General features: G+C 39.8%; 5 protein-coding genes across 6 annotated transcripts; 2 read left to right on the top strand and 3 right to left on the bottom strand.

Moving 5' to 3' along the window:
- Nucleotides 1-9,411: 9,411 nt before the first annotated feature.
- LOC146628784 (uncharacterized) lies at nt 9,412-11,293 on the bottom strand. 2 transcript variants are annotated; one of them, XM_085358078.1, is made up of 7 exons: nt 11,212-11,293; nt 11,013-11,106; nt 10,770-10,869; nt 10,393-10,652; nt 10,116-10,302; nt 9,816-9,943; nt 9,412-9,729 (listed from the first exon to the last, which is right to left on the bottom strand). In XM_085358078.1, the coding sequence occupies exons 1-7, from the start codon at nt 11,250-11,252 to the stop codon at nt 9,412-9,414; spliced, it is 1,128 nt and encodes a 375-aa protein (XP_085214204.1). In that variant the 5' UTR covers nt 11,253-11,293. The 2 variants fall into 2 exon arrangements, with proteins under 2 accessions (XP_085214204.1, XP_085214205.1); XM_085358079.1 differs by having other exon boundaries at nt 10,393-10,643.
- A 1,758-nt stretch (nt 11,294-13,051) lies between these two features.
- On the top strand, nt 13,052-22,677 carry slc26a1 (solute carrier family 26 member 1). Its single transcript, XM_085358077.1, has 8 exons — nt 13,052-13,143; nt 17,608-18,091; nt 18,179-18,385; nt 20,101-20,347; nt 20,452-20,683; nt 21,045-21,228; nt 21,709-21,996; nt 22,096-22,677. Exons 2-8 carry the CDS (start codon nt 17,684-17,686, stop codon nt 22,675-22,677), a joined length of 2,148 nt encoding a protein of 715 aa, XP_085214203.1. The 5' UTR covers nt 13,052-13,143; nt 17,608-17,683.
- Nucleotides 22,678-30,397: 7,720 nt separating this feature from the next.
- Nucleotides 30,398-36,581, bottom strand: LOC146628782 (progestin and adipoQ receptor family member 3-like). The gene is made up of 7 exons (XM_085358076.1): nt 36,445-36,581; nt 35,816-36,062; nt 35,455-35,617; nt 34,011-34,166; nt 33,690-33,887; nt 33,448-33,538; nt 30,398-31,319 (listed from the first exon to the last, which is right to left on the bottom strand). Exons 2-7 carry the CDS (start codon nt 36,010-36,012, stop codon nt 31,177-31,179), a joined length of 948 nt encoding a protein of 315 aa, XP_085214202.1. The 5' UTR covers nt 36,013-36,062; nt 36,445-36,581; the 3' UTR covers nt 30,398-31,176.
- Nucleotides 36,582-38,950: 2,369 nt separating this feature from the next.
- On the top strand, nt 38,951-55,918 carry LOC146628781 (anthrax toxin receptor 2-like). The gene is made up of 17 exons (XM_085359698.1): nt 38,951-39,214; nt 42,889-42,960; nt 44,251-44,322; nt 44,428-44,509; nt 44,634-44,738; nt 45,455-45,523; nt 46,608-46,688; nt 46,786-46,846; nt 48,518-48,613; nt 49,363-49,432; nt 51,929-52,007; nt 52,198-52,293; nt 53,554-53,604; nt 54,495-54,590; nt 54,712-54,885; nt 54,966-55,046; nt 55,777-55,918. The coding sequence occupies exons 1-17, from the start codon at nt 39,090-39,092 to the stop codon at nt 55,813-55,815; spliced, it is 1,449 nt and encodes a 482-aa protein (XP_085215824.1). The 5' UTR covers nt 38,951-39,089; the 3' UTR covers nt 55,816-55,918.
- A 524-nt stretch (nt 55,919-56,442) lies between these two features.
- LOC146628780 (ras-GEF domain-containing family member 1B-B-like) lies at nt 56,443-69,314 on the bottom strand. The gene is made up of 14 exons (XM_085359697.1): nt 69,102-69,314; nt 63,208-63,747; nt 62,959-63,081; nt 62,412-62,549; nt 62,062-62,277; nt 61,810-61,884; nt 59,348-59,440; nt 59,090-59,192; nt 58,922-59,001; nt 58,667-58,762; nt 58,483-58,578; nt 58,168-58,291; nt 57,982-58,054; nt 56,443-57,871 (listed from the first exon to the last, which is right to left on the bottom strand). Exons 2-14 carry the CDS (start codon nt 63,739-63,741, stop codon nt 57,838-57,840), a joined length of 1,785 nt encoding a protein of 594 aa, XP_085215823.1. The 5' UTR covers nt 63,742-63,747; nt 69,102-69,314; the 3' UTR covers nt 56,443-57,837.
- Nucleotides 69,315-70,721: the final 1,407 nt, after the last annotated feature.

Genomic DNA, 70,721 nt, shown 5'->3' with positions numbered 1-70,721 from the left:
TGAGGAGTGTCCAAAGCAGATCCAGAATAGGCTTGGAGTGGGGAGCTGAGCAGGGAGGCAGGCAGATGGGTCCTATGGCGAAAAAGGAAAGAAAACACGGTGAGGAGAAAAAACAGTAATCCAGAGTTCTCGCAAGGGCTTGGCGGCCTAGCACTAACATGTGTTAGCAGAAGATCTGGCAGGGGTCTGTCGTGAACGCTGGTCTTATATGCAGGTGACTTGATTGGAACCAGGTGTGGAAGCTGATTGGAGTTTCCGTCTGAAGGTGGAGCCCAGCAGAGTGGAAACACCCCGTATTCACCCGGACCATGACAAAAGCAAGAGAGAAGGGAGCTAAAACAGCTTGTTTCACATAGTGAATCACACTAATCACAACACTAAGCTCTTAAAGCAGGAAATGAGCATAATTCTGCCCCTTTTCCAGATGATCATGAGAGGCACAGAATATTTTTATCTGTTATTTAAAACAGCGGTCCCCAACCCCCGGGCCTCAGACCGGTACCGGTCCGTGAGTCGTTTGGTACCGGGCCGCGAGAGTTGAGGCTCAGGTGTGAAATGTATGGTTTTCAGGGTTTTTATCGGTTTTCAGCGTTATTTTGTTATCGTTTTTATCGTTTACTCGGTTTTCCTGGGTCTTTTCATGTGTGTTATGAATAAATCTTCTTTTTTTCGGTACCGGTACTAGTTTTATTTTGTTGTATTTATCCGCGACACCTTAAAGGCCAGTCCGTGAAAATATTGTCGGGCATAAACCGGTCCGTGGCGCAAAAAAGGTTGGAGACCGCTGATTTAAAAGACATCATTAATCGTTAAATTAATGACAGTGTAAATATGAGCTGTGTTTATGAGCTGAATAGGAAAGAACGGGATTTGTTTGTTCCCTTATGATAATACTGAAATATGATAAAATTTTATACTCAAAATGCATCATCTTTACTAATATGCACACACACGCACTAGCAGGAGCTTAGTTACCATGGTTTCCATCATCCACAGACAACGGTTCCTCTCTCTCACTCTCTCCTTCTCTCATATTCTCTCCCCATCCCCCCGCCAGGCTCTTCTCCACGGACAACAGGCTGCCAAGGACAAGAGGGGCTGCTGCTCCCATCATGCTTTGCAGTAGGAAGCAGGAAGAAGCCAGATATTGTCAGCAAGCAGCAAAGTGGACAACAGTACAGAGGAAAACAGACTGATAGTGAACGAGGAGGCAGGACTCAGGGAGTTATGGCCAGTGTTGCCTTCAGGACACATTCAAGCTCTTTCGCTCTGGGTAAGTCCTGCCTCACATTGCTTGTGTTTAACCAAGACTGTGTCCGAAAAGAATGATGAAGCATGTAGATGGTGGAGCAGGCTTGCAGACATATGCATGCTGCCGGTGGATTTAAAGGGGCAGTGCAGTAATCCTTTCAGATGGAAAAAGATAAGGGTCTTTACTGAAAGAGACAAACAAATGCTACAAGACTGAAGAAACTGTCACTTCAAAGACGAGTGCAATATCAACAGCGCAATAGTGACTGAGTGAAGATAAAGAAGCAAATTACCACATCTCACTGACAAATATGCCATTCAGTCTAGCATATAATGCATTGAGGGACACACCCACACACTTGCACACACAGAGAGACACAGTGTCCTTTACTGTGAATTTCAGCCCTATTTATTATCCCTTGCAGACTTATTTAGATAACAGCAACAAGCAGATAACAAACAATCTGTGCCAAAATTTGCATGTTTGTCCCTCAGGAACAATTAATCTGAAAAAAAAAAAAAAGCTACAGAATCTTAAAAAGTTTGACATATTCCAATTATGTTATCATTGCACTGTTTCACTGGAGAATTTCAACACCTGATTACATTTCTTTGGTCTTACTCTTGAAGGTTTTGACTATAACTACATCAAGTTTAGAGTTTTAAAAACTTCTTCAGAGCTCCTTTGTTGTTAAAACAACATATAAATACTATGATTTAGCCACCCCTCATTCACACCCCTGAGGCAGGGAGGACGTAATCGGTCATGTTTGTTTGTCTGTATGTTTGTTTGTTAGCAGTCTAGTGTGCTCAGTTTTTAAGATATGTTCAAACTTTGTCAGTAACAGCTCAAGCTGATTTAATTTTGGTGAAACCAATCAAGGTCACACCAAATGTGAAAATCAGTAAAAACATTATATTACCCACAGTGTTTTTATTCATTGTCTTCAAATTTAATGACAATATACTAGGCCGTGGGAGACATGAATACCCTGACGGGCTAAGCATTTGACCTTGAACTTCATTGTTAGTGAACAAGGTCAAAGTTCACCTAGACAAAAAAAATCGAGTAATCTATCACAAATATGGAGCGAGCATGTACAGCATGGAGAGAGCAACTTGGCTCCAATCACAGAGGTAAAGATAATAAAATACAACAATATGGTATGTAATGTTTCAAAGTCATGGGTCAGACAGCAACATGTTGTAATAAAAACAGACTAACGGCAGCATGTTGTAATAAAAACATCATAAACATCACTGTTTTAGTATAACTCTTGCCCTTCTGGGAGGGGCAGTGTGCACTCAGAGTGCTCTTGTGTCATTTTGTTTAGCTAAAGTGGGAAATAAGTACAAGGATTTTCTAAAGGGCAAAATTACACGGAAATACGGTACATTATCCAAAAACAGAGTTTGTACATTGCTAACAAACTTGAAAGTCAGTATTTGGTTTGACCATCTTTATTCTTTAAACACAGCCTGAACCCTCTTTGGCAAGCTTTCTTGTAATTTCTTGAAGTCGTCTTCAGGAAAAGTTCTCCAGACTTCTTGAACAAACATTATAGCTTTTTAATTAATATTGACTGTCTTTTGTTCTGTTCTCTGTCAGCATGATCCCAAACTGCCTCAGTAATGTTCAGGTCCAGGCTGTGGGGAGGGAAGGATGATCTGATATCCTCGTGTTGGTGTTGTTCCCAGACCATCATGAAAATGTTGTTCCAGGTTCACCATTGCAAGTGACCAATCACATTGTTGTGACGTTATTCCTTTGCGTGCCAAGCCATTTGTGCATTTATGAAATTCCAATGTTGCAAGGACAATATCAATTCTGCTTACTGTTTATTAAAGGGTTAGGGTTAGGGTTAGGGTCAGGGTCAGTTGATCGGCGGACAGAGGCGGTTTCACGCAGCTTAAGTACAGTTTTTTGTTTTACGCCGGTTTTTCCCGAAGTCGCAAAAGTATGACGTCACAGGTGCCTTTTTGGTTTTGCTTTTACAGCTTTCGCGAAGCAGGTAACGCCTTGTCACAACTAACTTCTAGTTAGACTTGTATTTCTAACTGATCCACCTCATGTTGTGTAGCTTTCTTGATTTTATTCTTATTGGGCTACATGTTTATTTATTACATAGATTATACAGTACTCAAAATTCACCTTTTTATATAATTGAGTGTCTAATTATCTGGGCTGAAACCAATAAGAAAGTTACAGACTATATTTATATGAAGACTGGTTATACTTGCTCTATTTGATGTATTTTAACCATATATAGTACTTATTACAGAAGTAACACCTGCATACGTGTGAAGAAATTGCTTTGATTTTGCCACCCCATCTGATTTCCATGCCACCCTAAGAAAATTTCTCTAGATCCGCCCCGGTGTCCAGTCTTTTTTCTTGTTTCTTAAGGTCATGAATTTCAGATACTGTTCATCTGCTACAGATAGTTTTAGGCCTGCCACTTTCTTTGACATTATTTGGAGATTGAACAAAAAGAAAAGTGACCAAATTGAGAATGTTTGTAACAAAGTTCCTAAAGATATAATTTAAAATTGGTTCTTTTTATGTGTAGAAACAACACTGGTTAGACTCAGGTGTGTTTTTTAAGTTTGAATGATTCAAATGTCAGTGATAAGTAGCTTAACAAACAAATCGGTTTCCTCTGAAAATTATCAGTGCAAAGATTGGATTGAAAGTCAGTGAAAAAGCAGCCAATGTTTAAAGAAGAACTCTGAAGGACCTTCAGAAAGCCTGCTCACAACCATTTTTAAAAATCACAAGAAAGTCTGGCTCCTTGGAAGCAAAATATAAAGAAATGAAGGGTTGCTCAAGAAGAGTTTTTTTTGCACAGCACTGTAATTGTCGTAACACATGTTTTATGTTGATTGTTAGCATTAGGTCCTGTACAGCTACATTTGGACATTTAACATTTATTGGATGCCAATTTATTCCTGTGGAATTCTGTGGATTTCATGTACTCAGTGCATGAAGGCTCTGTTACCCTTGGCTTAACTCTCTCATAATTAATTCATTATTATTAGTAGTATTAGTATTTTATTTAACAGGATAACACAGATTCAAATAACCAATCCATGAACGCCACCAGGTATTTTGGAATCATCAGATAACCTGACGGTCATGTCTTTGAACAGCTTTAAACCTAGAGTCTTCTTACTATGAGATGACAGACTGATGATTTGTTTTATTGGTTTACTTATGTAACTATCATAAGTACACTATCAGTTTCATAAGGTTACTTAGTGTTTTCTTTATTCTACTCCATGGTAAAGTGCTTTTACCAATTGCTTTTCCCCCCATTATCGTTTTTCTCATTAATGATATCCTCGGGTTTGTTCAGTCCACATTTAGATAGAAATTCTTCATTCAAAATGGGCTTAATAGTTTTGGCCCCTCGTGCCCTGCCAAGCATTTATCTTCATATTAGAAACCCTCGGTCACAGGTGCAACAGAAACAGCAAAACATCCCTGGAGGCTGTTTGGATGTTGAATTTAGCTATGTGACAAAGTGTGGCTATTAAATGGTTTTATTAGCAGTATGTCATGTTCAGCTTTCTGTTTTGTCTACCCAATTGTATTGAGGTTTACAGTCCTACATTGATGTAATAAAATAGTTTGCAGAGTCTGAAATGTAGCTTTTGTTTGGGTTTTTTTTGGCAATTTCTGTGATCTCACCTTGGGGTAGATTTGCTGGGACATCCACACCTGGGAAGACTGGCAACTATTTTGAATATTTTTCACCTGTCAGTTTAGATAAATTTAGACACACCCGAATGTCTGTGTAAGCATGGGCCATTAATTGCCAATATTCCCCTTTTCATACTCCCAAGACACATACAGCAACTGAACGCTGGTACTGTCAAACTCACGATCTGTTAATCATTTGATCGATTAATCAAGGTCCTACGAAAACGTTATTTTTCCCAATATTCTATAAAATGTTTTTCTACTCTGTGAACTCAAATCACTTTTTACTACATTTAAGGTTCAACCATTCATACAGAACTTCTGTGCCATCAAACACCTGTCATATTCAGACTCTGTATCTTGTCCATGGAAACTTTAAAATGCAAAGCGAACCACTAATTTGATCAGAAGACCAGCTGAGACCAAGAAAAAGCGACAGGTACAAGCATCAATGACAATTGATACTGTGATTATCTGATTAGGTCAGAAACATCATTTAGAGCAGGACCGGGCTGGCTTGCAAATGCACGGCAGCATTAAGACAGCTTAAATATTGGACCTAAATTAGATTCACCAAGTGGATGTGTGAAAAGGCATCAGGACAGCTGTTAGCTGATGTGCAATAACGCTGAGATCAGTTGGTGTCCCAGGATTGTGATTGAGTTTATTTAATAAAATGCTTAATGCCACACTTGCAGACTCTGTACAATGCAATTCACCAATGTTTCATAAACATCTCACATGCAAAGGCTTATTGGAATGAGCTGCTAATATAAAACAGATTAAGCTGAAATATAACAACTGCTCATCCACACGACCTCACACTTCACAGTGCACTGCCTTGGAATATAGTGATGAGGTATGAAGTGGAACAGCTGCATAGAAATGCTGGTTTAACCTGTTAAAGTGTAATAAGCTCAGTGCAAAGATACCAGGACTGTTTTCCTGATCGTTTTAGAAAGATTTTAACCAGAGTAACCGAGTAATTTCATTTGAGCCTGGAGCAACTCTCACAGTCCCCCATCAGGCGAGATCGCCTTTAAAAAGCTACTGATTCAATCAGTAACACAGCTACTGAGTCAGTATAGGTTCCTCAGCTTGTAAAGGGCTGGTGTGTCACAGTTTCTCTGCAATATTCAGTCAATGCACTAAAACTGAAAGTTTTCAGTGTTCGTGCGCACTGCTGCGAAATGTTATGTTGGCACATTTTGACTGCTGAATTTGTTTTTCCACCTCCCAGGTGCCTTTTTGGTTTTGCTTTTACAGCTTTCGCGAAGCAGGTAACGCCTTGTAAAACAGTATGTATATGTTTATTTTCATCAAGATCTCTGACAAATGTACACAGTAAAATTCGGAGTGTTAAAATAACACTTAAAGAGTTAAATTTAACACTGGTCCCGAGTCTATTTGGTCCCATTCGGAATTGGTGTTAAATCAACTCTTTCTATAGTGTTAAAATTTTAGAGTAAAATTAACTCTAAATAGAGTAAAAATTTAACACTGAGTAACACCGCAGAGTGTTAAATGAACCTAACACTACTAGTAGTGTCATATTATTTACTCTAACATAGTGATAAATTAACTCTATTTGAGTAAAATTCCACTGATTTCTAACACTGAATTGAGTTATTTCAAGTTAACACTGGGGGTTCAAATAACTCTGATGAGAGTTGATGTTACTCTATACTGTGTTATTCATACACTTTTTCTTGTGAAAAATTAGCTCTCATAGAGTAAAATTTTAAATTAATTTTACACCAAGTAGTGTTACTAAAACTCTTCCTCTTCCAGCATGAAAACCTGGTTTCTAATAATGCTTTAAAATATAAAACAAGTAAGCAAAAACCACAACTAGATAATACGTTTAACGGCTTTATTTTGATGTCAGGCTCAAAATATTAAAACATCTCATGTAGTGTACATAAAACACTACACACACAAAAACAGTCATAAAACACTTTAAAACAATGAATTTAGTTCGGCATAAAATGACAATATGGAACCACATACAGGGAGGAATCAGAAGTGCCATACTTCATTTGAAGATCAAATGGTTTGAAGTAACACAGCTCTTTTATGTTCAACACCTTCAGCACCATATTGGGGTGCATTCTGACCTTAAATGCATGATAATGGTCATCAAAACACAGGGTTTCCATCAGTTTTCCACAGAGCAATGCAATGTCATCTTTCACAACAATACTTTTGATCTTATAAAACACTGGAATCTCAGACACTACCTCTGTACAGATGATAAAGTCAGGGCGGTACTCTGTACCATGATGTTTTATCCACTTAGCTGAAAAAACACTGGTAGACAACGCAGCTCCAAATTTTAAAGCAATTTCTGGACCTTCTTTCAGCTCTCCAAGTGTCACCATCTTTCCTGGTCCTAAAGCTAATCTTTCGAGGCTAAAAGACTCCCAATACATGGCCATACAACTTTGGTGTTTCTTGGCCAATGTCATTGTAATGTTTTTAAAGCTTTTTAATTGCTTCTTAAAGAAGTTATGTTTGGCTTCGTAACGCATGCACCACATGTGCAGAATTGGGCCAATATTTCGTATACTGCGAGGGTAATGTATCATGAAGTGATGCTTTGGTAGGAGACTGAGTGTAGGAAATAACTGCTTAAAGAGCTGATGATGATCAATAATTAAATGTTTGAGGTAGATGGTCATACCTTCTGACAGCACTGGTGAAAACACAATATTGACAATTTGTAGAAGCAGAAGTAGAAGATGCCAGTAGCTATCACCCACCTGTACCAAATCGCCAAACATCAAAGGTACATTACGCAATAAGCACCAAGATTGAATTGCATTTAGTCCTAAATCATTACTGCCATCAAACAACTTTACCCTTGGTGGGCGATTTCGCTGCTGATTGAACCCATAGTCAAAGGCATGTATTCTACCAGCAAGTTGTTCAGCACTTAGGAAGTTCTCCTGAATGTACTGCAGCACAAGTTTCACCTCTAACTGAGCAACTCCCTCCAAAATGTCATGCATGATATCTACAGAAAAATTGTTGGCTGTGTTGAAATATTTAAGTGAATTCAAGAGACAAGTGCGTTTCACACCACATACATGAGGTAGCGTAGGATCTCTTTGTACACTTTCACAGTGCTGCTTATGCATATCAAGAGTTCTTAGTGCAACACCAGAATCATCTTCACAGAACACACTTTGAAAACAATCCTTCTCAAGCAGACAAAAACGACAACAATATCGAGCTGCAAATGACTCCACGAACCCAAACAGACTATGCAAGCCAAGATTGTCCCCAGTGACCTGGATTACAGTGCCATGAACCAAGTGTTTAAACATGGGAAGTTTCAGTCCCTCTGTCTCAAGAACTTTCAGATCATTGACAAGTGGCTCAAGGATTGAATTAAAGCCATAACGCTTTGAGTCTTGTGCATGAAAAAGAGCACACAAATGAATATTGACCAACAACGAATTAAAGATTGGAGGAAAATTCCTTAGTGTAAAGTATATTGCACCTAATTTATGTACACCCTTTTTAGAGCCCAGGGGATTTGCAGTTTCAAAGTCATCATAAAACAGTTGAATTTGTAAGGCATCTTTTTCCTGCAGAAAATAGGGGACATCTTTTAACATAGGCAGCATCGATTAAGTCTGCATACACACCTTCTCTGGACACATTCCTCGACTTGAACATGTCGACAACATGGTGGTTTTGAAAGATAGTTTTCAGTGTTTCCAAAATAGGAACATATGCAAACCTATCGGTTACAATGACTTGATCAAAAGTCCCTGTGATCTTGTTTCTTCTACTGTCAAATCTTGTGCCAAGCACCATTTCAACAGGTTCAACAGTTGCCCATTTTTGTTTAAAGTGCCTATTTCGTTTAGCTTCTGAATTTAACAGTGTGAATGGGTTTTCAAAGTTTTTGAATGACTGCTCTAATTTCTTTTTACTTGAAGTGTCCTGTGAAGGTAAGCTCTGTAAAGCTGCATCTTTAGCCTGAGTATGAATCTCAAAAAACACTTCCTCCATTGAGGAGACAAAACTATTCACAGTAGATTGGCTTAATCCAGCTGCCCTGAGCTGTGCAACAGTAGAGGCACACATATCCAAAGTGCTCTTATTTGAACTTTTCAACATTTCAGATGTTGTGGGTGTTTCTTCTACATTAGTTGACACCACCTGCCCTGTAGTGATAACTTCTTTAATTGCCACATCAGGCTGTAAATTAACATCAGTGTCAGCCTGTTGGTCGAAATAGTTAAGGTGTTTGGTATTTAAATGTTTTCTAAAACCTGAAAAAGTGCCAAACACACAGCCACAGTCACGCTGGGCACATTTAAGGCGAAGATTTCTTCCGGGTAAGTAACCATGGACTAACCGTAAATGCCTAACAAGCATGTTTGAACCAGTAAACTCAGCCTGACAGACAAAACACTTCATGATGGAGAATTAACCTTCAAGCCCTAACGAAGCAACCTTGTCCTTATTTCAGCAACTCTGGGACTTTCTTTGATTTTGCCAACATCTATATTGTACACAGTGGTTTGGATGAATGTGTACATGTTGTGAAGCATGGTGTTGTAAGATGTGCCAAACACAAAATGTGCTTTAAACAGTTCATCAAAAGCACCAAGTGAAGAGGTAGACTTGCATGGTATGGCATTCTTGTCAAGAATAATGAAGAACTGGTGGATGTCATGCTTTTTCACCCCAACAGCCAGGAGGTAGGGTTGAGTGCTGGTAGTGATGGCATCAAGGTGCTCTTGGATATTTGTTCCAGTCTGAAAAGACAAATACAGACAGGCAATAAGAATCAAGTGTTTCTTAAACTGGTAATTCATACCATAAAAATAGAAAAGAAACAAACCTTCTTGAAGACTACAAGATGCCTTTCTGCTTGAGAAGCTGACACCTTTCCTGGTCTCTTCCGACCCTGACCAGATGGTGGAATCAAATGTAATAGCAATAGAATCGCTGAGAGGTCACTGTCCCAGCCTGAAAAAAAAAATTGTTTTATAATAAAGTTGAATCATCCTCATCAATAACAAATTTCAATGCATCTGCATTGACAAAATGTTTGAGTAGACCCAAAATACAAAAGGACAGCTGTTCTGTGACAAACATTATATATCCTGTGAATGTTCTAATTAAAGAAATAACAGCTCACCAATGTCAGCATTAACTTCAGTGGCATCCTCAGGAGAGTCAGCTGCCAGCAAGAGTTCTTCCAGGTCACTGGTAGAAGGAAGCTTTCTGCCTTGTTGGATAATCTTTCTTTTGAATGTTGTTGGCCACCTCTCCAGCAACCTGCCTGATACATCCTCACCAAACATCAGTACAAAATCCTGTTCAATCTGTAACAGGGATAGAGAACAGAGAATTATATCTGCTATCTGCAAAAAATAAAATGTGTTTACATTGTCAACGTAATGAAAAATATTCACCAAGCCTTTGATATCTTTGAAACGTGGAAACACAGACAGTATGTTGCTTGACAGCAGGGGGTCAAGGACCATGTTGTGTCGATAAACAAATGTCAACTTCATCTTCTTCTTGACTGTGTCTTCATCAGCTAAATGTTTCATCAGAGAGATTGCTTCCTTGCACTCATCCTCACTCAGCACGTTCTCTGTAACAAACTGCAACTCTCGTCTGACAGTTGGTCCACCACACTGGTCTTCACCCGATGATCCATCTCCTGGTGCTAGACAATATGAAATACAACTTTATCAAAACTAATAATAACATTTGATAACCATTATTAATACAGAACTACAATTTGGAACTGTATTATACGTTTCCACTGAATTATAAGTGTTACCTCCAGATGTTAATCGCCTCTCTTTAGCAGTGCATCTCTGTATGGTTTTAATCCTCCAGGCCAAGTACCCAGTGCCACTCTCGCCATCATAATAATGTTCCTTGGAGAGTGACATATACAGACATTTTGTTTATTAATTTATCAGTAAGTTATGTGACCATGAACAGTTGATAAGGACATACATTTTGGCAGGATTTAAAATTTTGATTTTAGTTGTATCAGTTATTGCTGTTAGCTACTTACATAGCCATTTTTTGAGTACGGGTCACTGAGGTAAGGGAAAAAGGTTACAATTCCTCTGGCATACATTTCTTTTACCTGCCGTGGTGGTGATGTACTGCAAGATCAAAAGGAAAAGAACTAGTCAGCTTCGCTGGAATTAATAGAGATTTAAAATAATTTGAAAATGATAGTAAAAATCACAGGGCCAGAAATAAATTACCCATTTTTTTCTGTCATGTCAGCTACCAGTATGTTGACCATTTTTCTTCTGGTTTCATCCACCAGGGACTTGGTCCGATTGTACTCATTTATTATACGTTCTCCACCAGGTTTGCTTGTGAGAATGGATTCCACCAACTGGAAAACACAATAAAAACATTCTACATGTTGATATAACCACTACAGTTCAGAACACTTAAACTACAAACAAAAAAGACACTATTAGAAGAATGTGGAAATCTGTTAACTCTTACTTGCTTAGCTTCTGCATCCAGCTTCTGACGTTTCCTCAAAGGGCTGTGAATCTGATGAATGTGTAACATTTAGTGTACAATTTTAATTAGTTAATGCTTGAGTTAGGTAATTTAAAATTTAACGCTAACTAGCGAATTGCCCGCGCACTGAGGTTAGCCAAAATGCTAGTTAGCTAGCTAATGTTAATATATAGATCCCAACACATGGAGGGTTTCATTTAATGGAATTTCGAACATGCTAGAACACAACACAATCACCACTACACACTGAAATAAATTTTGATAACAAGCCTTACAGTCCAACACTGATATCAGTCAACTTTTTTAGCTAATTAACAACCTTACATTAGCATACAGATAGTGTCACATTTGCTTCTGGTACAAAATGAAATATATAATAAACATGGACAAAAGGAATGTAACCTTATTTTAACGTGCTACCTGTGCTTAAAATGTCGAATTGTTGGTTTAATAAGTAAATATGAACAACTTACCCTGCAACTGATGTGAAGAAAATGGCGTCGTGAAAAATCCTCTTGGTTTGAAAACCAGTCTGTGGTGGGAGGAGCTTTCTAGAGTAACGTTGACACTGTCTCTTTTAACTCCAGGAATCATCACCCACACTGGGGGGCGTTTTGCTCCAGCTGTTGTTATAATGACTCTATTAGAGTAAATACACTTTAACACTGCTGATTTAACACTGGGAAATTTACTGTGTAGGCAAAGTGTTGCCTTCCCTTCTCTAGTGACAGGGATTCACAATCTCTGTGGAAGATTTACATGCTAATGAAGCAATTTGACACCTGCAGTTGCCTATGACTTGAAAAAAACACATGTAAATTGGTTAGTAAGATACTAATGCCTTTTTATCCGGAAGCACAAATACCATATTTATTGTAAATCCTAATTAAATGTGCTTTGATGAAAAAAAAATACTACCATGTCAGATTTTTCTTTATATTACACAATACTGAATTATTTTTAAATGATTATATGTGTGTCTATTAAGAACTTTAATCAATTACCGAACCTTGTACCTTATAAAATAGCTGATATAACCTCAGATTAGATTAAGGTGCTAATTCATTAATACGCTATTGGTGCAATGTTACTCATTCTGTGTGTGCTTTGTGTTTTTTAATCCAGTCATATAGGAACAAATCATTGTTTAAATCATTATGCAAAGACCACTTAACTCACAGGTGACATGAGTTTATTTTAAGGAAAGCTGTTTCCCAGCAGCAATTCTCTGCTTGTCACACCTTAGGTTCTGTTTGCCTTGTAATCCACTCTGTCTACAAGATATATTTAAATACTATGGATATGTTGACACAGAGTCTAGGTCCATTTTAACATTGCAAACACAATCACGGCCCGAGCCATCCAACAGAGTGGATAAACACTGTGATCCAGTAAAAAATTGACTCAATTTAACCTCTTGCCAACAAACACACTTGCATATAAATACAAGACCCACCCACTCCCAGCTATCAACCCAGTAGGGAGGGAACAAAGCGCTGCTCTTATCTCACCATATACATTCAGCTCTCACATCGACTGGTCTGACTGCTTGCATGACATCTGAGATTTGAGGACAGGAAGAGAAAAATACACTCAGAGTTGACTTAAATATGACACAGTGAAGACGGCTATTTGTAGTTGTGCCAGTGACTCTACAGGTGAGTGCATTATTAAATTTCACTGACTGGAACTTTTCTATGAATTTGGATTTGGACGTAGAGGAAATTCTGGCTTTGAAAGCTGAGTTTGTTTTTCACTGGGAAGCACAGTTCAAAGTTGTTCTTTATAGTGAGAGTAGTTAGTCTGCAGGGAACAGATGTCTGTGTTATTTCAGGAGTTTTTGTAATTATTTATTCCCCATTTGCAAAGGTTTTGAACACCACAGAGAAAGGTGTTTTATTTAGTTCCACCCATTTCAGATTAGAGATGTTTCAGCGGTATTAATGATAAATTACACCTACTGCGCTAAGCTGGCATGGAGCGGTTGTGTGACAATTTAGCTTACTCAGTGTTTTTCTCTCTAGATCAGCGGTCCCCAACCTTTTTTGCGCCACGGACCAGTTTATGCCCGACATTATTTTCACGGACCGGCCTTTAAGGTGTCGCGGATAAATACAACAAAATAAAACTAGTACCGGTACCGAAGAAAAGAAGATTTATTCATAACACACGTGAAAAGACCCAGGAAAACCGAGTTAACGATAAAAACGATAACAAAATAACGCTGAAAACTGATAAAAAACCCTGAAAACCATACATTTCACACCTGAGCCTCAACTCTCGCGGCCCGGTACCAAACGACTCACGGACCGGTACCGGTCCGAGGCCCGGGGGTTGGGGACCGCTGCTCTAGATGTTATCCTCGCTGTCATTTTTGACATCACATCTGTGTGAAACAATTCTGGAGCCTGACTTAAACGAGTGTAATGACTTGCAAAAATGCCGGTTCTCTGACTTGAGGTTAGCTTCAACACAAGTTGCCTGCAGAAGGACTGTTGGCTTTGGAAGACCTCAGATTTAGTGCTCATTATGTGGAATGCCACATTTTCTATCTGTGTACTTTAGGTCACTGCAATACTATGAAAGTTTCTGCGTATGCACATAATATGCAGACCTGGCATAATTTAGTCACTTTTTGTGGTATACACAAATTTATATTTTGAGATTAAATGACAGCTGGGATGGACTCCAAGGTGAATTCTAAGCAGCTGAGAAGTGCTTTCATCACATGATTAAAGGCAGAAAACTTTGATTAGAAACGGCTGACTGTCACACCTTCAATCAGTTGGTTTCGGTGCTTTTCGGGGCTGACACTGAACTAAATGAACTAAATTTGTTTGGGTCCTCAGTGTGAGTTCTATTCCTCAAAGCAGTTAATCTTTACAGATTGTATCTGCTGGCGGGGGTGAGCTACCAAGCAAACAGCAAGCCAGCTCTTGATTTCTTTTTATGTGTTTTTCGTCAATGAGAACGGTCACAATTTATCTCCTGTCACTTCTATCAGTTAGAAACTTCAGGTGAGATTTATGATACCCACATGAACATAGACTTGTTTGTTGCTTCAAAGGAGCCGATTCTGTGCTGCCTGAACAGTTTTTGCTCGCTAAACAAAACTACCCAGAGACAGCGAGTTTAATAAAAAGCAACATAAAAGTTAAATATGAGCAAAACTAATCAGAAACAAAAACAGCAAATATATAAAAGATAAACAATTCCTATCAAGCCATTGACTACATAACAGCCAGCGCTGCCACAGGAAGTCTACAGTAAATCACAGCACATGTCAGCGTTCTGATGGCACAGACAGATTATATGTCACTTGGGTTTTTTTATGGTTTCTGAGACATGTTATCTTAGCTGCAGCGCTGCTGCTACTGTATTGTTGAACACCAGGAATGTGCTGACAAGTTAATATCTATATATAAATTATACTCGGTGCAACTGTAATGGCTTTTAAAAGCTAGTTGAACATTATGTGTTTACAAGCGACAAAGCTCTGATAATCTTCCCTAGATATTTAGAACAAAAAGGTTTTTTAAAAATTAGAGGTTTGGTTAATTTAACACTTCAGTAAATAGTATTGAGGCTTCATTCCAATAAATGTCAAGACCTATGCAGTCAAAATGCTGAGTAACTAATAAGCCTGTAAAACTGTGAAATCATAATGCTTTGCTTATAGGTCAGAGCTGATCCTGATCCTGATGACATTGAAGGAAGAAAAATCAAACATAGAGTGGCCTACTAATACACCTAGCTCAAAAAACCCTGTCCTCCACATAGTCCTCATTTATGAAATAGCTAGCCAGCGATAATGGACCGTCTGCTGCTTAAGAAGCAATGATTAAAAAGGGACAATACAGTTTAATTATGATTTATTGCAGCGGTCCCTCGAGTTATGTTCTAAAAATAACCCGCAATGAGTGAAATCTGCGAAGTAGCCAGTTTTATTTTTTACAATTACTATAGCTGTCTTAAGGCTGTAAAACCCCTCACTACACACTTTATACACTTTTCTCAGACAGGCATGAACATTTTCACACTTTCTCTCGTTTAAACACTCTCAAAGTTCAAACCTTGTAGAAAAATAAGTCCAGTATTATAGAATGAAACCAAAGGCATCTGCAGGTGACGACGTTTCGTCGACCTTTTTGTTTTTGTTGGGGAGAAAACTTACAAGCATACAGTACAGCACTTCAGAATCACACTGTTTAACCAGGTGAGCTATAGCAGCATCTGTATAGATAGTGGATAATTTTTTTCATTCATCCCTGTCACCAAAAACAGTACCTAAAGCATTTTTTTTTTGTTTAATTTGACTTATTTTGAGTTAGTTATTGTATGTGGTGTAATAGTTAGCCCATCAACCACCTCGTGACCTTCTGTGCTTTGGGACAAATATGTTGCTATGCTACATTTAGACACTTTTGACCCAGTTTCACTGCAACTTGAAAACCTATGACAAATTTTAGAGTTAGAATTCATGTACTAAAGCGTAGTATGTATAGTGTTTCATGCCTACTTTAAGCTAGGTGATAATAAAAAGAATCTAGCAAGCTCATACTGACAATTTCAATTTTATTTTCATCATGGCTAGTTTTAGCATGCTAAACAGCGCAAAACACAAGTTCTGCAGGCATTTGGACTGCATGTTTGTGCAGTTGTTAGCTCTATTGTCTCACAGCAAGACATTCCCTGGTTCTGTGCTGAGATTGCATATTTGTCCTTAAGGTTTCCTCTCACAGTCCAGAGAAATGTGAGCTAGCTTAATTGGTGATTCTAAATTGGCAGTAGATTTGAGGCAGAAAAGTGCTTGAAGTGTATCAAATATGGTTAAAATATTGCTAAAATGACCTGATGATGTAAGTGCTGTTGCAAATTTCATTCATATTTGATCAAACGTTTCACTGAACAAATGTGTCAAAACACATTTGGATTATTGTCTGGGAATCTCACATATTTGGAGGCTATAAAATATAAGGATAAGGATAAGTCATACATGATAGCTGTAAGATTAGGCTTTGTCCTTTGAATCCCTGAAACAATTTTCATGGTAATAGTTTTTAAGAAATTTCACTAAAAATACCAAATGTTAACTCAGTGTTGCACTAGGTCAAAATATGAAATTCACCACAGTCATTAGGCTTCATCTACTGGGAGCTGTAATGGTTTGCACATGAGTGAATTCACTAAACTATTGGAATGTTAGATATGACGAAGTAAACTCAAATGAATGCAAGCTTCCAACTAGACAAACCTTAGTTTTCTCATTCATTTTCTTAACCCCTTACTCAATTTAGAGTTGCATGTGGGGCTGGAGTCTTTTCTAGCTATTATTGGGGGGGAAAGGCACTACTGGATAGGTCTATCCAACATATGGGCTTTCCTTTCCATTTATATTTCTCTTTTCCAAAACCAGCACCAGGGATCATTTTATAACGACTGCAGTCATGTTTTGTTCTGTGTTTATAAGGCCATTGTCAGTAATTTCCCATCGCTTTGGTCTTCAGTAACCTTGCCCCCACTCAACCCCAGCATAGCCACAATTAAAGAGTGTAGGGGTATAAGATAAGCTATGTTTCACTTGTGCCTTACATCATATCACAATTTAACCTTGTCCATATTGTATTTAAATCGTGTGTGTGTGTGTGTGTGTGTGTGTGTGTGGTATGTTTGCTTCTAGACAGTGAGGAAGTTTAACTTAATGGCACATCTTGTCATGGATTTTCAATGGAGCTAATTAACCCTTGCCCTGTTGTTAGTTTATTTACAAAGAAAGATAGTGTTAAGTTAATTCATAACCCCGAGTGAACGTTCTCACACAGAGCTCTGAATCAGCAGTTTAAAGGACGTTGAAGAATGCACAAAGAAAAAACATCAGCAAAATTACACTATGTCATCACAAAAACGTGGGACCGTTACAGAGAACAGCATTTGCATGTCATGAGAACTGTGACTTAAGGAATCCTTAAAAGATGGAGTCCAAGCTGAACTTTTGGATGAAAATGGTTTAAATGGACCATTCTGACAGCCGTCAACAAATTTGTTAGATCTCAAAGTTACAAACAATGCACTCAAGTAGGAATCACTGGATATAAAACTGTATTTGTCCCTCTCTTTCGCAGGAGCAAAGCTGACCACTTCATCGTCAACGCTTCCCTTTTCCTTACACTGTGCTCCCTCTTCTTCCTCTCTGAGACCATGGAGGAAGCTGCCAACACCACAGAAACCCCACCGGCCATACCCATTCTCTTGGAGCGACAAGTTCGCCAGCGAAAGCCTGCAGTGTCAGTCCTTAAATCAAAGCTGAAGCAAGCTGTAACTTGCTCTGTGCCCAGAATCCGATCCACCCTGTCAGGGTTTTTCCCTGTGATGCGCTGGTTGCCTAAATACAACATTAAAGAGTATGTCTGGGGTGATGTGATGTCTGGGATGATTGTAGGTATCATCTTGGTACCACAGGCCATTGCTTACTGCCTGCTGGCAGGGGTGGAGCCCATATATGGCCTATACACCTCGTTTTATGCTAACATCATCTACTTCCTCATGGGGACATCCAGGCATGTGTCTGTAGGCATCTTCAGCCTCATGAGCCTCATGATTGGACAGGTAATAAATCAGAATCTGGTCAATCTCCCACGTGCATGTTAAGCATGCAGCTAAAGATTTTATGTTGTCATTTTCTTTTTTCTACAGGTGGTGGATAGGGAGGTGTTCAAGGCAGGTTTTGACCTCAGTGAGGACTCAGCAGTGTCTAATATTGATGTCCTTAATGATACACTGGGCATAAACCTCACAGTCACTAAAGTTCACACTGTGGAGTTAATGGGTATGCAGTGTGGGAAGGAGTGTTACGCCATCAGCATTGCTGTTGCTGTTACATTCCTGGCTGGAGTCTACCAGGTAAAGAGCACAATTGTTTTTCTGTGTATTCTGTTTTTCAAGCACCTTTGTTGGCAAGATGCACACACTGATACAGTGCTATGAACAAGTGTTGGCCCTCTTCCTGTTTTCTTATTTTTCTGCAGATTTGTTGCAGTTTCATGTTTCTGATCGTCAAACATATTTTATTATTATACAAAGATAACCCGAGTAAATACAAAAATGTAGTTTTACGAACGTTGATTTCACTTAATAAAGAGAAAAAAAGTTATTAAAATCTATCTGACTCTGTGCAAAATAGCAATTGGACCCTAAACTTAATAACTGGTTTTGCAGTCCTTTGCAGCAAGAACTGCAATCAACCATTTGCAATAACAGACAATGAGTCTTTCACATCACTGTGGAAGAATTTGGCCAACTCTTCTTTGCAAAATCATTTTAAATCAGCCACATTGGGGGTTTTGATCATGAATAACCGATTTAAACCTAGCTAAGCATCTCGATCTGATTTAAGTCTAGGCTACTCCAGAACTTAATTTTGTCATTTTCCATCAGAATTTTCTGGTAGAGAACAGAATTCATTCAGTTCCATCAATTACAGCAAGTCACCCAGATCCTTAAGCAGCAAAGCAGCCCGAGATCATCACACTACCACCACCATATTTGTCTGTTCTTTATTAAATGCGGATGTAGTTTTATACCAGATATAATGGGATTCAAACCTTCCAAAAAGTCCCCAAAATCTTTGGAATGGTCAGGATGTTGTTTGATAATCAGAATCAGCTGACTGGCCTGTCGACCGCACGAGCAGCGACCTGGATAAGATGAACCTTTGCGCTCTTTTTGGTCACCAGTGGTTTTCACTGCCCATGGATGCCATTTTTACCCAGTCTCTTTCTTATTGTTGGATCATTTACACTGACATTAACTGAGGCAACTGAGACAGTTCTTTAGATGTTAGTCTGGGTTCTTCTGTGGCCTCCTGGGTGAGTCATCAGTGTGCTCTTGGAGTAATTTTGGTAGGCCGTTCACTCCTGGGAAGGTTCACCACTATCCCAAGCTTTCTCCATTTGTGGATAATGGTGTGTGGTTTGCTAGAGTACCAAACCCTTAGAAATGGCTTTATGACACTTCCTGATAGATATCAATGACTTTGATTCTCAGCTGTTTATTTAAATGTATTTAAATTGTGGCATGATACATTTCATTTTTAGCTCTTTCAGCCTACTTCAGTTTGTCAGACAGGTTCTATTGAAGGTATTTTTTTTATTCTGCATTTTTCTTAGTAATCAGGTCAGGGTTTAGCTAATGTAATTGAACTTGGTTTTTCAAAAAATGGGCTCAATCACAGTTAATTCATGATTTAACAAGGGAGTAATTACTTTTTCACACAATGTATGCAGCCTGACCAAGTGTTTCATCCGACTACAGTGATAATGCTTTAATTAAGGATGGTAAAATAATACAGCACAGTTAGACGATGTGTTTCTGTGGAAGGGTCATTATTATGATGATGATCTCACAGCTATTGCATTAGAATTTTTCCAGTTTTCTGGTATTTATTCTTTTCCTTTTTGGGCTTAAATTTCCACACGTCACACTGGACTTTGGTTTCTATATGCTTCTAACTTGAACCTTTTTCACAAATCGATCAAAACACCTGCAGCCACTTAACAGACCAGCATGTTTTTTTTTTTTTACTCTCTCTCTCCTCTACATCCTTGTCTCCTCGGCAGGTTTTGATGGCAGTGTTTCGACTGGGATTTGTATCAGTTTACCTTTCGGCTCCCATGCTCGATGGCTTTGCCACCGGAGCGTCCTTCACCATCCTGACCGTGCAGGCTAAATACCTCCTGGGTTTAAAGATTCCACGTCACCAGGGCTATGGCACAGTAGTCGTTACCTGGTTCAACATCTTCTCCAACATTCACAAGACCAACCTGTGTGACCTCATCACTAGTGCCATCTGTATCTCAATATTAGGTCAGTCACATTTGGATACGTATATAATATCAATATAATGTAACCTGGAAAAATAAAATTTTCTTTAACATGGATTTTTATTTCACAATACATTTTTATTTCAGTGGCAGCAAAGGAGATTCAGGAACGCTATAAGGATCGTCTGAAGATGCCTCTCCCCACTGAGCTTGTAGTAGTGGCCGGAGCTACACTAGCCAGTCATTTTGGAGAGCTGAACAGCCGTTATGGCTCTAGCGTTTCTGGTCACATCCCCACAGGGTTCATGCCTCCCCAGCTGCCCGGCTTTAGTCTGATGTCCCGTGTGGTGCTGGATGCCATTCCTTTGGCAGTCATTAGGTAAAGTGAAACCAGTTTAACAGCAGGTTGACTTTGCAGGAACATGTGCCTCTAATCTTAGTTATTACAGATACATATCAGTAGCCACATTATTGTCTGGGCGGGATGCACGACTTTGAGTTTTGACTGGGCTTTCCTTTCAAAACACACACACCTAGGGTCATTTCCACCTCTATTGTTTGTATCTTTTTTAAAGGAAAGTGGTATGGGAAGTTAGATTCTTCAAACTGCTGAACTTTCTAAAAAGCCTTCTTGATCCGTTAAATAATGTTTGATAAGTTGCTAGAAAACATGCTGACCTCAGGTGAGATGAATTTGCAAAACCTAAATATTCACCAAAAATATTATTTTTGTCTTGTAGTTTTGCCTTCACGGTGTCTTTGTCTGAAATGTTTGCTAAGAAACATGGCTACACCGTTCGTCCCAACCAGGAGATGCTGGCTATCGGCTTCTGTAATATCATTCCCTCCTTCTTCCACTCATTCACCACCAGTGCAGCACTGGCAAAAACAATGGTGAAGGACTCCACAGGCTGCAAGACACAGGTACATTTCTTCTTTGACCTGAAGGAATAGTCTAAAATCTCTCACTTGAAGATCTTGGAAAAAAGTGTTCTCACTACATTTAGTTGTGAAATTGCTGGTGAAAGCAAGTGACGTACTAAAAATGCCTTGGGGAATACCTTCTGAGTTGTAAGTCATCACTGGTGATAACCCTAACCCTAACCTAAATGGACTTTTTTGCAAAAAATGTGAATGTTTTTTGATGTATGTCCATTAGATTGATTATTTTCTTTTTTTGCTGATTGCCAAGACTTAGTCTGATTACCCAGGGTTAGGTTCATCACTGGTGACAGCTCAGACCTCCACGTTATTATCCTGCTCAAACTTTCCTGTGAGAGAAAACATTTTCTTGTAACCTTTTTCAAGTCTGTCCTGACGTCAAGTGTGCGGTGTTAGTATTTGTGTGGTAATTTGATTTCTTCATAACTATCAGCTCTGTCTGTCTTCTACCATCTCCACCAGGTGTCAAGTCTGATCAGTGCCCTGGTAGTCCTCCTTGTCCTCCTCTTCTTTGCACCTTTCTTCCAAGCTCTTCAGAAATGTGTGCTTGCTTGTATCATAATTGTTAGCCTTCGGGGGGCACTGAGAAAGTTCAGGGATGTACCGGCTAAGTGGCGTGCGAGCCGAAATGACGCCATCGTTTGGCTGGTTGCCATGTCAGCCACGGCTCTGATCAGTGTGGAGCTGGGCCTCCTTGTAGGAATAATCTTTTCCATGATCTGCTTCATCTTTAGGACTCAAAATCCAAAGGTAAGCAAATAAGGTCATTTTAAATGATGCTTATACTAATAATTGGAAAATGATTCAAGTAATTGTGAATAATCTCAACACTCTGGGGTTTGATGTCAGGTCTCCCTCCTGGGCCGGGTTGATGACACTGATTTTTACGAGGACTTGGAAGAGTATAAGAACCTTGTGGCACCATCTCGGGTTCAAATATTCCGCTTCCAGGCTCCTTTGTACTACGCCAATAAGGAGTCTTTTCTCAAGTCTCTCTACAAAGCTGTCGGAGTCGAACCCTTCTTTGAGCTGACCAAAAAGAAAAAGGCAGAGAAGAAGGCCAAAGATGCGTCTGCGAAGCAGGCCAAGGCGAACGGAGAGAAAAATAACGGAGATGTTGTAGTGAGACTGGTCCAAAGAGAATTGGAGTTTCACACAATAGTTTTAGACTGTTCTGCAATCCCTTTCATAGATTCAGCAGGCTTGGCTGCTTTTCTAGGGCTGGTCAAGGAATATAAAGGGATTGGCGTGAGTGTGCTCCTTGCCTGTTGTAACACTTCACTCATTGATACCCTACAGAAGGGAAAATTCTTTGGTAAGAATGACGAAGACATGGGCAGCCTTCTGTTTCACACAGTTCACGCTGCTGTTGTCCATGCTAACAGGGCAGCTGCAGCCACAGAGAGCAGGTCAGAGGACTCTGAGGTGTAGGTGAGCCAGAGGAGAAAGAGAAAAGATGTGCCCGGTTCATTCCTCTGTTTGATTTCCCACTGGTATTGTGAAAAAATGTTTAGGCAGTATCAGTTTGGGCATTAGATAGCTCTATGATGCTTTTTATAACCCTTCTTTTTAGAAAACAGTGGAAAATATATTTTTAAGCTTTGTGCCTATTAAATTTGATCCAAAGCCTTCTGTTTCAAAGATATAAAAAAAAATGGATTCAAGTTGGCAATGAGCAACGCAAGCCAGAGTAAATGAACGATATGGTGAAGACACATATCCAGTGATAAACCAATGAGACAGAAATGGCTTAAAAAATATAACAAATTTTCTGCTTTTAAAAGTAAAAAAAATTGTAAAGGTTTGAAATCCAACATGCATTTTTAAAATCTTTTTCAAGTGTACGTCATTATATTTTTTCCAAGTAAGATGAAGAAAATGTGGTCCAAAAAGAGCTGCAGTAGGTGTTCTCAGTCAGTAGCAGTTTCGTTTTGTTCTGTCAAGTCTTCTCTTTGCAGGAAAAGGAAATGAGCTGGAGGAGTAGCGACACAAACAAACACGTAGCTTTTTAACTTTTCAGTGCTAATGACTGAATATAGACTTTTGCAATTAGTTTTCAGACAACAGTTTTACATAGTCTAGAGTTAAGTGAACCTGAATTTTTTTCAGGAGCTACCCCTGAAAAAGCATTAGTGACATCAGTAAATAAGCTGTTAAAGCAGAGCAAGCACTGATGAACTCTGAATCTGTGCATGCTTGCCTGTAGTGTATAACTGGATGGATGTTTGCTTTTTTTCATTCCCAAGCTAGTTTCCACTCAGTTTCTGGCTAATACTCTGTGTGCAGTTTTAGTACAACACACATGTGCCACAATATGAAAGTATTATTTATTGCAATGAAAGATAAGTCAGTTCAGTTTACATACCTTGAACCTCTTGGCCAAAGTCCGTAATGGCTTTAACCCGGGGTTGTAGAATCCAGATTTAGAGATTTATCTAAGTGCCAGCTATTACCTTGGACGTTAAATCATTCATAAAAGGCTGGTTAAAGTTTTCCTGACACCAGGAAGGAAAGTTATACGTGACACACGAGGACTATGTGCTTTTCTCAGTGTGGTTAGGTGAGGGTTCATTACAACATGCTAGTACTGTTGGACCGTTCCAATGGCCCAAATGGGGAAAAACCATGGAAAGAAATAGTAACATATGATTAAGATGTATATGGGGACTTTGCTCAGGTGAAAATTAAAACAAAAACTGGTGCCTTGAATCGACGGCAACAGGTGATACCATAAACGTGGACTGATTCACTGCCATTGATTGTTAAATTCTCACTCTCGTATCTTTGCTAAACCACAATTTTCCTTGATCTCTTTAAATCTTTCAATTCAATTCAGTTCAATTCAATAAACGTTATTGGCCCCGAAGGAAATTGGGTAATTTCTTTAAAATTTAAAAATGAATAATAACTGAGACTATCTATGTCAATAAAAAATGATATGTTAGGCTGAAGTGTTGAAAAACTGTCACTGTAATATGATGTGGACATGAGACAACTGTAAATTTTGAAAATCATCATTTTCATACATTTATGTTGTCATCTACCATTTCTAAGATTTTTTTTTTACTGGAATCGTGATAGTGACTTTTGTTTTTAGCAGGAGTTTCTTTGATTCTCGTCTTAGAGACAGCGTTGACGTTCAACATCATCAAATGTTTTTTAATGTTTAACACTTAGATTAAACCGTGTCTTTAGAGAAACACCTGTGGGTGTGATTTATTATTACAATTACTAATATTATTGTTAATTAAAATTGGTTAACAAACAAAAGGATGTCATATAAAGAGAGACTACTTATCATTTTGATAGAAAAACATGTATTCAACCTACAATGGCCAGTACTTTATACTTCGTAACTGAGGAAGATCATTCTGAAGTTGTTTCACATTATAAAGATGCAGCTTTTTGCAGATTGGTGTTTGTGAGCTCTGCCTCTCTAACATGATTCGGTTTAAACCCAATCATATTACTGACCTGTTACAAAACACCCTTAATTGCAAAATATTCCTCCAGGTTTTTTTTTCCTTTTTAATACTTTAGCACTTACTTTTCAACCCTTTTGTTGCCCCTGTCTTTTTTGAGATGTGTTGCTGCCATCAGATTCAAAATGAGGTAATATTTTTTCATGAAATAGTAAAATGTTCCAGTAAAGTATAGGATTTTGAGAATTTAAAAATCACTGTGTTTTGCTTTTATTTACATTTTACCACATGACACTTTTTTTGGAAAATCAGGTTGTAGTCACAGTAAATTTAGACCTTCATGCATTTACGTGTACAATTCAGACTCTTGTTTCATCTACTCTGTTTTTATCTGGATAGTTAGATACATAAGTATCCCATCTCCTTACTCTGCAAGGAGTAAAGAGACAGATACAAAATTCAATAGATAAAAAAAATAGAATAAATAAAGATGAAAACTGGAAAAAAATAGCTGCAAAAAAGCAAAAATAACACCAGAGAGAGAGGGAAGAGACCCCACCATGGTGTGTGCATACAGGTATGTGTGAGCAGTAAGTAACTTTCTAGGACATATTTATGCGTATTGTTTCTGTCAGTTAACTCAGATTAGCAAACTGAGTCGGGATTGCTATAGGCAACCGGCCTCCAACGTTTGATAAATTGTTTTGAAGTCTCGTTGAGTATGTTATTTGTTCCATCTGATATATGCTTCAGGTCTGAGCCACTTAACTGTGGTACACTTGATTGCTTCAGTTAGAAATATTCCAAGATATTATTTAACTCTTGCATCACTGCCCTCTGGTAGCTCACCCGTCATCTATCTTGTGATACAGCCGTATTAATGTTAGTTTCCCATGTGAAGCATATTGCTTAAATTCATACTCAAAAACATCATATTGAGATGACTTTAGTTTGCTTCCCAGTTTGCAGTTTATTAAAAACTCTTTCCTGTTTATTAGATTTAAGTCTTTAGTTGAAGATGCCAGTAGGAGTCTATGTAGGCTCTGTGATAGGGAATGTGAATTCTTCTTTTAGCTATTCAAACCACTTAAAAAGCTTGTTGTAGGTAAGCTAGTACACACTCTGACAATCTTTTGATTTTCTTTGCATCAGTCCATCTCAAACTGGAAATTGTATTTATTTATTTATTTTAATTGGGACAGATTGCTGTGAAATTTTAGCTTCATTTTTTTAAAAGGCCCATTCACCCACTTTCAGGCCTTTTTTCTCCTTTGAAATTTGAGACAATATTTGAACATAAATACTTGTGAAGTCAAAAGCCTGAAAATTTCACTGGACTATTCAGAATATATAATTTGGGACCGGGTACATAAACAATGAATTGGGGAATTAAACTACGGGAGAAAAAAACCCAAAACATTTAAAGCATTCCTGTTCATTGAGCATAACAAAGAAAACAAAATAGTTGTGTTTCACAATAATGCAAAATAAAATGGAGAAAATGTTTTAATATGACATTCTTAGTCACATACATGCAGAAAATATGCAATAGAAATAGTCGGGTATAGCTAATATGTATTACACTAGTTATTCTAATCTAAATAGAACAACATTGTGGAGTTTCCATGTAATTTCAGGTGGTAGTAATTACAGGTAGTAATTACAATGGAGAAAATAAGTATATAAAATATAAAAGTATATATTTGAAAAGCATTTGATGCATGAAGATAACATTTCACAGCAATCATTATATATGTTTAAAAGCTGAACTAAAAAATGTTTAGGTGAATTGGAGATGGTTAGCAAATTTCCCACTTGTGGGACTAATAAAGATAAGATAAGATACGATAACTCTTTATTGTCATTGCACAGTCATACATAGTACAATGAGCACTACATATAACACAACACGACACGATATGACACATCACAATGCAACACAAACAACACAACACAGTATATTAACACTAAAGTGTATGTGTATTGCACACTGTTATTATTGCACATTAATTATTATTGCACCTTGTTATAAATATAAATATTATTATTGTTATTATTTTAAACATTGTTACCTCCCCCCTAAAAAAGTCCAGGGAGGTATCCAGTCAGGTCAGCTATTTGCATTGATCAGGGCTATTGCCCTGTTGTAAAAGCTGTCCTTGAGTCTATTTGTTCGGGACCTCAGCAGCCTGAACCTCCTGCCAGACGGCAGAAGCTTAAACACCTGGTGTCCTGGGTGTGTGCAGTCCCGTAGGATGCTGCGTGCCCTCTTGAGACAGCGAGTGCTGCACAGGTCCTTCAGGGAGGGAAGAGGATGTCATCTCCCCCTGAGGTGAGCCCCACCACCAAAGGTTTATCTTAACTGTCACACAGAAAGATGATTCGAGATGGAATGACTGTTTTGAGAGGGCACAATATCTTTTATAAATGCAATATTTCTTAGTGCAGAAATTTGGATTTTTTTCCTCTAGATTTTTAGGGTACTGTCAGTTCCTTCACCAGCACTCCCCTCGGGGGGGGGGGACGCCTGAGAAAGGCGGAGCCTGTAGGGGCTCAGAGAGCTTTTTTTAATAGTAAACCAATAGGTTTTGACACCAGGAGGTTTTGAGGCAGGCTAATGTTCCTCAGAGGTCTCAGAAAATACAGTGTTTGTTGTATATGTTGTATGTTGTTTTAATAAGACACTGTGTGTTGTGTGTCTATTTTAGGTATTTTTTAGATGTGTGTGCAAAACAACTTGAAACTAGAGACTCTTTCCAGCTCCTCTACATTCATGTTCAGCTGCGGGTTGGCTCTCTGACTTCTCCTAGCTATCAGCTATTTGGTCTTTTTTGGTATGTATTATGAGAATAGACACTGAACTAGCTTTATTCTCAAAGAAGCTCGTTTACATATAGGCTGTAGACAGTGAAATATAATGCAAACTACGGCATTAAAATGAAAAGTTCTTAAAATAAAAATTGACCGTTTCCAAAAATGCTGATCACTGCAGACACTTCTCTGTACAAACAGCCATTAGCTCATGAGGTAGTACACTCAAGGTTGTTATTTGCTTGCATAATGATCATACTTTGAAATATTGACACTATGTCTCATAATAACACCGCAGCAGGACTTCATCATACTGTTGCACACTCACACGTTCAAGTATATATGGGACACCCATCTTTTACCTATTAACTGTAAAGAAATGAAGAGTAAGCAGTTTGTCTGTTTGTACCTGTCAATGATTGAATAACTTTGAACCCCCTTGAAGTCTGCATTGCCACAGTTTCCACACGCGAGGCCTTCGGAGTTAAAATGTGGCTGAATTGGGGTCAATTATAATCCAGACCTAACTAACAAGGTAGTATCGTAAAATACACATTATTTACATCACACTGATGGAATTCTAAAGTGGGAAAGTGGAAGACGTATGAATGCATTTATGTCAGAGGTCAGAGGAGAATGGCTACACTGCTTCAAGCTGATAAGGACGTAACTATGAGTTAAATAGCCACTCGTTACAATTAAGCTATGCAAAGAGCATCTCTGAATGGAGAACCTGCTGAACCTTGAAGCAGATGAGTTACAGCAGCAGAAGACCACATCAGGTGCCACTCCTGTTAGCTAAGAGCAGAAACTGAAGCTACAATTCAAACAGGATCAACAAAATTGGACAACAAAAGACTGGAAAACTGTTGCCTGGTCTGATGAGTCTTGATTTGTCCTGTAGCATTTAGATAGTAGGGTGACAATTTGGTATAAACAACAACATCGATGCATGGCTTGTATCAACCCTTCAGGCTGCTGGTGCTGTAGTGGTGTGGAGGATATTTTTTGACACGCTTTTGGTCCCTTAGTACCAACTCAGCATCATTTAAACACCACACCTGAGTATTGTTCCTGACCATCTCCATCCCTTTATAAACACAGTGAGCCCATCTGCTGATGTGTCATGCAACAAGGAATGAGGATTTATGCTGATGCTGTGAGGATGAGACATGACTTCTGACCAGGCAGTTCTCATCACGATGCCCATGTATTTAACAAGAACATACTTTTCAAGCTGCCAACTGACATGAATCACTTACATTGTGAGCTTTACCTGTGGAGACTGTGAATAGAGAGAAATAGGCACAAAAACCGAGATTTAATCCACATTTTCCACTGAACTCTGCATCATAAATGAGAAGCATTTGAATCAATGCTGCCTACTACTGGTTTTTATGAGACCTGCAGCTTCCTCGCAAACCAAAATGAGCTAATCTTGCACCTCTCTTAAATCACATCAACCTGCTTGGATTTTTAAGCAACTGAAGCACAGAAACTCACAAACAACTGATTTCCCAGCACTTTATTCATTCATTTATTCATTTAAAAATATCTTTTCACATAGGCACTGAAATAAATATTTCACATTGCAGTAGTCAGTGCCACCGCAGTAACATACAAAACACACAAAGGAAAAACACAACCAAACAGCAGTCCAAGCAGATCAAGCATTTAATGCCAAAATAAAGACACTTAAAAAAAAACAGAGTGCTTTTGAGTGCTGCCGTCATGACTGCAGCAGTAAGTGCTCTGAAAAGAAAGAAAGAAAACCACACTGGCCTTGGAGTGTAACAGTTTGATCATTTTGTCCTAGTTTAGGCTCAATTGTGGACCCACAGATTGTAGAAGTGCCATTACAGTACAAACAGATAATAAGGCAAACCTGATTGAATAATGCAAAAACAATACAAACCACCAAAAACATATAACTGTCCAAAAGTACATTAATTTGAAAAAGAAAAGGAAACTGACACACATCAAACTGGCCTTGTTAAAGCAACGAGGTGGCGGTTATCAGTATTTTTTCCTCACATTGTTGCGAGAAGCTTCATGATAAAAGGACTGATGGCTGATAACAGATATCTGCTACAGTTGACTGACCTCCCGGGCTCATCACTGAGTGTTATGTTAAGTGCTACTGCTCACAGCAAACTGTGAATTCATAGTCACACGTACCGCTGCTAAAGCGTCATTTCCTCAAAATTAAATATGAAGGAAGAGATCTTGTTTCCTCTCGTCAGACTCATATCAGCCACCACATTAAAACTCCTGTGAGTTGTGGCTGATCTGTTTTACAATAGGGCACAATATCAAAACTGGAAGCGTGCCAGTAGAGATAAATGCACAATCCTATAATTTGATCAAACAATTGCAATAGATAGACAACCACAGGTCACTTAGCACCTCTCTGATGAGCTGTGCTGAGTGAGGTGAACTGTAAGTAAGCTACAGCAGGACGACTGAAATCAGACTCCCAAATTATGTAAGATGAGACTGAAGACTAAAAAATATATACCCATCATCTCAATGATAAAAATGAGTTTAGCATTAAGATTAGTCTGTTTCTCTCAGCTGATAACAACAGCTTTGATTTTATATACTGGCTTTGCAACTTTGCAGCATTTAAAGTTTTTTTTCCCAACATATGTGTTCAAATATAAAAAAAAAATACTGCAAGTACTGAGTGACTGTTTCTACCAAAGAGAGGTAACTCGCAGTACCCAAACGGTAACGTTCAGCTCCCTTGGGTTTTTCTGTCATTCCCACTTCTTAATCAAGACATTTCACACAGAACCAACAACAAAGCAAGGCAAAAAATAAACAAAATTAAAATAAATAATTCTTCCCACAGACTAAGAAGTAAGATTCAAAGGATTCAAAATACCTATTGATATTTTTTACCAACACTTCTGTACAAAAACTACAATCATAAACAACCATGAGAAAATGCTTTTATCACCCAAATATTTTCTACGAATACAAAAAATACAGTTTCATGCATTGATCTAATAGAGCTCACTGTTTTCTGTGCTTTAGGGGCTGAGTTAGTGTGGCCGACCACATCTAACATCAGCTCACAGTCCTTAGGGAGCAAACACAATCCCAGCACCAACCTCCACCTCCAGTGGCTCTGCTAAGCCGTGGGATGCAGGTACCCTCTCGGCATATTTATATATGCCTCATTATTAAAAAAAACCAAAGTGTTCGATCCCTCCAGCAGAGGTTTAGAACTAATTTCAAGCTGAATTTAAGCTGTTCTGGGGACACCTGGTGGCCAAACATTTTACTGACATGCTATATGTTTGTGTCAATCGGTCAGCTGTCTGTAATCACATCCGCTCATTCTCCTTTAATGCATGCAGTGGCTGACATGATGTGTTCATCCATTTTATTTTATTTTGGACAGTTAAATTACAGTGAAGGGTGTCAGACATATTTCTTACTGAGGCTGTGCTGCTGCTCTAATCCCTAATGTGGACTTCAGATTGGGAAGATAATCTGCGAGTGGTACGCACAGGTGAGTTGAACAGTGTGACGGAGGGCGTACGATAAAGAAGCCCCTTTATTTCTACCGCCGGTACTCAGAAGTACCTTGTCGTTAGGTTGACAAGGTAGAGGTCACAAAAATACGGTTCTTCTTATTATTGTGTTGTTTTTAGGCAGCTTTACATTGCAGTTACATGATGAATTTCACTTAGCTCCTGGTGGTCTGCGCTGGGCAGGACTGGCTGTGTCTAAAGTGCATGATGTACACAGCCGTCTGATGCCACCAGTAAAACATAGCCACCACAAGTATGTGCCACACCTGGTGGCTGGCACCCAGGTAGTTCAGCTGGCCTGGAAAAAGAAAAAATAAAGTGTAAATATAATGCATTTATTAATTCTCATAATGTAGAACTGTTGTTGAAAGAAGTTCAATCGTTTAAAGGGAAAACAAATAACAGATGGATGGATGGGACGCGTACTCTGTAGCGGTCAGAGAGTTTAATGGCTTCATCGTACTGTAAAATGAAATGTCTGGTGTGTCGTTGTCATGGCAGTGTATACAGTACCCTCTTAATCATTAATATTTCTGTTTCCACATAAATTCACCATTTCCTGTTTAAGTTCATTAAGCAGTTTATTTGACTGGTAAATGGACTGATCCCTATACAGCTCTTTTCTGCTTAAAGCACTTTATATTTAGCATTTCAGAATCAGAATCCTTTATTAGTCCCAGAGGAAATGATGTGGTCCCAGCTGCTCCAAGACAGTAAGAACAGTAACTAACTCAACTAAATTAAAAAATACAATATATTACAAAGTTACAAAATAGCTTTAATTATAAATATCCCAGTTTTTATATATATATATATATATATATATATACACAAATTTAAAAACATATGGTTGAATTGATGTGCCTTTCTTATCATATTGACTGCCCAGAACAGACTCGTAGAAAATCCAGAGCATTGCCTGACAATTTTGGCCTCTAGTGGGAACTTTTTTCCCTCCATACATTGTGTTTTGTATAATCCACATGAAGATCAAACCATTCTTTTCAAAGACAGAGCGGTGAAGTTTAACAGACCATGTGTCTAGAATTATGAACATGATCTGAAGAGGCCTGCACACTGCAAGATCCCAGCAATCTTCTTCAGCAAACTTTATTGTACGCCACACTGCCTGATACCCGCTCGGGTCTGTCATGGTAAAACAAATAAGTTTCTGCTGCAACAAACCCGATTTCCTTCTTTGCTGGAATTGCAAACATTTTGTTTTACACTTACATTTACGTTCCTCCACTCCACTTAAGTTTGTACCAGTCTGTGTCCGTTGATCAGGGTGTCATTTCCTGTCCTACTGGTTAGTTTGTCAACCCAGATCTAGCAGCAGTCACACTGTGACATGTCATCTTACATTCCTGATACTCCCAGCTTACTTCCTCAAATGCTTTTTTTTAACTGTAGGTCTCAAGACCATTAAGGTCAACTTCAGTACTCTGTCACTCTCAAAGCAACTTCACTCTTTTAAAGCTGCTTATTTCATCATGTATCATGAAAATGGTTCCTAATGTGAACGGGCATCGGCACATAGGTGTGGTAAGGATAACAGCTGAGTAGCTTTCATTGTAATTTTCCACTTCTGATCATGTTTTGTGAATCGTGTGAGTTATGGCTAAGAGACATAAAGTAGGAAGATCTACGGCCTGAGAAGCCTCAGAGCAGGAACTTCATACCCAGAATGATGATGATAACAGTTTAACTGACGGAGAAGGGTCAGATCAGCTCCTTTTCATATGAAAATGAACCCGACTCGTTCACTGGATTGCCAGATAGAGAAGTGTGATTCGTCACTCCAGAGAACACGTTTCCACTGCTCAAGAGTCCAGTTTTTGCGTAACTTGCACCACTGCATGTGATGCTATGCATTGCGATTGGTGATGTAAGGCTCACCATGAAAACCCTTTCAGTGAAGCTCTATACGCTCGGCTCTTGAGCTCATCCGAATGTCACGTGAAGTTTGAAGGTCTGTAGCGATTGACTCTGCAGAAAGTTGGAAACCTCTCCACAGTGTGCACCTCAGCATCAACTGACCCCACTCTGTTAATTTACGTAGCTATAACGCTATCACTTCATGGCTGAGTTGCTGTTTTTTCCACTGGCTTCCACTTTGTACTCCTAACAGTTTACTGTAGAATTTTTAATAGTGAGAAAATTTCACGACAGGACTTTTTCCACAGTTGGCATCCTATCAGGTTACCTGGCCAGAGCATCCCATTCTTTCACAAATGTTTGTAGAAGCAGTCTGCATGCCTAGGTGCTTGCTTTTATACACCTGTGGCAATAGAAATGATTGGAATGCCTGAATACAATGATTTGGATGGGTGAATGCATACTTGAAAAGTTGATATCAAAATCGTTCACTCTGTAAAGCCAAAAGCAAACAGACACAAATGCTGCCGCAGACAAGCAAAACTCACCAGGAAAATATCGCTCAGGGATTTTGGTGACGTAGAACAGGAAGGCAGAACCAGCAATCAAGTACATTATTATAACTCGAGGCAGAAACAGCTGAAACAGAGACAGGAAAGATTTATTGTACACAGGGAAAATCCTCATTTCTGGGTTAAAACCATAGTAACAGCATCACAGCAGAAACGGCTTGTAATAAAGCTCTAAAACGATACAGCGAACATACAGCGCACAAGCTTTGTTTCCTGACCTGCACAACATCGGAGGTGAAACCACCATTGAGCCAGACCCAGTGGCAGGCAGGAATCGTGCCAACACCTGCCACGCAACAGAAGATTGACATCCGTATCCAACGCCAGTCATTGCTGAGGTAACGAGGGTGGACCTGAGCGCTGAAGACGGCCAGGATCAGGGACAGCACTGTCAGCAGGTAGACCTGCCGCCAAAACTGCAACCAGGGGAAGTAACAGACAATATAAAACACAGCGCAATATGAGCCTGAGGATCTCCAGTTTCATATCTTAAAGGAAAAGGAATTAGCCAGCAACCTGATACTAATGTTTGTGCTTACAGCATTACAATAGAAAGCGTAGAAGATCCCAGGTACATAGCAGCCCAGGATGCCAACAGAAATGCCTGCATAGTCCAACGCCAGCCAGCGGCGGCAAGTCTTCTCCGATCGATGACACGAGAACAGGTGATACCCCACTGAACACAGCATGCAAACCTGAGAGGGAAGCACACAGCACCAGATGCAAATGTTTTTCGACAATTTCTTTACGTATAGAGCATTTTTATGCATCCATCAAGCTAATCACATTTGTGACTACACGAAAAACTTTGTGTTCCTTTACCACATGGGTACATTATACCTACATAAGAATTACACTGACTAGTTATTCACTATATTAAAAGATTTCAAACCATTTGCGAGTGAAACTTACAACATAAACAAATACACAGCTAAAATGTCAAAATCCGCTATCTGTCAACAGGAACTCTAAACTTCACAGCTACTTCTATCTACACACCTGGGAAGGTGGCAGTGACCTGAGTGCACCTGTAGCAAGAAACATGAAACCTATGTTAATAGGTTTGTTCAGTCATGCAATTGCACAAAGCTACCCTGGTAAAATAAAACTGCTTCACAAACAATATCTGGAAACAGAAACATCTCATGCCAGCTAAAAGATTCATTACAAAAAATGCACAATAAGAAAAGAATCATGAGAAAACATTCATGAGAAAGTGCTTTATTTTTGCACAGAGAAGTGTACAGCTGCCTGATTAATGCACTGTCTGGACATGCCCTCACAGGAATTAAGGTGGATTTTTGCCAAGTTTTGACTCCCTGCACAACCTTTGCCCTGGTGGGTGGTGTCACCGTTTGCATTCATACTTGTGCACTGACGACGAGTGAAGCTGAGTGTTATACTTGAAGCAAATAAATAGTGAACAGCCCTCTCTTTAACTAAATGCAGGAAAGAGAAAAGACTTTAGAATCAGCTTGGGCCATAGACTGCTGATCAGGGAGCAACAATGGCAAAGAATGCCATGAGGATGACATGCAGAGGATTGGCATGACAGAGTAGGATGCTAGCGATAGGGTGAGATGGATTCAGGTGATCAGCCATAAGGAGCAGCTCAAAACTGTAGTTTTAGTCGTTTACTATACAAACAATGACAAAAAGCAATTGAACAACTTCAATCTCTATGCAAATATGAGGCAATCAAACTACTAGCAGGCTACTAGTTTACACAGCACTCTCTTTCATATACATTTTGCTTAATGCTACAATCTGAATGACATGTGCATTTATCCTGTTTTTATGGTATTTTTATTCCTATTTTCAACATTATTTAATTATGTCATTTATTGATCTATGGTTATGACTGGAGGGATGATTATTTTTAAATCAAGAAAGTGATTTGTAATTTTGCAGCGACGAAACAAATCATTAAAACCAGCTCACAGGAAGCTCAAAAACCATCTTGCATACATACACACAACTTACCTGGAAACAGAAGAGTCCTATAGCGTAGATGACATAGTCTTCTCTGTTGGCTCCAGAAGCTGGCAGGACAGACAAGAGGTCGTTGACTCCCAGAGAGAAGAACAGCAGGAAACCCAAAAGGTGGCTCCAGATATTCACCGTCTCATTGGACAGAATAAAAATACTGCAAAAGAAATGTGCAGGATGTTTGCATGTGCATGGTTTATGTGCAAATGTATGGATATAATCACTCAATTTTCCCCCTTCTGGTCTGTAATGCTATATATTTATATCTACAAAGTTGGGCAACTCAAAGAAAGATAAATAACAGTAAAGGCCAGAGGTGAAATGCATAAGCTTGATTTTGCAGTATTCCCAGCACCTTTTCAGGCAGAGTTTGGAGGGCAGGTGAGCCCTGTAGCCGTCTGTGATGTAGGGGTTTTCCTTCAGGAAGAGGGGGATTTGTTCGTAAGTGTACAGTCGTATCCTTTGGGGTATCAGCACCGGCCAGTGCTGATAACTGCCCAGCTCTATGTAGTGGGCAGTCTTCAGCAGCTTCTGGGGCATCTTCAGCAGCATCTTGCTCGGGGCTCCTCTGGCGGTGTAAGGCAAGCTGAGGGAGGCTAAGGCTGCATATGGAAAAAGGAAAGGTAGGATTTATAAGGGAGTGTGCTAGGATGGTAAAACAAGTCCTCCTCTATCTGAAATCAGTGCTGACATTATGTTATGTACAGGATCAGGGTTACCGTCGTTTGTGTGTGTGTATTCATCTATTCCCTAACCCTACCTCCTTAAAAGCTCTCAAATCTCACCACCACCAGCACCACATTCTCAGTTAAGTCCACAGGCTCTCCGCATATCTTTCCCTTATAACTAAACCCCTTAAAACAGCAAACTAAACACACTAGCGTGCCCGACTCGCACGTCAATCCGTTTGTTATTGTTGGGCCATGCTAGCTAATGCGCACGCTAGTCCGCTAAAGTGATGTGAAACGGGGTTACAGAACTCACCATTAGTCCCACTCCGACTTTCGATGTCCCCGTTCACACAGTTCAGCCATATCTGGATGGCTTTTAACCTGACACGTCAGTAATAATGTTACATTTTAGTGAACAGACACACTACCCGCAAAACCTGTCTTTCTTCTTTTGACGTTGATGGTAAACAATGAAACGGCACAATGCTGCCACCAACTGGTGGCTGCGGAGAATTTCACCCTGCGGTGTTTTATTAAACTTGAAATGAAAACAACAACAACAACGACGATGATAATAATAATTTGTGGAAATGTATCCTAATTACTGATGTAGGTTAATTAAGGCCTTGTTCTCTACAAAGGAATGCATTTCAAACTGCATCTTTTATTTTAGCGGTTTGAACACTTCCCAAGAGGCATCACGCCCAAGCATTGGTGGACCATTTAATTATAATGCGGCTTGTTTATTTAATAAGTTTGACTGGTGACCACACCTAAAAAATACTGACTTTTTGCTTTCACTGAGACTGTTGCACATTGTTTAAGTCTTACCAGCATCCCACGAGAAAAACAAACAAACAAACCAAAAACTACAGCAGTTATTTTCATTTTCTCAGATCTACAATTCTTACCCATGTTTGTAAATTGTCAAACATCATCCTACCATAATGCCTGAACATGACAAATCCTTTAGCAGCTGCTTTACGTTATTTAAAAATTGTGAAATATTAAAGCAAATAGCTGTTTTGTGATGTTGATATCTATTTGCTACAGAGCCAAAATCTCCAAGAAAGTGGTCTTGAGCAAGCCATGATCTTGAACGAAAATAGGAAAATTAATGGATGGTCTTGAGCCTCCAGCCTTTCTGAAGGTCTTTTAGTCTTTCTTTGGAGATTGGATGCTTTTTCTTAATCTACTGCCTCTCCAGAGCTCAGACTTCAACATTATTGAAGCACTGCAGGATCATTTTGCTAGAGATCAAAATACAAGGCAGAAAACATCCAAAGAAGAAGCTGTGGAAGTCTTTCTGAAGCCTAAAGAACTATTCCTGAACTACAAGAAAGCGAAAGAGAGTTCAGGCTGTGTAGGAAAATAAAGGTAACCACACCAAATATTGACCGTTCAAGCTCATAAGAATTGTACAAACTCTGATTTTGCCTTTTATTACTGTATTTCAGTTTATGCTTGCATGTGTTTCGATAAGTCACTTCTTCTTTTTTCCCATTTCCAAGCAAAATGGGAAATAGATGATGGCTCGAGATTTTAGAAAATTTGGGGTCTCCACTATAACTTGAAACAATAAATAAAATCCAGTTTGAGTTGGTATTATCGGAGTATTGTCAGTAGGAGCATCTAACATCCAGAGCCCTGCTGTCTCCTCTTCCAACCACACCCACATAAAAAATAATAAAATACAAAAACATGGACCATGATCATGACCTAAACAGCCATCAGAAGAGAATAGATTCCTCTTCGCTGACGCAGTGACTTTGGTATGTTATTAGAGTTGCATTGTCATGACTTCATCCTCTTGAAAGTTGACACTAAGCCACAGGCTGTGAGGACATCCCTACAGAGAGTGCAGACACATGATTACAGCACTCGCTCACAAAAGAACTCCAGGAATGAATTAAAAATGTTTTTAGTCTCCAAGATTAAAGCTCCTGGGGGGCTGGTGTTAAAGACTATACAAGTTTATATATACTGTGTTGGAAAACAAAGTCTCCGTGTGTCGCTGAGCAAAGGTGGGGACTTAATTTCAGCACTTGGAAGGAAGATGCAAGTGTTCATGCAAAACAACAAATCAACCCTGCGCACCGAGGGCGTTGTGTTTGCATTTTCAATTGTTTCCATCTGGAAGAGATTTACAAGAGCACGATGCACTTGTTTGAGACACGAAGCATAAAGTTCATCTCATGAAAGGGTGATTTATGAGTCAGTTAGACCTGTATTACAACAAGACACGCCATTACCGATTACTCTTTTTTGCTAAATCTTGAAGCGATTTAAGTAGGAAGAAGAAGAGACTCGAGTTTATATAGTAGAAAAGGCTCCTAAAACAAGCTCAGCCGAATGTAATATTTCAAAATATGTTCTTTTTTTACTCATATCAATGAAAAAACGTCTCAAATACCCCAAACAGGAAGATCACTGAAGTTATCTTCAAAATAAAAGTTGTTAAAAAGTTTATCAGGAAAATGTTTTTGTGAATAAATATTTTTACACAACCGTCCTCTTTTGCCTACTCACCCTTTCTTTATTAGTGTCTAAATATGTAATGCAAAATAACTTCAACATGCTATCTCTTAGCGTCCCTATAAACTCTTAATTAATTAATAATATATAAGCCATTTTTGTTAACGCCCCCCGAATAAGGAATCCCGGAAGTGCAGAGGGAGGAAGCTCTCGTCTCGTCCCGAGGGCTCGTCTCATTGGCAGTAGTTTGACAGCGTCACTGTGAGCAGCTGTGCGCCCTGCCCATTTTATTTCATGATCAACATGCAGCTTCAAGGGGAAAATACCAAATGCCCTCTCACACCACTGATTCAACATGTGAGCAGGGATGAAACTGTGAAGATTAGAGACTATCCTTAACCGCACTGACTGGTTTTATTTTTATTTTATTTGTGTTTTCCATTTCCCAAACACGTTGTTGATATGTAGTCTGAAGCACAGGTTATGGATCGCATGTGGATATGCTGCAAAATCCTACTCCTTGCAATTGTTTGTGTGAGTTCGTCATCTCTGGAAGAAGAGGACGCTTCTTGCGATGGGGCGTTTGATATTTATTTTGTTTTAGACCGGTGAGTCATGAAGGCTAGCCTGTTTTACCCGTGCATTAATTCATTAATTAATTAAATACTTGCTACCCCAGGGCAGAGACTTACTCAGTCCTCTCCATGTATGGCTATGTTTAGTTCCTCCTCTGCTAGACTGCAGGAGTGACCACAAAGTTCACTCTTATTATGCTGTTATTCCCAACAGCGACAGATCAACCTGCTCCCCGCTTATTCTGTGTGTCTGCATGCACCAGCAGAATAAACGGACCCTTCACCTCTTCTGTTTATTCTGCCGCTTGCAAATGTAGTAACTTTTGGAAAACATGATGTAGTCAAATTCTGTCACAGATCTCTTTGTTTTTACATTTTATCCTTGCATCGGACTGTATTATTGTCGTTAATGTTAAAAGTACAGTGTTGTGCGAATGTCTCGAGCCACCCCTCATTTTTCTTACAGTTTTCCTACTAGTTTTGAGCAGTAGATCTCCAGGCTTTCTGAAGGTCTTTCAGAGTTTCTCTGTGGACACTGGCTACTTTTTCACTCATTTTCAGTCCCATCCATGTCTAGTTTTCGGAGGGATGTGTTTTTTTGTTTGTTTGTTAAGCCACTTAACACTGATCTCAAGCATAAAGGGGGATCTAACTGAAGGGATGAACAAGACAGCCTAAAACAGAGCCACTTTTACTACTTTGTTACTAGCAACCTGTTGCAAAAAGATAATTTCCGTCTCTTTCTTTATCCGATTCTACAAAAAATGCAGCAATAAGGTGATTCCCAAATAACTTTTAACAAAAACTTGACATACTTCAGTTCGGTGTGCAGTGTGTCTTTAAAAAAATAACTAGATAAGAGGAAGCTTAAAAGCTATCCAACAGACGAACAGTATCTGAAAGTCGTATCTTTAAGGAACAGAAAATAATCCAGCAAAGTCCTGATACAGAACCTGAGAGACAACCCTTCAGTCAGTGGATCTACTGTTCACTGAAGCCTCATCAGAAATGATCTCAGTGGAAGAGTGGCTAACACGAAGGCATTCTTAACGAAGGGAAAGAGAGAAAAAAAAAGGCTGAGGTATGCAGAATTATGCAAGAACTACACTGAAAATCAGTAGCAACAGGTCTTATAGAGTGATGAATCTAAACTTTTGGTTCAAATTTTTGTCTGTATATACAGTGGGGCAAAAAAGTATTTAGTCAGCCACTGATTGTGCAAGTTCCCCCACCTAAAATGATGACAGAGGTCAGTAATTTGCACCAGAGGTACACTTCAACTGTGAGAGACAGAATGTGGAAAAAAAAAATCCATGAATCCACATGGTAGGATTTGTAAAGAATTTATTCGTAAATCAGGGTGGAAAATAAGTATTTGGTCAATAACAAAAATACAACTCAATACTTTGTAACATAACCTTTGTTGGCAATAACAGAGGTCAAACGTTTACTATAGGTCTTTACCAGGTTTGCACACACAGTAGCTGGTATTTTGGCCCATTCCTCCATGCAGATCTTCTCGAGAGCAGTGATGTTTTGGGGCTGTCGCTGAGCAACACGGACTTTCAACTCCCGCCACAGATTTTCTATGGGGTTGAGGTCTGGAGACTGGCTAGGCCACTCCAGGACTTTCAAATGCTTCTTACGGAGCCACTCCTTTGTTGCCCGGGCGGTGTGTTTTGGATCATTGTCATGTTGGAAGACCCAGCCTCGTTTCATCTTCAAAGTTGTCACTGATGGAAGGAGGTTTTGGCTCAAAATCTCACGATACATGGCCCCATTCATTCTGTCCTTAACACGGATCAGTCGTCCTGTCCCCTTGGCAGAAAAACAGCCCCATAGCATGATGTTTCCACCCCCATGCTTCACAGTAGGTATGGTGTTCTTGGGATGCAACTCAGTATTCTTCTTCCTCCAAACACGACGAGTTGAGTTTATACCAAAAAGTTCTACTTTGGTTTCATCTGACCACATGACATTCTCCCAATCCTCTGCTGTATCATCCATGTGCTCTCTGGCAAACTTCAGACGGGCCTGGACATGCACTGGCTTCAGCAGCGGAACACGTCTGGCACTGCGGGATTTGATTCCCTGCCGTTGTAGTGTGTTACTGATGGTGACCTTTGTTACTTTGGTCCCAGCTCTCTGCAGGTCATTCACCAGGTCCCCCCGTGTGGTTCTGGGATCTTTGCTCACCGTTCTCATGATCATTTTGACCCCACGGGATGAGATCTTGCGTGGAGCCCCAGATCGAGGGAGATTATCAGTGGTCTTGTATGTCTTCCATTTTCTGATGATTGCTCCCACAGTTGATTTTTTCACACCAAGCTGCTTGCCTATTGTAGATTCACTCTTCCCAGTCTGGTGCAGGTCTACAATACTTTTCCTGGTGTCCTTCGAAAGCTCTTTGGTCTTGGCCATGGCGGCGTTTGGAGTCTGACTGTTTGAGGCTGTGGACAGGTGTCTTTTATACAGATGATGAGTTCAAACAGGTGCCATTCATACAGGTAACGAGTGGGGGACAGAAAAGCTTCTTACAGAAGACGTTACAGGTCTGTGAGAGCCAGAGATTTTCCTTGTTTGAGGTGACCAAATACTTATTTTCCACCCTGATTTACGAATAAATTCTTTACAAATCCTACCATGTGAATTCATGGATTTTTTTTTCACATTCTGTCTCTCACAGTTGAAGTGTACCTCTGGTGCAAATTACTGACCTCTGTCATCATTTTAAGTGGGGGAACTTGCACAATCGGTGGCTGACTAAATACTTTTTTGCCCCACTGTACAGAGGAGGTCAGGTGAGAGGCACAACACAGAGTGTCTACAGCCATCTGTAAAAGTCGATGTAGTCTCTGTCATGGTTTGGAGCTGCATTGCAGCTTGTGGTGTTGGAGATCTTTCCAAAATTGATTGAATTATGAACAAAGAAAAACATCATCAGATTTTGAGCGACCACAAAATGCCACCTAGAAAGCATCTTATCAGCAACAGCTTCACTTTTCAGCATGACAAAGATCCCAAACACATAGCCAGTGGAGTAGAATTATACCTGGACAGAGGAAAACACAGTGTAACAGTATAAGCCATGGATTGGCTTCCCCAGAGCCTGGACCTCAACATTATTCAAGCAGCGTGGAATCATCTTCACAGAGAACAAAACAGAAGGCAGCAAACATCCAAAGAAGAGCTTTAAATGCTCTTTAAAGAAGCCTGGAGAACTAATCCTGAAGACTACTTCAAGAAATGATCAGACAGCCTGACTAAGAACAACTCAGGCTGTGTTTTAGAATAAAGATGGTCACACTAAATATCGACTTCAAGTTTGTTAGAACTGCGTTTTATACTGTATTGAAACATTTTCCTAGTAGAATATACAGAAAAGAGCAATGGTGCAAAGACTTGCACAATAATAGATTTCTATTAACTGTATTTTTATTTCTGTTTGTAATTCATATGTTTATGGAGTAAAATACTACACAAAATGCAGAATCAAACTATATATGTGTCTTATGCAGAAAATATAAAGCACATAAATAATTTCTGATTTATTGATTAATTGATGGAGCTCCCCAAGTGTTTTCATATAACTCTAGTGCAGTTGTGAATCCTTGGTAATAAAGCTAAATAATGCTAAATGAAGTGATATTTTAGCACATTGTTTGGGTGCATTTGATTTTTCACTCGGCCACTGCCTGTTTTTGCAGGTCAGGCAGCGTGTGGGGACACTGGGATGAGATCTATGGATTTGTGGAGCAGCTCACCAGGAGGTTTGTTAGGTGAGTAGCTGTTTTCTGCCAGTATTAATAGCAAATGAATTAATATCTCCTCATTCTCTGTATAAAAACTTACAGAAAATAGTAAAAAAAACACTTAATGTAGAACATTTAAAGGAAGCTTTCGAGTGCCCTTCAAGCACATACAAGAAGTTGAACAGAGGAAACAGAGTCAGTGGTTCAAACAGTAGTGGCTAGCAGAAACTAGGGCATGCCTATTTCAGGCACTAGACATCACACAAGGCAACCAACTGCTCCAAAACCCCTCTGGGCAATAGCACTGAGGGTGTGTGTGATATCTTTAAGTTTAATAGCAGACTGCTAAATATAAGAACCAAACATGCAGCAGATGTTGAAGGTGGTGCCAACCACAACCGGCAGTCCTGTCCCCCTTTCACAGTAGAACAAGGCACAGGGATAATGGCTCACTTCCCCATCTCAAAACTCTCCCATGTTATTAACATTTATTAACTGATGTTTTTTTTGTATCAACCAGCTGCACCACTGTGGCACAAACCGCTTTCCCCGTCTGTCATCATAGCATAACGTGGTCCCGGAGACATCTACTGTAGCACAAAATAGTTTGTGTACTTTGGCAGGTGTTTAAATCAGGATCGGTGTGGACAGATTTCATCAACACAGGCTACATGAAGCTTCGCAGCTGCAAAACTTAGCGTGCGTAATGGTAAATTGTCTGGTTTGTCATTGGGACCGTTGTGCGTTCTTCGTCTTGCCGAAGACCAGTTTTGCGTGTAAAGGGCTAACCCTGTCATCAGTGAACAACCTGCTCTGACACTTGATTAGTAAAAAGATGGCAAACCCACGAGTACTGAAGCTGCTGAAAAATCTTTTCTCCTCCTCTCTCCACCAGTCATCCAATAAACTCAAACTGCTACCCCGTTTCATTATATAGTATTGTCAAAGAAGGGTGTGGTGAGACATCTCGTTGGCCTTGTGGCTGGTGTGCAAGTCCCTGTTTTGTTAACTAATGTCACGGATTGATATTAATGCGAGACTCTGTGTCTGCTTTGTCACCATCTTTGTGGTTTTCTGTGCGACGTCTTATAAAGTGACTCAATGCTGTTTTAATTGACTGTTAAATTTTTGTTTGACAGCATGTGTATCATGTGTCACTGCATGATAGCATGTGAGCATACAAAATATAAGAAAGTGCTTGCACTGATACCGATGTGTTTTTATTTTAAGCAAGACTGGAATGCATAATCATGATATGATGCTAACATGTAATATACATTTGTGTATTCACAAAGTGTGTTTGTGTGTGTGTTCCAGCCCCAGGATGAGGGTTTCTTATATCGTCTTTTCAGCTAGAGCTGTTGTAATTCTCCCACTAACTGGAGACAGGTATATATTTCCCTTTTCCTTATAATCCTTCTCCTCCGCTTCACTCAGACAGTAAATCTTTCTTTCTTTTCCTTTTTTTTTGAAATTGAATTGCTTTTGTTTCAGATCTAAGATAGATGAAGGCCTGGAGAAGCTGAGCCAAATCACACCTGCCGGTGAAACGTTCATGCACGAAGGTTTGAAAGCGGTACGCGCTCCTTTCTAGTATTGCAACTTCCTGCCATGCATTGTTTTCCTTACAGATGCTTCCTTTCATTGTTGTTTGTTATTTTGGGGCTTTTTTAAATTTAAATAATCTGTATTTTTGGCAGGTATCACAGCAAATGAAGTCACAAACTTCACCATCATCCAGTATTATCATAGTTCTTACTGATGGCAAGCTGAACATCTACCCGTATGAACTGAGTGTACAAGAGGTAACACACACACACACACACACACACACACACACACTAATGGCTTAGTGGAAGATGCTGTAAATGAGGAGCTGGATGAAATTTGAGAACCATATTATGTTGAAGGTCATGATGAGCATCCTGTTGAATTTTTCCTGAGAATACCAAATGTTCTTTCACGCAGGAAGGATTTGAAGACACTTGATGTGCTGTTTTTGTGCTATATCATCTCAAAATGTGGGTTGTGAGCATATAGCACAGTTTGTGAGTGCAGTGAAATCCTTTGGGGCTGGGGTTGTGTCAGGAAGGGCATCCGGTAAAAAAACAAAAAAGCCATATCAGATATGCAGAGCCATCCTCTGTGGTGGGGACCCCCCCTTGCGAATAAGGGAGTAGCCTAAAGCAGCTTTGATAGCATGGCTGTTTGAAGAAACACACAAATTCACATACTTCTCATACCCTCTTCTCTGTTTTACTCTGTTACAAATCTCAACCAAAGAAAAGTTGAAAGGCTCAGTTTGTTCCGTTTGTATCGTGTTGCATGAACCGGACAAGCTGCTGCTGGCTGGACAAACAAAACTGTTTGCTGTGAAATCTTAATCGTAATTTAAAATATACAGCATTTGCTGCGGCTGAGCTGTAACAATAAAAAACACTACTCTGATGTTTTATAAGTCACATGGATTCACTGTATGTCTGTAGAATCATGGCTTAAGTTTTCCTCTTGTGATTCCCAGGCTATGAAAGCCAGAGAGTTTGGAGCCAGAGTGTACTGTATCGGGGTCATGGACTTTGACCATAGCCAGGTAGGTGTGGGGGCTTCATTTTCTACCTCTTCCATACAGCACTGGGAAAAGAGAACACTCTCAAGGCCTTGATACTGTTGCTGATATTGTTTCTTGTTTAAACACCTTTTATTTGTCTTTCTGAGTAAATATACATGTCAGTGTGCGAAAGCTTCAGTGGGCTGTTGTTTCTGGCCCAGATTTATCGACACACCTCGACCCCTTTTGCTTATCTGTTCGTGTCAATCCAAAAACCTCCAAAGGGCTGAACAGCAAGCAGCTGTCAGGGATTTGTAGTTTGTGGTTCATGATACATTTGTTCTTGTAAAAAAAAACAAAAAACACTGAATACATTTTCTCAGGCAGCTTATGTGAAGTTATTATTTGTTGGGATAGGCTGTGATTTCTTCCTGTGCAAGTATTGAGCGGTTGAAAGAGACGATTGTGGTGGAAAAGAAAAAGCAGGAAATCTTATGCAGCTGCAAACTCTTCTACTGACTGCAGTGACTGTAAGCAATACAAAGGAGGGAGGAAAGCTGCTGTTCTGTTGTGGGTTTTTTTTCGTGCTAATAAGATTTACAGTCCAATGCAAAATCTATAATTACATTTGCTGAGAATCATAAAATGATCTAAACAATATTTCAATTAATGTGGCATCTGTTGCTGAACATCCCCAGCCCTGTTTATTTCTGGTTGATGTTTCAGCAGTCTGAATGACATTCTTAATTTGTGTAACATGAACTAATACATATTTAAAGTGCTTAAGTTTACATAACATATGATCTGTAATGTCTTCAGCAGTCAGAGGGCATGGCTGATTTTCTGCCCGCTGACTGACCGACGATATGTGGTCTAAAGGAGGAAGTAATTACATCATTCTCTAATTGAATAAGGCCAGGCAAACTTCCTGTCCTGCGATCGTTAAAGCAGCAGATGAAAGCTTCAGCCAGCTCCCCAAAGCTTTAATCTCCTAGTAGCAGACTTTGCCTCCCTAAATGCCCAAGCACAAGCCAAAAACCTCCCTGAGAAGCAGAAAGACATGAGAACAGAAATTTGAAATGCTTTTTGTATCAGTAATCTTTTGCTGTTTCCACTTTGGCCACAGCTTGCTGAAATAGCCGACGGCAGAGAGCAAGTCTTTCCAGTTGTGTCCGGCTTTCATGCTCTCAAAGACATGGTGAACTCGGTGAGGTTACGCTCCATGCAGCGACATGCAGTAACGTTCACGTGCAGGCTGTGGCATGGCGAGCTTATGCAGAGTCCTGTATCTCTGTATCTCACAGGTCCTGAAGAAAACTTGCTCTGAGGTTTTCACAATTGAGCCACTGAGTGTTTGTGTGAATGGTAAGTTTAATCAAAGTAGTCTTAATGTCTTAAAACTTCATGTAATTTTATCATGTAATTTTGAACAGGTGTCTGTGGTTTCGTAATGATGAAACCCAATGAGTTTGTTATTTTTGTCCAAACATATAGAGTTGCATGAAGAATATATATATGTATATATATATATATGGAATAATAAAGGAAAAATAACAAAGTCTACAACAGTAGGATCTTTAATCTTACATTACTTAACAACCTCAGTTAAAAATGATAGTCCAGAGACCACTGCGGGTCACAGCACATGTAGACCGAAGGGTGGCCCGTGGCGTACCATGCAACAGACGAGCTTCTGAATTGTTCCTTTTATATCACATCAGCGGTTGGGTGCAGGTGCTTACTAGGATGCGCTATGGGAAGAAGGCAAGCTGAAGGAGACAGTGTGATGCTTTGGGCAATGTTCTGTTTGTAAACCTTTGGTTCAGCCATGTAGATGTTACTTTCACACGTAGCACCTAGCTAAGCATTGTTGCAGGCTCTTGCCTTTTTCAGCAGGATAATGTGCCCAACCACAAAGCAAAACTGGTTTCAAGAATGGTTTAAGGAGAAAAACGAGTTCAGGTGTTGACTTGGCCTCCAAATTCCCAAGATCTCAATCCATTCGAGCAATCTGTGCTGGACAAACAAGTCTGATCCATGAAAGCCCCCCCTCGCAACTTACAGGACTGCTAACATCTACATGCCAGATACTACAGCACACTTTCAGAGATTGGCATCTATGGCTCAACAGGTCAAGGCTGTTTTTGCAGCAAAAGGGGGAACATCACATTGTTAGGCAGGTGGTCGTAAAGTTAAGCCTGATGGGTGTATATATAAGCTGGGAGCTAGGTAAACAACAAGGCACAGGAGGGAGCAGAAAAGCAGGGAGCCGACAGTCACAAAGGAGGGAAAAGAAGCAAGAGTACAACTTGAATGAGACACAAGAGAAAACATATTTTTTAAAGTGAAATGAGAAATAACCAAAAGGCACAGAAAGAACAAAAAACAAGAAGAGGGAGGACAAAAAGCATTACAGCATAGACAGCACAGAGGGAGGCAAAACAGGGAAACACTGAAGGAACTCAGCAGACATTAAAAACACACAAATACTCAAGCACCTTTACTATGAAGCAACTTCAACATACCCAGGATCTTTTTCCATGATCTGGAGTCACTCATGTGATCAGTAGTCTGGCTAAGCATCCACACAAATGTGTTTATCATATTTAACTAATTTCACCAATCACAAACATGGACAGGTCTGCTTGCAACACCAATTTCACTGATTTAAAAAAAAAAAAAAAGATTATTAATGGAGAATTACTTTGTCAGTAGGCACTGGATAAAAGCATATCTTGGTAAGAAGTGAACTTCCTTCACTGTCAACCTGGATAATTACAAATCCAACTTAGTTTTCGTGGTAGTACCGCTCTTTGGAACCTGAAGTGAACAAAATCTTAAGGAAAATGTTCCAAGAATAATAATGAAACCAGAAGACTCAAGAAAGAAATCCAGGACCCAGGATGTGGCTGAAAGCATCGCCTCACAGAGTCACTTTACTTTGATCACAATGTTTCATGTTTAATAATTATTGTTTTGCTTTGCTGCCATTCAAGTGCACTGTCAGAGTAATGTGATCTACCTGATGTTTCCCAGAGTCTTTCAACGTGGTCCTGAGGGGAAGTGGCTTCAGCGGATCCAAAAGGATGGACAATGTACTCTGTTCCCTCACCATCAATCAAGTGACCCACAGTCAGTAAAGTACACACACTTATGATTCACACACCTGATGCATAGCTAGCATTTAGATGCCAATGCTAAGGATTCAGTCTTTGCATTGCTAAAGAAGTGAAACAGTATCACAGGTTCACTGCACGCTGATACTGTAAAGCACTCGAGGATTAAAGTGAAATTCTGAAGTGAAAATGTGGTATAGTGTGCAGATCTCTGGGGGCTGGAGTGGAAAATCAGAGTCATGACGTCCAGAAGCAAACAGTGGCTGCTATTTATTGACTTCAGTTGGAGAACAGAGGAGATATTATGAGAGCAGAGTGCTCATGAGCAGAGGGAGGGACGAGGAGGGAGATGATCTGTCTCATTAGTCCATTACCAGATCAATGGCACAGGGTGGAGTTACTGAGAGGACATGAGGAGATAACACAAAACTGTATCTGGATCTCTTGTGTTTACTTCTTTTTGCAGTCGAATTACAAATTTAAAATTGAATTTATTCAGTCAGTTTGTCACAGAAAACAGCCAAAAAGCTTAATGCTTCTTCTGTTTGTAGCGTCTCTCAACCTGTGTACATACCAAAGAAGTTGCACAATAACATTAAGATTAATTTTTTTTCTAATTTGCCATATGTAAAATTAAACGATGAATTAAATGATGTGTCTCTGCTACAAGAAACCAAAGCAGCTAATTGAAGTAGAAAAGTACGGACCTTTTTCCTCCACCTGTGTGGGCTTGCAGAGTTCATCTTTGCCTCCTCTTCCTTTCAGTTGAAAAGCCAACAGTAGTGAGAGATGGGTATCTGCTCTGTCCAGCCATTCGTCTAGAAGAGGTCGGACAGTAAGTCAACACACACGTGAGCACAAACACAGTGTGTGTAACAAAAAACGGAGCCTATTGGTACCTGTAATTGCCTTAAAAAGCCAAGAAAGAAAAATCCTTCTCTGGGTGTTGTTTCGTATGATGTGTACCTCAGAGTTTCTCTGAAAGCAGCTTGATTTTGACTTTTAATTAAAAAGAAGAGAAACTGTCATCAAAAGTGCCATATCAGGAAAATAATTTAAGGGGGAACTGGGAGGGTATTTTAGTTTCCTTCTTTATTAGATTTATTTATATGTTTTTTTCTGGTTATATGCGATTTAAATAAACAGAGGCTTTTCAGGCAGTTTTTCCTGCACTTATCTCTGTGTGTGTCGCAGCCTGACGCAGAGGCCCAAATACAGGATGCAGAGGCACAGAAAATAAACAAATACTGAATCTTTAAGAGAAACTCTGAGTTGGAAGGGTAAGAAAAGACTAAACAGGATTCCAAAATAGGGCATGAGAAGCACAGGGAAGAGAAGGTGGGCAGACAGATCATCTGATAACTGACGAGGGGAAAGGCAAGACCACACACACACACACACACACACACACACACACACACACACACACACACACACACACACACACACACACAGGAGATTAAAGAAAATATGAATGACACTGACGACTGAATGTAACAATGAAAACAAGGATATCTTAAGAAATAAAACAACAGTGGGGCAGGAGGAAAATCAACAGATACAAACATGATAGTATGACATCACAGAGAGTGGACAGAGCTAAAGTGTTCGATAGAAAGCAAAGGGGGCTAAAATAACTTGTTTCTGTTATATGATGAACTATGAGGCAGCACAAAAGGTCCCGTATTAGATAAATGACAATTATTTTGTATTTTGAAACATGCAAAGCTATAATGTAGAAAAGTCCCAGGATTATAAATATGGTTCTACACATGAATGTAATAGGCTCACTGTAGGTGTGGCAACATTTTCAAAAGCTGATGCATAAAGCCTCATTATGAACGCTAACATGTGTTCATAAACTTGTGCATGTCACCTCAAGGCACTTTAAATGGTAAGAACAAGACTTACAGTACATCCTTAATTTTTGCATTCATTTAATTCATGTAATTAAGAAGGGTAAGTAGCAGTCAGGTGATAATCAAATGCACTTGATTAACTGATTATTAGTGCTAGAAGTTCTGCAAGTTTGCTAGTCTGAAGGTGTGTGTCAACACAAAGGTCAAAATCCTGAGATGAGTGGACGTCCCAGTATATTCACCCCAATGTCAGACTGTGCAATAATGACAGCTCAGTTAGAAAAAGACTAAGCGATTGGGGCTCGTTGCCAGGAGAAATGCCTTTGTCTACAATAACAACATGCCAGCTCTGCTTAGGTTAGCAAAGTTGCATCTGGACAAACCACAAGATTTCTGGAAGAATGTGCTTTGGACAGATGAGACCAAAGTGGAGATGTTTGGCTGTAATGCGCAGAACCACGTCTGGCGAAAATCAAACACAGCATATCAGCACAAACACCTCTTACTCACTGTCAAGCAAGGATAGTGGTGGAGGAATGATGGTTTGGGCACTGGACCATGGCATCTTGCAGTCACTGAGTCAACCATTAACTCCTCGTTATACCAGAACATTCCAGAGTCAACGTTAAAGCCGTCTGTCCAAGAGCTAAAGCTCGGCTGAAATTGGGTCAATGATTGCAAGAAAAGCAGCAAAAGAAAAAGCTCAAGGTGTTCAGACTTGAGTGGCATGCTGTGTTGGGACCTTAAGAAGACTGTGCTTAAACAAATGCCCCCAAAACTTTAAATGAAGCAATGTTGTAAAGAAGTGTGGGTCAGAATTCTTCCACAACAATGTGAGAGACCGATAACATTATACAGATAAGAATTTGTCATTGCTGCTAAAAGTGGTTGTACAAATGTTTGTTGTTAAGAATCACGACGTGTACTTAGTTTTTTACAAGACTGTAGTTCATCAGCATTTCTTCATCTGACTGATGTTGAGATTTGTTCTCTGAAAATGCAAACAGGCACAATGTTTACAGTAAAACTGTGTCAAAGTGTTGGATGGACAGAAGTCGGGCTGACCAGCGTGGCATTTAAAGAGTGAGTGGTTGATTTGACTTCTACACTTCAAACAGTCAATCCCTCTCTCTCTACTTCTCCTCCTCAGCCCTCACAGCTGGAAAAGTCTCAGTTGGGTTGAACATGAAGTTAAAAAAGCATTTGCAAAAGCAAACAACCTTTAGAAATAAGGGAGTCTGGTCAAAACTTGATAAGAATATAAATGATGGTGACTCCCTATTGCAGCAACTCCTGGTTCTTTATAATAATTTGATGATTTGACACTATAATTATATTTAAATCAATCCATTTGAGACTACCCCACACACGTTTTACTATGATTCTAACTGTAAAAGTGCCAATAGTGTCACACTGAGCTCTGAACAGGGACTAGATCTCATGATGTGTTCTGTGATTCTGTTTATTCACAGATCAGTTGAAGTGCTGGTCAGCTTAAACCATGGAAAGTCCTACATCTACAGTCCCATGAGCATCTATGCCACAACATGTGTGAGTAACATTAATTCTGTATAACACGAACAGTTTTGAAGGAGTTACCTGCATGTATGATGTCACACTGCCCTCTGTTATTTAATTTAGATACAACACTTTTTTGTGTAGGTACAGGAGAGCATACTGACGTAACTGTGATAGATTACAGAATAAGATCAAATAATGTTGTGTTGTGTGTTTTCTGCAGTCAGATGGGACCTGGGTGCTCTGGTTCCTGTTGGCTTTGTTGCTGTTGCTGGGCCTGGGTTTGCTCTGGTGGTTCTGGCCTCTCTGCTGCACCGTGGTGAGCTTTGTCCTTGTGCATTTTTGTACAACAAAACTCATTTTGAAGGCAGTCGTTTTAAAAGCAGCATATAAAAAAAGAAATACAGAAGGACACAGGAACTAGTAAATGTAGTGAGGTGTTTGAGTCGGATACTGCAATTATGAATTGTTGTGGAATTGAATGTCCAATGAATGTAAAGTGAAAGGCACCAGTTTGAAATGGGGCCGTGTGCACTATAACCATACATGTTATTATTTGGTGCACTGAATAAGCTTAAAGCTCATTTGCATCTGCAGTCCCTCGGCAGGTTAAATGCAAAAGATCACAGCGATGAGATGTCGCATAAAGAGTAAATCACACCTGATGTCTGTTTATTTGTGTTTGGTGGCCATAAGCACCAAACACAAATAAACAGACATCAGTGTTAACAAGTCTGTCCATGTCCTGGGTCATGTGACCCAGTATTCTGAGTTTCTTGATGTTTTTGTTATTCGTTTCAGTCTAGTTTCATTTCAGTTTTTCTAGTTACATTCTGTCATGCCTAGGTTACAGTTTTAGTTCATGATTTATCAAGCTCCCCATCTGTCTCATCCCTGTGTGAAGTTTTCTGTGTCAGATTGTCATGTTAAGTCTTCGTGTGTTTATCTGTCATGTTTCATGTCCAAGTTTTCTTTGTTTGTCAAGTTCGAGTCAAGTCTGGGACTCGTTATGTTTCCCGTTTTATTTTGAAAGAGCCTTGTGTTTTTTGTTTATTGTATTTACTTTCACGTCCCCTGTCCTGTCATTATGTTAATTGTTGTCAGCTGTTTTCCCCATGTGACTCTTCCCTTGATCATTCCTTATGTCTATTTAGTCTGTGTGTTTCCGCTCAGTCAGTGTCAGATCGTCTGTTATCCTCACCTCATGTTTTCATAGTTTCCGTTATTGTGTCACTGTGTTTCACAGCCTGCCTAGTTACTCTGTGTTCATAGTTTTTTCATGGTTCTTTCACAGAGTGTCATAGTCTTTTTAGTTTACACAGTGTTCTTAGTCCCCTTAGTTTTCCCAGTTTCAGTGTTCCCTGGTGTTTTTGTCATGCCATCAGCCACAATAAAGGCTCGCTTTATTTTTGGAAACCTAGTTCTGTCTCCACCGTGTCTGCTCGTGGGTCTACCTCATCTTCACACCGACGCACACCGCCGTGACAAAGTCTGCAAGTCTTTCAGCAGATAGACTGCTTTCTGTCAAAGATATATGTCATTATTGTTTTGTATAAGATTTATGTTTCGTTTCTCGCAGGTCATCAGAGACCCCCCTCCCTCTCGCCCCCCTCCTCCCCCCCCTGTGATTGTGAGTACTCCACTGACTGTTTTTTTTAAAGCCATATTTTCTTTTTCCAAGGACTTCATATCACTGAAGGGATGCTTTGATTTTTTTACCACCCGTTGCCATTTTGGCAGTAAAAGCAGTGAGAAAATCCAATTTTGGGCAAATACAGAAGGAGCGTAGGTGGAGCTGGGGAGAAGGAGCCGACAGAAGTGGTTTGGTGGCAGATTTTATTCATCGAGCATGAGTCAGAAGGCAAAGTTCTCTCATTGTAAAATAAATAAATTTAAAAATGCAGTTATGTTTTTGCATGACAAATATCCCACCACTGCAGCTGAACCTTTGGTGTAAATCCACTGGATCTATAGATTATAGACTGATCAGCAACACAAAACCTTTCTCTCTGTTTTTAATTGCTTGATTTAAAAAAAATGGAAGTACTTATTACAACGAAGCTTTTATGCTTATTACATAAAAGTCTTCAGGCTCTCTTTGTGGATAAGCATCTACTGACTACATTCATGTACTTCATCGAATCCAATCATTTCCAATCATGGTGGCATAAATGTTTTCCTGTGTGAATTTTGAGAAGAAATGTATCATGCGGGTAGATTCCAAGTCCAAACTTGGAGTTATTATCAAAAAAATTATATTATCTCGTATGTACTCAAAATTTCAAGTTATTTTCTCAAACTTCTGAGTAATTCTGAGTTATTAAGGCGAAATTTCAAGATACTAACCTAAAATTTTGTCTCATGGTTGGCAGTTTTTTTTTCTTCCAGTGGCTACACTGTTGCTCTTTAGCTCAATATAAAGTATTTAGCAAAGGAATGTTTTAGAATAGTATTATATAATTTTGTATTTTGAATATAATAAAACTTTATTCAAATATTTTAAAAAACTTTGTGTTTAAGGAGCCAGAAGAAGACCCTTTGCCCAAACACAGGTGGCCTACAGTGGATGCTTCATACTACGGCGGCAGGGGTGCTGGAGGCATCAAACGCATGGAGGTAAATAAAAAAAAAAAAAAAAGGTTTTACTGCTAAGCTTTTGTTGTTGATTTGCTAATGTTGCTATAGTGAAGATGCAGTAATGTTAGCTGTATCAGTCAGTTGTGCCCACATGTTGCAGGTGCGCTGGGGCCAGAAGGGGTCCACAGAGGAGGGATCCCGGCTAGAGAAGGCCAGAAATGCTGTGGTCACTATGCCAGAGGAAGTGGAGGAGCCCATCATTCCTCGACCCCCACCAAGGCCTCCTCCGGTTTACAACCCCTCATCGCACTCCAAATGGTACACCCCCATCAAGGTGAGATAACGATCTCTTTAATATTTAGGTCCTTTGTAAGTTGCCTGTTTTGTAATGTTTTTGAATGTCTTTGCCTTCAGGGACGTATTGATGCGCTGCTGGCGTTACTGAGAAGACAATATGACAGAGTGGCAATCATGAGGCCAACACCTCAGGACAAGGCAAGAAATATCAGCAGCATTATTACAAAAGCTTACGAGAAACACGGCTATCAATTCAGCATGTTATCATATAAAAAAAATCTCATTACATCCAGCTGGACTGTCACCAGTCTGAGTTTTGCCAAAAGTATTCAACCATCAAATTGGTTAGATCAGTGATCCACCCTCTTGATCCCCCAGTGATTTGATTAGATAACAGATAATAATAATATAGTGCCAATCTTGCTGGGTTTTTTTTGTGCACAACAGATAGATAACAGCTTGCTGTATCAACTCGCTTGTTATAAATAACAGTTTAAATGCCAACGCCTCCAGAGTGTGTCATGAAACAGCGCACATGAGCTACAGGCTGCTTAATGGTTTAGTTTAAGTCTTATTTTGAGACTTCACGTGGATTTACTGTATCGATCCTCCGTCAGCTGAGCTGCTGGGAGAGCTAGAAGCAACTTGGGCCTTTTCATCATAAATTTTGGGGGCTTTGAGTTCACGGTTTTAAAAACCTCCCAGTGGGCTCAGAGCTTAATAATGGATGTGTTATGAAAGGTTTATTGTAGAGTATTCCACTTTATTTTAAAGCAGTTTTTGTCTTTAGTGGTGCATCAAGGCTTGGGTGGGATAAATAAGTTGTGCTTTTTTACAGCATGTTGAATTTAAAATCACTTTACATTCCCACTTGACTGCGGTTAAATGTTTAAATCGGACTATGGCGTGTCTCCTTTGTTTTCTCCAGGGCCGCTGCATCAACTTCACCAGAGTTCAGAATCACTGATGTTCAAACACGAGGCTCAGTTTTCCCGTTTTCATGCCAGTTTTGCCAAAGATGACAAACATGTGTGATCCAACATGAAGAATTACTTTGTATTGTAAATAAACCTCTTTATGTACATTGTGGTGTCACAGTTGGCTCTCTTTTTACCGTGGTAACCTATGCTGAGCACATAACCGGGTCAGAAGCTGGTTATGTTCCAAGTCATTGTTAAAAATTGACCGGAAGTGCTTCGTTTTCACAAAACCTTTTATTTACATTATGCTGTAAGTGTGATATAGAGTCTCTGCCGAAGAAATTCTGTACGTATGCAACCTGCTGAGCCTCATTTCACAAACAGCTCCAAATGAAGCACAGCAGCACAAGCTGTGTGCCTGACATAGTCACCAGAATTTGTATTCGGCTGCAGAAATTTTTCTTAAATGTTTTGTCCTTAAATGCTGCAAGGTGTTCGTACAACACTAAAATTAAAGCTACTAGAACACAAATTGATTAACCCTACTATTTGTAATCTGTATTTTACTAAAAAACCCAAACTAAAGGAGTCTCCATGCATGAAAAGGAGCAGTGTTTTCATGATTCTTTTATTTGAAAGAAAATAGATCATTCTCTTTACACAAAGACCTTCAGTACAAGTACCCTGACTGATGACACAAAAGATACACAAAAAAGTAGCATATATGACAAATAAAATGACAAAACACAGCACTCACAAGTGGATTTCAAAGAACCACATCGCATATCACACACACACACACACACACATCAACACAGCTGAGATGAGAAGAATAAAAATTCCTGTTTCTGTACACACACACACACACACACACACACACACACACACACACACACACATCAGTTTGCACTCATAATAGTGTTTTTTTTAATATGTAAACTGGTGTTTGATAGCTTAACACAAAACCAGCCAAAAAAAACAAGCTCCTGGCAGAACATCAAATAAAGTACATTTAAAAAAAAAAAAAAAAAAAAAAAAAAAAAAAGCCTTTTGATACAAAATACGACTTAATACTATAGCATAGAAAGTTGCCTATATTACACAAGAACACACTGAAGTGCATTTTGATGTAGTCTGCATGGTTATTATGTTGCTGTCACTTACACAGTTTTGCATCACCACCAGAGTCAAAGTGTGCACATCACAAAATGCTTAGCACTGAATAGCACGTGGTTGATAAAAGCACCGTGTCAATGCACGCTGGAATAATGTTGCTGATGTACTGCCTCGTATTATGAGCTTCCATTACACAAAGATAACAAATGACAGTGCAAAGTGGGAGCTAATGGAGTGGATGTGGTGCAGGTTCTGCTCGAGGTGTTAGCATTAAAACTGAGGCATCCAACAAGACAAGCAGCAACACCACTTTTAAAAGCAGCTGTTAGCCCGTTATTTATAACGCAAATCGATGCAAGTCAGTCCTTTCCTTTGAGATTTCAAATCTCTGTGGTCCTCAGCAAGGACATCTGCAGGCAAGGAGCGTTAATGTAGCTTTGAAACTCATTTAGGTCCACGATGACTTCGTTTAGAGATGAAACCTTCCCTTCAGCGTGTAAGTCAATCCACAATATGAGGCCAGTGTGGCAACCGCTGGAGGTATAAACCCAGTCTGCAGACCTCTGGCCAGTCGTCTGATATTCTCTGAGCGCCTTGGACAGAGCTGATTTTACAGAAGCAGCACAGCTGATCCAGGCTCTTCTTGAGAATCATTGGCTTCATAAATGATTTAAATCCATGAAGACTTGTTGGAAAAGAGGTTACAATAATAACATAAAATGGGCTTCTTTGGCACTGGATGAATTTTATGGAATGAGTTCTGTGGAGTGCTCCTTGTGATCTCAAAGCCCAAATACAGTAATATAGGCAGGATGTGGTCCCAGCTTGTTTTAAGTCCAACATCTTAACTGTGACCATAAGAATCTTCTGTGTCCATATTATAAAACGGAGAAACCTGTAGCTTTAAGACACCTGATTCAATTTCAGTCTTTAAAGCAGAGATTTCCCTGGCCTTAGGTCCGATTCTCTCGATGGAGAAGCGAAGATCTAAAATACACAAGATAAGTAACCAGTGTTATTACACTCAAAAATTGCCCTTTTTTGCATTAGTACAATGTTTGGGATATGTGGGTGTGTGCACATATGTCTACACCTACCGAAGTGACCTGCGACTGTCTTTCTCCATGTTGTTCTCTGGTCCTTCGCTCTCATATGAAGCCAGATGCAGCTCTGCAACAATAAGATAAACAATAATGGCTTTGTTTGTTTCCTAAAGCTGACAAACTATAGCAAACATTTGTATGATTGACATCTCCAAAACGCAGGGGAGACTGAATACTGACCGTCTTCGGTGAAAATGGGTGTTGTGACAAGGTACTGAAGGATTCGCCGCTCTCTGTCGAACGGACAAACAACCTGACGCCAAACCAGGAACTCGCTCACCTGTTTTGCAAGCTCCCAGAGTTTCTGTGGAGACAGATTGTACAATCGATTATAATGGGCAGATGAAAGAAAAGCATCATTAAGGAAAATGCATTGATCTTTTTAGCCACAAGGGGGAGTCACAACATCACATGTAAAAGCCTGAACTTGTACTGCTACAAATCTGACCGTTTTTAATCCTTTAAACAACATAATCTTCTGAAATGTGTCCTAACCTCAAAGTTGATGTGTCCATTGGGCAGCCTGCTGGCACAGCCTTCATTCAGGAAGTAGATGTCTTTAATGAGGAGACTGAAGAAAGGAATCACAATCTGGAGGAGAAACACACCAGCTCATTTACGTACACATTCACCACCTGGAGCTTTTTATTTTCAGAGTAAATCCCAGGTGCTCTCTCACCTTCTCCTGGCTGCTGTGTGCGGTCTCAGACCTCTGGGTAGCACCGCGGAGTGCAGTGCGGTAGTTACTGAAGTTACTGGATGGGTCCATCTGGTGCTGAATGAGAGCACACACAGGAGACGGCCATCAAACGCAAATCCGTGTAGGCATGCTTAAAGTTTGCACATGGTGAGGGTTTGAAATCCTGAGCAACTTGAAATCTTAAGTTTACATTACACTACACAGGATTCACTGCTGCATGCCAATTGTCCTTACCTCCAGAATTTCAAACTTGTCCGTGTTGACTTTATTCCAGGTTTTCTTCAGTCTGGCGACAGGACTCATGTTCATCCCAGCTGGACACAGAGAAAGGGTGAGTAAATGCAGAGCACTTACGGGGTCAGATCGAGCCAACGAGCTGTATGTGTGCCGTCAAATACTCACTGATGATGGCCATGAGAGAGTTGAAGTTTCCAATGTTGAAACACTCCTGAGCAACATCGATGAAGAACTCTATGATCCGCGCTCTGTGTTTCTTCTTCATCGGCTTAAATGAGAGAACAAACAGAGCAGGTCAGTACAAATTCAATATATGTACAAAATTATGCACCTTTGGAGTGTAGTAAGAATCTAAGAGTGGTTTGTAGTTCAGCTGTGCATTCAAAGGCGTTCCTTGGTCCAAAACGAATCACAACAACTTACCATACAGATCTCAGTGGCCACAAGATAGCTCAGTCTGTTGAACCAGCTGACGTAAGCTTCCAGGTTGCTAGTTTTACGTTTCCGAAAGAAACCCTGAAACACAAATTATGGCATAATTAAAACAAAGAACAAGTCTAGATCTGAGTGCATTTTTGTCTGTATTTCATTATTTTTGAAAGAAGTTAAACATTTAAAACTGTGAGTCACAGAAAGGACCATTTCGAAATTAAATGAGATCTTAGAACTTAGATCTCTTTCATTTTATGGACCCCTAAAGCTCTGACACCTTCATAAATTCCATCACTCACGTTCAAATGTGAACTTACATTAACCTCCTAAGACCCGAACTCTTCCACAGCATGCATTTTTAATTTCTCTTTGATATTTGGGCTGATTGGAACCCGATGAATGTAAAAACAAAGAATTACCAGATTTTTGTTTTACCAGATTTTTCCTTCTAAGAAAAATCAGAGCCACATATGAGGATATTCGTTTAAAATTTCGATAGAACACTAGCAGTATATTGTCCTTGTAAGTGGATATCAGGCCCTTGTAGAGCAAAATTTTGTATTTTGGTCTAAATAACCCAAAATGTGATGTCCACATATGTGGATGCCAGGTCCTAGGAGGTTAAATTATATCTGTACTACTTTCAGCTCATCATCTATCATTTTTAGCTAGCAAACGGTCCGCGGCATTTAACCAAAGCTTTTGGCTTATTATTTTAATGTTTGCCCTCTGTTTAAATTTAAGGCATGATTAACATTTGCATTTTATCAATTTCTGTAACTGAAAATTTCAACAGGTTATCCACAGCTTTAACCAACAATCTCTTATACTAGATTTTACCTAGCTATTTAAGTTTACATTTAGCTAGTAATCTCCACCTTTTAGCATAATCTTAGCGAGCTATATCCAGTGTTTATCTATTATCTTTAGCTAATAATTCAACTCATACGCTAAGCTAGTTATACTGCCATAGCTAACACTTTCCAGCTTTTTCCATGCTTCTAAAGTAATTGGTTACTGTGTATCTGTTTTTCTTTTACTGACAATGTTTATCCACAGATAGCCAACAACTTCAACTACAGACAAACTTAACAATCTTTCAAATATATGTTTTCTATAGATCTTATCTATTTTAATTATCTAATAAAATACCCTTTTGTTATTGAGGTTTCTGCTCGGAGGTAGGTCTGCTCAAGTCTTTAATTAGGTTTTAATTTCCGCTTTGTTTTACTTTTTCCTCATATCAGTCAAGCTAATGTTTCCATGTACCTTTTGGCTATTTGTTGGTCTTCTATTAATATTTGTTCCCTGAGATTCAGCATCATCGGCATAATCTTCTTAAGGTTAGCCAATAAATTATTTTATAAATCAGAAATAGAAGGAGACAGACTGCTGCTCCTCTATAATTTCCTTTGCTAATGGATCCTGTTAGCCTTCACACCCACACAACCTCTGGACCTGCACTGAAGCCTGTGACGTGTCTGCTTGTTATTTTCATCTCATTTACATCTACTTTGGTGCCTTTTGGTTTGTTTTTTTTCTATAAGGACACTCTGTGGAGAACTTGTTTCTCAGAGGCCCTTTTATGTAAACAAACATTATAAAAGCTCTGTATAAATAAATTTGACTTGTCCGTGATGATGTAATCTCAGAGATTCATGGCTCTATTAAATGCTTACACAACAGCGACAGCCCACTCCACTCCAAACTTCCCCTTCTACACTTCAGGACCCCTTTCGCTGACTCAACTGCTCTTTTATACAAAGTGGGTCTTATATAACTGGCACAGCACTGGTTGGAGCACGGCTACAAACAGTGGGTGAGCACTTGTTCCCAGCAGCAGTGATTGAATACGAGCCTTCAGCTCACTTACAGGTCCCTCAGATTCACTTAGACATATGCAAAAGGACTTTTTCATACTGTGTCTGAGCTATGTTAAAAATAACACTGCACAAATTGTTATCTATCTGCCAGTAGATTCTCTGATGTGGTTTCCAAAGCATATTTACTTCAACTGAAGCAGACCACAAATTACACCCAAAGCAGGCCTAGAATATACTTCAAATCAAAACAATAAAAATTGACTCAAAATAACTGCAATCGTCTGCAGTCCTTTGATGCTGATAATTATAAAGAGGTCATGTTACTGTATTTTCAAGCCGTCTTTACACAGTAAAACTGCACGCAGCAAGCCGTAGCTGTTAGATCTATCTGCTAATTGTGACTGGAATGAGATTCATTTATATGACTTTGCACAAGCTCCTCATGTCTCCAGTTTTATCATGTAGAAGTTCAAAAGGAAAAAAGCAAATAATGAAATGAAAAGTAAACCTGAGCCTGCAAGTTCCTGAGTGAGAAGATGGGAATTTTTGTGAGCTGTTTGTCCAAAACTCGATCTAAAACGCTGGAGGTAGAGCTAAGCTAAGCGTTTTTTCATTCAAACTCAATTGTACCTTATGGTTCTCCAGAGGATCCTTCATGGCAAACGTCTGGATGAACTCCTCGGGACCAATAAAACTCAGTCGGTCCTGAGGGCAGAAAACAGAACATAAAAACAATTAAGACAATGACAATAGCATAAGACAGACAATCATAAAAGCTCATTAATATAATCTACAGACGTGCTTTGAAGGAGTGAAAAAAATTTCTCTCTACAGAATCCGATAATAAGCACAGGCACCCAAGTTTTAACGCCAACTTCCTACCAGTTCAATGTGTGTAAGCTGCTGGGCGAGGACGAAGGGATCGTCGCACACGCTCAGTACGTCGCTCCGCTGAGCCGATGCTTGCTTGCTCTTCAAGGAAGCGGGACGCTCCATTGCCACCACATTGAGCGCTGCCACAGCCTCCTCGTATTGGCCGAGGGCAGAGAGGCGTTTGATAAGACGCTGGGTCATCTGCTGCATGGCTCGCCAAGAGTACTGCAGCGTGACACAGACAGCACAAATAATGAAAACTATGACAGGGAGGTGAGAATGAACTTGAGATATTTATGTTGAATTACTGCAAATTCATTGCATGAGAAGTTTTAACTACAGGAGCTCTGAACGCTAACCTCGTCCCCTCGGGCCACGTGAAGCGTCATGTCTTTAAGGCAGCGCATCATCCTCTCGTCCCTGAAGTCGTATGGAAACGTCTCAGTCCACTCGGTCAGCAGCTGCACCAGCTTAGGGGCCACCTCACGGAAACGAATCTGAAAACCATCAGATGGCGCACTAAGTGACACTCAGGCAGGCATGATTTGATTTATCTTATGAGTAAATCTCTCTCTGGTCAATAATCTAAACGGCATGGCCCTCATATCTTTTAAAACACGCAAGAGTAGCCACAGCTCGCTGTTTTTCTAAGAGCATATTCTGCCATTATTTATTTTATCTTTGCAGTTTCTGTTTCCGAGTGTTCCCTTGCCTGGATTTTATTTGCTTGGGCAAAAAAAAAAAAAAAACAGATAAATACTTTCTCTCAGAAAGAAGCATGTGGGTGAGCGAGCTTGTGGATTTTATAGTGGGTGGAAGGTTGTGTGGGAGCAGAGAGTGAGTGTGACGAGAAGAGAAGCAAATTATAGCCCTGTGTGTGTGTGTGTGTGTGTGTTGCCAGCCCACCTTATCCAGCAGGGCATCTCCAGACCGCTGCTGCTCCACACACAGGTGACAAACCCTCGTCATGAGCTCGTAGGGGGGGAGGAAGAGGCGTGAACTCAGCAGGAAAGTGAACACATACGACCTCTGATGAGGAGGAAAGAACAAGAAGAGAAAGGTCAACACAGCCAGGACAGCCGACCTCTTTTCTCAGACTCGTCTATTCTAGACCACTCCGTTTCTCACAAAAAGACCATGTTTCCTGTAACGTACGTCAGGGTAGTAGTCCACTGTGGGAACCAGGTGCTGGATCAGAGCCTCAAGAGATGCAGACACCAAGCTATTGTCATGGTAACACATCTCCCCGTAGCTGGTGGTGACGCCGTGTCCGTAAAACCGCGCTTTCGCCGCAGCTACGTTGTTGTTGTTACGACAGGACTGGTCGCTGCTGCTGCCGCTGCTGCCGCTCGTGTGGCGATGTGCGCGGCCTGGACAGGAAGTGCTGTGCTGGCGAGGGCTGTAAGGCTGCGGCGAGGAGTATGGGTTTTCAGACAGAGCGCAGCTGGTGTAATGATGCTCCTTCGCATTCACAGAGGAGACAGAGGCGCTCCGATAAGCCCCGCTGTGAGGCTGAGGTATGTCGTAGGGGTTCTCTCCAACCGAGTAGGCGCCGTTGTAGATGTTCTCCCTCGCAGGTTTCGGGACAGTGCTGCTCCGGTACGGGCTCGTAGGTTGTTGGTGGTTGGCATTGCTGCTGTAAGGGACGCAGGAGCTGAACTTCCCAGCATATGGCGTTGTTGGAGGCATGATGACCTTTACAAAACATACAAGGAGTAGGTTAGGGTTGAGAAATAAAGATTAACAGACTATTTATATGCAATTTCATGACATGATAATACATTTTCTCAGTCAGCTGAGAAATACATGATGGATAACATGCAATCTTGAATAAATGTTTTTCATAATTCACATGAAGATACATCTTCCAGCCAATTTAAAGATTCCCAATAAGCCAGATATGATAAACAGGCAACAGGGAGGGTTTCTTTTTTTTCTTTTTTTTAAAAAGATAATTTAGATTTGCTTCCTGAAACCTCATTCTAAAGCCAATCTTTCTGGAACTGGGTATGAAATATCCCAGGAAAATTAAGAGATGATTGCACAGCCTAAACAGGAAAAGAGCAACAATCAGTAGGTTTCCCCGGGTATCTGAAACAGTGGACGGCACAGGAAGAGGCCCAATAAAAATAAAACATTGCATTTAGTTTGTAGAAACAGAGGCTTTCAAAGTGACACTTTGCATTATTCAAACAAATCCTGACAAGTTATAATACCAGACATGTAGGTGTTGAATGAAGTAGAAAGGCTTCTGTGATTGAATTAAAGCAGATCTTTGTTTTCATTTTCTTTCTCCTTACCCTTACTGCAGTGTCTAAGTCCAATCAACCATCAAAAATTATAACTCCATTGCACAAGCCAGTTTTAAAGAATAATTATGATGCAGTTTCTTTCGTTGATCAGCTAATCCATGATTTCCCAAAGGTTTCCCAACAGTTGTCAACAGACCAATCCTTTTATAGTCAACTTGAAGTCACAAAATCGTGACTAGTGTCTCTTGCAGCGTCTTACTGCGTTAGCCTGCCCGTCTCTCTGGGAAGCCGAGTGTTGTGAAAATACGTTTAAGCAACTCCATCACGCAAAGGAAAGACTTAGGGATGTCTGTGAAAAGAATTATACTTAATCACATAATTTTATCCCTCCTCTGTCTATACTTTCTGGTTCTGAACACAAACATTTCTCCTTTGGAAATTTACAGCTTGGAGAAAGTCATTTGTTGGTGAAAATTTCTACAAATCAGCTTATACTCACAACAACAACCTGCCAGATGACACAACAGCAGTGATCCCCCCGCCCTTTGTCTTAATGGTTAATATAATTGGATTTGAGTTGGGTAAGCTGATCCCAGATCACCACCGAGGCGTGCTTTAACTCTGGAGCCATTTTTATCCTGCTACTGTTGTCTGTCTTGGCACCACATGTCAGCATAAGCGAGCCACACACAGTTACATATGAGCAATGCACATATACTGTGCCAGAAACAAAACCCTGCAGGAATCCAGCAGACTTTTGTTTGTCCATCACAGTGCCGACAGAGGAGTGTCTGCCTGAGCCAACATCTTACGCACACACACACCCTTGTCCACAATGGCGCCTAGCCCCATGCCGGTATAATCCAAACACACACACAAACAAATGATGGCTTGAACGATACACACACACACACACACACACACACACACACACACACACACACACACACACACACACACACACACACACACACACACACACACACACACACACACACACCACAGCGTTTGGCATGTTGCCAGTGTAAGCCAGTCCAGTGCCAAACCATCTTTTGAACTCTGTGATCTCAGCCTGCTGTTCTTCTTCTAACTTAGTTAGAGATTACGGTGTCTTTACCTTCCTCGAATTACAAACGCAATCTGGAAAAGCATGGCTGCGGTGGTGAAGTTGAGATAAGAGTCCTCTGAGTAATATTTACTCCAGTGTAGATGCCTTTTGTCCTTCTGTTTGCATTGGAAGGTGACCTTGTGCAAAGGGGGAAAACTAAGAAATTGGAAAACAATCCTGTGTTTTTCCACACGGACTTCCTGAAAAGTTGACCCTTTGAATAGTTGCGGTTTCCCCGCTGCTGCACTGCAATTGCACTCTTTCTAAATCATAGGTTGGACTCTCCGTGAATGACTTAATGATGGCATTGGGAGTATAATTTCATATTAAAAGCATTGTTTATATTCTCTTGTTTGTAAACTTTGAAGATTGCAGGCTTAAGAAGCAGACTGATGTGAATATAATAATACAGGAAAAAGCAAAAAATGTACAGTGATGTAAGAACATTTTTACCAAGAAAACCACTTTTGTACTAGACCGTTAAAAATCCTAAGGGCTTGCACGTCTGTGCATTTTCTTACCAGCTGGCATCGAAACAAGACTGCAGCGCCCATTGGCTAAAATGTCATGAAATGGTTAAAACAAATTGAACTTTTGATGGTGCAGCAGGAAAATCTCATCCACTAATGGATTTACACCAATAAAACGTGCTCGCGCTGCATCAACAAGACAAGCCAATTCGGCGGATTTAAAAAGGTCTTCTGTACATGAAAGCTGCCCATGTCTGGCTTTTAATGAATCTGAAGGCGTTGTCAGAATACTTTTTTCTAAAACCATTTAATGTGGTTTTAAAGAGTACACCTAGCAATGCTGTGCCCTACAGGAGGAGGGGGACGGGGCAGGGGAGGAGGTCTTCAACAATAGAAGCATTATCTATCCTGTCATGGCATTAACAACCACACAAAGACCCACAGGAAGAGATCAGAGCAGATCCCAGCAGATCAGACACACACAGCAGCTTTCACACACTCTGGTCTCCGCTGTCAGGTTATACGACGCCCAGCCTCTGCGTGAGCCGAGCCTGGGATCATTTTTACATCAGTCAAACCAGAAAAGCAGACTTTACTCATTCTTCTCTAAGGTGGGACCTCTTATTATAGCGAAGTCACAAATAATAATCTGCCAGGCTTAAACAAGGACAAGACTTTTTGTTTATGACTTCAATAAAAGAGCATATTGAAACCCATTTACTGACCTTAGTAGAGATCGCTTTATTCATACAAAATAAAAGCTACAAGATACTGACCTCAGAACAGCCTGGACCAACTGCCTTAGCTTAGATGAGACAGGGGTTTGTTTGACTCCTGCTTTTTTAAAAAAAAAAAAAAAAAACATCTAATAAAATTCGAAGACTTTAAGCAGCTGGTCAGTAGCAAGAAAACAACAGTCACGTTTTCTAAATTAGCACCTTGTCTTCTGCAAAGTTTATATACCCATAAAGTGTATACCCATAAAAATGGTTTCATGAGAGGAGCAGCGGAGTAAGCTGAAGGCAGAGCCTGCGCCTGATAAGAGGATCCATAAAACTATTTGTGAGAGTGTTAAGATGTCAATGTACTGCAATGCTATCTTACTTCTACTTTGTACCCAATGTACTTTGACACTAATGAGCTACAACAGACAAGGTGGGTGAGTGAGAGAAGCATGACAGTCTGGAGGAAACTCCTGACAGCCGGGATTATCGTTATCAATAATGAGGCCAAAGTTCAGACTGTGCTCATGACACTTATTTGTGGCTTGCGTGTACAAGAGTTAACCTTTTAAAGAGACGCTGTACAATGATGTCACTGATGATTTGTCGATTTACGTGGGAGGACTAGTAACTTCACCTCATAACATAATATCGTAGAAAAATAAGATGGCTCTCTAATGATTTAATGCTTCTTTTAATTTTTTATGATTGAGCACCTCAGAAGTCAGCAAACTGAACCTTTTAAAGATTATAAGACTGGACAGATGTTGAAATAAGTTGAAATAAAATACAAAATGTATTGCTGCAGGTCTCCCCTGCAGCAATACATTCGGTGTGAAGAACATTCTACTGCTCCTCCATGTCAGATTTTAATTTTCAAACAGCCCCATAAATGCAGCATGCCAATGGACCAAGATGCCTTCATGTGTTCTGCGCAGGAAATTTTTTTTAAATGTGTTCATGGGGACATGACAAGGACTTAGGATACATCAGTAGTGAAAATCAAGACACATGCAGTGATTTTAAAGGGAGGATAGATCTGTTTTTTGGGTATGAAATAGATTTTCAAATCCCTTTAGGTAAAAATTGTCTGACACATTGACTTTGGGGGTTTTTTCAATTACAGAAAAAGCCTACTTGATGAAATTCTTTATATCTTTGTCCAGATGTTGTTTTGTTCTGCTTGGCCATCCAAGCATCAGAAGCTCCAACCTATAATGCTTCAGGATTGCATTCTGAGTGCAGGAAAGCAAAGTCACACGTCATCAAAGTACCAACCAAATTGCCAAACCAAAGTAGGAGGAAACAGCCCTAGTGTCCAAACAAATGTGGCGCAAGGAAGTGTGCAGGTCAGGGGAGGCCCACAGCAAAACACCAGAGGCTGGGACCCGGTGCCTGGTTTAAAAATCTGATAGATAGGCAAACAGAGCCAGACAAAAATACCAGACTCAGATCGACAGGAGAGATACGCACAACAGGGCTCAACCACTTATGAGCCTGTTGTCTTCTTTTATTTCCAAACACAATGGATTCAGGGATGCACTTTCATACAAATACACACACCTGTCTCCCGTATCATCTGGTAGGCTAGTACAGTATTAACCTACAGCCAGAAAGGATAAACACTACTACAAAGCTATATTAAACCTAAGCTTGTTTGGGGATGGAGGGGTTGACTTCCAACCTCTGCACAACACACAGATGTCAGCATTTAATTTTAACTTGGAGTAAGTTGACTTTGAGGTAGTTCCAAAGACTCAAATGTTGCTGGCACCCTTCAGACCGCCTCGGTTAATAATTAAATTAGTTTAGCTATTTAATGTGAGATTTATTTAAGCAGCTTCACAAGCTCACAGAGTACTGACATTCTTTTAAGTGCCTGTGGGTTTGTGTAGAAGTGTGTGGAGGCTTTTTCCTTGGCCAGCAGCACACACATTTTTTTTCTGCCATTCTTTCTTCTTTTCCCTACAGACACACTCACACAATCTGTTACACACACACACATATAAACCAGCCCAGCATGCCTGGTTAGCATGATGGGGTTCAGACTGAGTCATAACACACTAAAAGTAAAAGCTGACTGTGAAAAAGTCATGCTGTGCAAGCATGGTCCCATCGCAGGTGCTGGTGAGTAATGCTCGTTTGAGTCTGACAACCAGCCTAATTATATACTCCTATGGGTGGCACAACAACAACAACAACAATAACAACAGGTCGGGAGTGAAACTGGGCGTTTAGAGAGAAAATAGTTCATCAGATATAGATCACTTTAAAATATTAGGTGAAGTAAATACGTTTTTAAAATAATAATAAAAAAACTAGGAAACTTTAATCAACTTTTGCGCAAGAAAAGGCATTTCTATAACTCGATTATGCCTATGCGAAAGTTATCTATTTATATTTCAATAGCAAAAATGGTTTTATTATCACAAAATGAATAAATAGTAGTATATCGTTTCTCGAAAAATCCACATAAGCAACACTCCAAACAACTCACCTCTGAAACGGTGCTACTCAGCGTCCAAATACTGTGTCTCTGCCACCTTTGAGAAAATTAAAAGGAAAAAGGTTTTCCACGCTACTTCGAGTCTTTCTCACGTCGAGGAGACGCTAAACGTGTAACAAACAGGGAAATCTTTTAGCTGCTGTGAGTCCATGCAGTGCTCTTCTCCACTGTCTGTCTCCGCTCTTGCTTCATTGAGTATTTGAACAAGCAAAAGCTCGCAATAACCCACAAAGCCAGACGTATTCAAATGACTTCCACAGAGCCGGGAAAACTGACCAATCAACGCAAGGGGGCGGGTGGCGACTAGGCCCAATCACAGAAAAGGGGTCAAAAAATCAAAAATCTCCCAAGTTCTGATTGGCTGACTCCCTCTCCATCTAAGTTCTGTCTTTTCGAGTGAAGCCTTGCAGCGAGTGTTTTTGTTGGAGAGCTGAAATATGGAAGGTATACGGTTTCCGTCGGGAATGTGTTAGTGTGTGTGGCTTTATGCTGGTCTTAGTGACTTAAAATATAAGACAAAAAATCCCTGAATAGTGTTTTGTTTGTGTTTCTGTAGGGCTTATATATTTCATGAATTGGATAGTATGTGTTACTCAGAGCACTTGGTTTCACTTTTTCCTACCTGCCAAATGTTGCCATTTATTTCAGCACTGTACGGAAATCTGTGTGGAGTGGTCAGATTGTTTGCTGACATTGGCTCCTGTATTACCAATTCTCTATAGTTTGATACTTTCGATTCTTCATCTGGCATCTTGGAAGCAAAACCAGGGATTTTCCTGCATGGAGGAAAATCTTGGCTCCTCCCTACAGCAAAGGAGGAAAAAAAATCACTGGCATTGTAACAATATTCTGTTAACTTCATTTTTGTGAACCATAATCAACATTTGTGTTTATTTAATAGCTGGGTACAATAGGATAATGTATAAATATTTGTCAAATAAGCTGACATGGACTACTTGTACATATGATCTGTAACAAGCAGCATTATGTAATCTTTTGCAAAAAAAAAACAAAAGAGAGAAGAAAACTGCAAAAGTGTGTGGCAATGTGGCTGAGAGGGGGACTTATTAACAATTAATAACAATGTTGATCTCTCGAAAACTTTTGTTACTGATCACTGTCTTTCTGTTTGAGATGAAATATGTTCTTTAAAATTTGATTAGCCCCTATTTTAAACCTTCTCCTGGGATATATGAGACTATTCTCTGTTTAAAGTGTTCATGTCGTTCATTTAAAGGATATTTTAGTTTCTGTCAGCACTTCACTAAGAGATGAAAGAATTGTCAAACTTGGTTTCAAAGAGCAGAGGTAACCCAAATGTGTTATTTGACTCTATCAGTGGTATTGTCGCTTCTGGTCTACCTGCTTTTCTCATTTTCTTCAAAGGAATGTTGCAAACTTTCTTACTTAGCTGATCTGGTCAAATTATTTGACTTGATAAAAGCATCTTTCTACTGTTGCGACATTTCACCTGAATTCTTGTTCATAGGTCCCTGTGTGCTGTAATATACGTAACACTGGTGTCTAGTCAACTCCCTGCTTATTTTAAGAATATGGTTATCCACCCAGTTTAAAAACAAACAAACAAGCTTTACCCTTCACGTCTTAGCA

Source organism: Diplotaxodon limnothrissa, linkage group LG7 (genome assembly GCF_057381915.1).
Source record: "Diplotaxodon limnothrissa isolate DT_005_m linkage group LG7, D_limnothrissa_male_GT1.1, whole genome shotgun sequence".
NCBI classification, from domain to species: Eukaryota; Metazoa; Chordata; class Actinopteri; order Cichliformes; family Cichlidae; genus Diplotaxodon; species Diplotaxodon limnothrissa.
The sequence above is the reverse complement of the archived record's forward strand: the minus strand, read 5'-3'. Positions and strand labels throughout refer to the sequence as shown.

Excerpts from the sequence above, each read along its gene's own strand:
- LOC146628782 (XM_085358076.1), bottom strand. The coding sequence starts at position 36,012 with ATGCTGCTGAAGATGCCCCAGAAGCTGCTGAAGACTGCCCACTACATA. Across the intron at positions 34,167-35,454 it reads TAGGACTCTTCTGTTTCCAG|GTTTGCATGCTGTGTTCAGT; the intron begins GTAAGTTGTGTG and ends CTTCCCTCTCAG. Across the intron at positions 33,539-33,689 it reads TCACCTCCGATGTTGTGCAG|CTGTTTCTGCCTCGAGTTAT; the intron begins GTCAGGAAACAA and ends TCTCTGTTTCAG.
- LOC146628781 (XM_085359698.1), top strand. The coding sequence starts at position 39,090 with ATGGATCGCATGTGGATATGCTGCAAAATCCTACTCCTTGCAATTGTT. Across the intron at positions 45,524-46,607 it reads TGGACTTTGACCATAGCCAG|CTTGCTGAAATAGCCGACGG; the intron begins GTAGGTGTGGGG and ends CTTTGGCCACAG. Across the intron at positions 53,605-54,494 it reads CTCCTCCCCCCCCTGTGATT|GAGCCAGAAGAAGACCCTTT; the intron begins GTGAGTACTCCA and ends TTTGTGTTTAAG.
- LOC146628784 (XM_085358078.1), bottom strand. The coding sequence starts at position 11,252 with ATGGTCAACATACTGGTAGCTGACATGACAGAAAAAAATGG. Across the intron at positions 10,870-11,012 it reads CGTACTCAAAAAATGGCTAT|GAACATTATTATGATGGCGA; the intron begins GTAAGTAGCTAA and ends TCACTCTCCAAG. Across the intron at positions 10,653-10,769 it reads GAGGCGATTAACATCTGGAG|CACCAGGAGATGGATCATCG; the intron begins GTAACACTTATA and ends CATATTGTCTAG.
- LOC146628780 (XM_085359697.1), bottom strand. The coding sequence starts at position 63,741 with ATGCCTCCAACAACGCCATATGCTGGGAAGTTCAGCTCCTGCGTCCCT. Across the intron at positions 63,082-63,207 it reads CAGTGGACTACTACCCTGAC|AGGTCGTATGTGTTCACTTT; the intron begins GTACGTTACAGG and ends CCTCCTCATCAG. Across the intron at positions 57,872-57,981 it reads GACAGTCGCAGGTCACTTCG|ATCTTCGCTTCTCCATCGAG; the intron begins GTAGGTGTAGAC and ends TGTGTATTTTAG.
- slc26a1 (XM_085358077.1), top strand. The coding sequence starts at position 17,684 with ATGGAGGAAGCTGCCAACACCACAGAAACCCCACCGGCCATACCCATT. Across the intron at positions 18,092-18,178 it reads TGAGCCTCATGATTGGACAG|GTGGTGGATAGGGAGGTGTT; the intron begins GTAATAAATCAG and ends TTTTTTCTACAG. Across the intron at positions 20,348-20,451 it reads CATCTGTATCTCAATATTAG|TGGCAGCAAAGGAGATTCAG; the intron begins GTCAGTCACATT and ends TTTTTATTTCAG.